The sequence below is a fragment of the Lepisosteus oculatus genome, chromosome 1, assembly GCF_040954835.1.
Source record: "Lepisosteus oculatus isolate fLepOcu1 chromosome 1, fLepOcu1.hap2, whole genome shotgun sequence".
Classification (NCBI taxonomy): domain Eukaryota; kingdom Metazoa; phylum Chordata; class Actinopteri; order Semionotiformes; family Lepisosteidae; genus Lepisosteus; species Lepisosteus oculatus.
The window spans coordinates 4,207,610-4,279,698 of record NC_090696.1 but is presented as its reverse complement, the minus strand read 5'-3'; positions in this window follow the sequence as shown (position 1 = coordinate 4,279,698).

Below are 72,089 nucleotides of genomic sequence, written 5' to 3'. Positions count from 1 at the left end.
ACCCACATAAACAGCGGAAGAACATGCAAAGTCCACACAGATGATACCCCAGTCACTGGGCCCAGAGTTCAGCGCTGCAAGGCAACAATGCTTACCACTTCACCCCCATGCTGCTCTAAAATATCATCAATAACAAAAACAATAATACATTATTATTATTTATATTATAGGATACTTGTGCTTCCTATGGTTTGGGTGTCTCACATTGCCCAAACCTGCTTATTTAATTTGATGCACTTAATTTCAAGGTAATCAAAAAGTCTATACTTCTGAAACATGTAACTCCAGTAATGCCACAGCAATAATACAGCACAGCACGAGCCTGTCCCTGGGTGAATATCTCCAAGATTGAAAATGCTCTCAGACTGAACATTTCAGAGTGCAATGGGATCCCAGCAGGGGAGTTTTTTTCTGAGCTCTGCAGAAATGATTTGATCAATTATTTTGAATTATGGACTGGAAAATTATATTTCCCTCTTTAATATGTTCTTTCTGAAAAGCAATTTACATTTTCCAGACATTAAGGCAGTGAAATATGTCAGGTTGAACCCTCATTTGTATTCAGATTTCTGGGGGGGGTCCTGCATTAATACTGTCTGTTGTTCCACAGCCTGTATATGCCCCCAAGGAAGTGTCCCATGATGGGGATTCTTAATTCATAAATTCCTAACAATTAGTAACTTCTCTGGAAACAAAGGACCATGTGATAAAGCTCTTTAGGGGTCAGAAAGAGGGCTCCTTAATCACATTTTGTACAAAGTAATGTAGAATAGCAGGGAGTATGAGCTTTCTTGAATTATACTTCCAAATAAAAAGCCCTTAGCATTTTACACACAAGACCGTACTGCATATAACTACAACATTAGCTCTCTGGTGAAATAATGGACACGTTTTACCTGTACCTTGATTTTCAATTGCCTTGTGTGTGACTATTTTTTATATTTCTTGTTTTCATTCTAGAGTTTCAGAAATTTCAGAGATGAGACTCATTTTACCTTCTGCAAAAAAGACACAGGAATGGCAGTTTTACATCCTGTCCTTTTTATTATTATATTTTAGCCTCAAACATTTCTTATAATTATCATATGAACAATGAGCAATAACACTATAAAACTAAAAAAGACACAAAAATATATTCACAAAAGTATCCCACTTTGACCCCCACCAAAGACAGAGTTTATATACTGTATATATACTGTACATAGTCAACAAAACAGCAAAATGTAGATATACATGCATATATATGCTGATTCATTATATCCTATGCTTTTTATTTTACTTTTGATGCCGACATCATGTTTGGCTGCCTGGGTCCTGGGTGACTGAGCGTGGCCTTTAAGGATGGATACTAAGAAGTAGATTTGCAATAATTAAAGTAGTTAATTCCATGCTGAAAACTACTTTTCAGTGTGAAATTAACCTTTCCTTTTTCCCTTGCAGTCCTGCTGTGCCATTCCCCACTCAAGCCTATTCAGACAATGTCTGCTGTAACTTATAATGCTTCTGCTTTTCAACATTGAATTAGCCTTTAACTGTTTCTTTAAATATATTTATACAGCAGTTAAACAGACAATATACAAACCTTGAACAGATAAATATTTATCAACAATGAACAACAACACAAACATTTCACAGGAAGATCAAAACTTACACTTTATTCAATACTATCCTTCTAAATACTCAGAAACCCAGAATGCTGAAATCCTATCCAATATTTAAACCTCAAATCCTATCCTATCCAATATTTAACCAGGCCAAAAGAGAACACATCCCTGTGTCCTAAATAGAATATAACAGAAAAAATCTTTCTTCCTACAACACAGATACCCAAAAGCAAATGGAAATCTAGTTCCTTATTTTAAAGACACTTGAAAAATTAGGAAAGAATGTTTTTAGTCTGAGGTTTTAATAATATAGGAAATCGGAAATTCCAAAAATAAATAGAACAACAAGATCTCTATAACAATTTCCAATAACTGAGCCAGAACAATGTTCTTCTGTGTGGCATAAGCATAAAGGAAGAGGAAGGTGATGGTGTTTATTCTTCTGTCTCTCATGATTTTTCTGTTTTCATATCATTTCACTCTTCTCTGTCTTTGTGTGCTATGCTCTATGATGTGTTGCATGTTTATCCAACCAGAGGAGCCAATTGAACAATCAACATAAGTGTTTTCTTAAATTGTACATATTGTATATACTGTACTGTAGGTTGTTTCTTTTACAATTGATTACACAAGACACTAGCTTCATTAAATATACAGCTACCTATAAATCTCAGATTCTGAAGATATATATGTTTTATACAAGTGAGAGGTTTATTCCATGCTGAAAAGAGAAGAAAGAGAGCACAACGTTTCGGCCGTGGAGCCGTCTTTAGGTATGAGAAAGAAAGACAACCTGAAGATGGCCAAAACCTTGTTTTCTTTCTTCTCCTTTCAGCATGGAATAAACCTCTTACTTGTTCCTTTGCAGCCTATGCATGCTGAAGCAGCTACCCACCTGAACTATGTTTTATACATATGTACTGTAAACTGTATATTAAGCAGAGAAATTCACCAAAAAAACCTTTCATCATCTTGTTTACCTGTCTCTAGGCCCTCCTGTGGATAAGCAAAGAAATTAAGCCCATTGTTTTTAGGTTTTCTGAACTTTGAACTTTCCAAATGTGAATGGTAAACATTGTAAATATGATGACCCATGCCTGAATTGTAACAATAGCTTGGAAGAAAGTATTAGAAGTAATATAACCTATTTATATTTGTCATGACATTATACTGAAATCTGTGTATTTTTCACTGCTGTAACATTTTCCTCTGTTGGTAAATCTGTACTCAGTTCCTATATTTGTCTTTTCTTATTAATTCTTTAAGTGAAAAAATACAGACTTCTGTAAATTCCCTCTGACCCAATTCAATTATTTATCAAGGATAGCCCCACTAAAATGTCATGTCTCATTAACAGAGATTTCACTATTCCAATCAGCTTCACTGCAGGTCTCTGGAAGTTGCAAGAAAAAGTTAAAACAATATAACCACCACCATAACAGGAAAGGAAAGTTGTGCCTTAACGTGTATTTGTAATAATTAAATGGTAAATATGACATGTATACTGTAGGTCTCTCATTGCAAGTATTTTAATATCATGCAAATAGATGGCTTTCAAAGAATTCTGAGACTGAGAGTGCTACTGCAAACACTTGATTTATTGAGCAAATATTACAGCTGTTACTGTTACATGTGTGTGCCCCTGTCTCCAAATTTTATGGGAAAACTTTAGTCCATGAAACTGTCGTAAATATAAACTATCAATGTATATAAATACTGTATCAATGTATAACATTGATACAGTATTTATAAACATTGATAGTTTATAAACAGTTGTCAAAAACAGTTACAAGAATGATGTAATTCATTTTTCCATGACTTCTGTAAAACATTGTGTATATATGTGCTTATTATGCACATTAGAATAGGTAAATTATATGCCCAAGATACATTAGCTTAGAACTTTTTTTGTTTTTTGAAATTTTAAGTACTTTGTTCAAGGCATAACAGGAAACATGGGTACCCACCAGTTATGAGTCTTAAAACATATTCACTACACCTCTATACATTAAAATAATCTACAGATGTTGTTTTGATTATACTTATTATGTTTGGCACATTGTTTGTGGGTTACATCTTTGATTGGGGCCCTGCCTAGAACCTATTGTGAGCTGCCCCTCGTGGCATCATACGATGATGCAACTTAATATTCACACCAACTACATAATCCAGGATATGCGTGGAACAAAATCCAGAACATCTGAGGTCCACCAGTAATTGAATTTGACACCCCTGCTCTTTAGGAAAGCAACGATGTCACAGTTTTATGCAGTGTTAGTAGCCCAGTAGGTGGAACTCTTCTCAATAAAACAAAACTTCCAAATCAATGCCCCAGTAGTGTGATGAAGAATACTGTGCTGTAGGGCATAATGTCTTTAGGATGAGATGTCAAGATTCTGAGATTCTTGATTATTGGATTGTATGTCCCATGGCACTGTTTGGAATAGTAGTAATGTTAACACCAGTGCCCAGGCTAAAATTTACCTTTCATTTGATTAATGATTAACTTTTCTCTTCTGCAGTGAGAACAGAACAGTAGAGCTATTGTTCCTAACGGCTACTGTGTATCACCCAGGTGGTGGCTACACTTCAGTGATGGATGAATTGGGTCTCTACATTTATGTAAAGTGTTTTATGAAGCTTTTGGGACGAGAAGCTCTGTAACTTGTGAGGAATTATTTATGGCATACTATAAGCCCCTGATTCTAGTTTGAAGATCATACGATCCATAATTTACCGAAACACAGCATATACTGAACACCTTTGTAAAGACTGAGCAATTTGTCTTTCATGAGAATAATGATTCAATATAATGTAACCAGTACATTATACAGTACAACAATGTACAACAATGTTTTTAAGTTGTGCACTCAAATATTTTTATGTACAGATAATCAAACAGATTTAATGACTTTATTGTTGTGCAATACTTGAAAGTGCTCTCTCTGAGGCATTAGAATTCAATATATATAAACAAATGACTTTCAACTACAAATAAATTAATAGTATAGCAATGTAGTCATTCTGCATATCAAAAGCTTTGATGTATTCTGTAAAAATAATATTGCATAGTTTTATATATAAAAAGAAAGAGATGGGGTTTTATATTGTAGGTTTTATACTGTATGAGCTCCTATAACTTTTGAAAATAAATAGAAAGCTAAGGGTGGTGCATTAGCACAGGGTTTAGCATTGCTGCTTCACAGCACTAGGGCCCTGGGTTTAGTGCCTTTGGTGATTTTAAATTGGGCGGGCAATTAATAAAAAGCGTTTGTGATTCTAAATTTTACAAATAGTCATGTGTTTGCTCTGTACTGGCTGAAAATACTTAGTCTTTCTAAATTACAGTGGTGGGGCAATTTGAAAAAACGTAATGAATTCAGAAGTACAGTATTTATGACAGGTGATGACAGTATTAATCCAGATGGACACAAGGATAGTGTGCAAACGTCACACAGACAGTCACCGAGCCCAGAGTTGAATGTGGGACTCTGGGGATAAGAGATGTCGGCGCTAACCTTCACACCAACATGCCACTACCATGCCACACAGATTGGATTTTGTTTTCAATAATTTTCAGTGGATTCTAATCTGACTCCTTCAGTGCAGTGTCTGTAGCAGCACTGTCCATGGCCTCTATTATTTAGTTCTTTGCAACATCCTATCCCATGGTCCACATGCAACACTTACAAACTGAAAACAATTTGGGTACCCTTATTCAGTTCATTCTGCAGTAGCATGTTACACACGCAATGAAGAGACAAGGCCAGTGAAATCTCAGTGGCACTCTGACACCTGGTGCTGAACCCAAAGGGCAATTCACTTTAATGTTTTTCAAAAGAAATGCACTCCGTACAAGATGCTTATAGAAACAAACATAGCATCAGGTTGAAAAGTGAGAGGTGCCTTGTGTGTATGTGTGTATGTCTTTGTTGCATAAACACCAGGCCAGGAGAGTATATTAGATTGACCAATTAAATCCTGAAAGATTACAAAACTGGCTGACAGATATTGGTTTTGTTATGTCAGCAAACAAAGGAAATGCTTTAGCTGTAGACTAAAGTGTATAGCTTTCTTCAGTTTTCTTGCATTACTTTTCTGATTCAATTTCTGCCTTGCAAAGTTGACTCTTTCACGTTATCTGTCTATTTATTTACTTCTTATTGACTGTTTTTTCTTCCTTCCAAAGCCTTGTCTTCTGTGTAACAGCGGTGTAAGCTTTTTAGCCAGGCCATCATTTCAGTGAACGTCTGTTTTGCTTATATGGCAACATAAAGGATTATAAATATTATTTTAGATTTAAACATATACTGAATGTAAACATGGACAAGCAGATGAATTGATTTACTGTATTCATTTGTTTAGAATCTGGAGAATAATATCGCAGATACTTTACACAAATGTGTTGTAAGTTCAAGGCATTAGAATACATTGAATGACATGTAGGTTAGCACTGCTTCACAGCTCTTGGGTCATGCATCCAGTTCTAAAGTGTGACATAACAAAAACGTTTTGAAAATGAGGAGGCCATTTGGCGTGCTTGGTAGTGAGCAGAGAGCTAAAGTATGCAAAGAGACAGGTTCTGTATGGAATTTGCATTTTGTCCTCATGGGTTTGTGTGGGTTTTCTCTAACGTATCTAGTTCTATTAACCTTCCAAAGACATTCTGACTATTCTAATAAGTGAATTTGTGAGATACAGTTTTCCGTGTGAGAAAATTATGAGCTTTAATCCCTAATCAAAATGTACACGAAGGGCAGTTTGGTCATTTTTTATTAACAGTTATGCAAAACATGACTGTATAATGTAAACATTTGAGAAAAAAAACAATAATTAATTTAAGCCTTTATACATTGATTTTTTTTCTTTCTCATGCCCTTAATTAATTATAGAAAATATGATTTGACGTATCTATGGGCTGTTTTTTTATCTGTAGGTAAAATGAACACCTGAATTAGAACAGGAAAAATGTCTTGTGGACTTCAGCCCTGAAGCCTGCTACTAATTAATAGTCTCTAATCAACATTACCTAGCAGTATGAAATTATGCACAGTTCCTACAGATTTTGAATTGTTATTATATTTTAGGTTCTTGAGGAAAAAATGAGTGTTTGCCTGCTTTGCTGAGATAAAAGGCATATTCAGAAATGTAAAAGAAACAATTAACCATATCCAAGCAAGCCTATTTTCTCATTTGGTACAATTTAAATTGACTTGTGTGTTTTTATTGATGACAAACGTCTGTCAGACCTTTGAACACATCTGAAGTGCCTTCTGTGAAATGGTGTTTCAGCAGGATCCAATCTCTTTTGTGTTTTCCTGAAAGCCTAGGGACTGGAGAAAAAAGAATTAATCTATTTTGTTTTGTTTTAATTTCTATGGAAATAATTACTTTCCCGTGATTCTGACAGCTCCTTTGTCTCTGCTTTTCAAATTTATTCATAAACTCATTTAAACAGGGTCACTGCAGAAGAGCTTGGGAAGTAATTGAATATTCTAACTTTACATGAACTCCCAGGTATGCTGATATACTGTATCATTACATTGAAAAACTGTACATTGAAATACTGTACATTGAAAAACACAAACCCGTGACAGACAATCTAGGCTCTTACATTTGAGCACATATTTTCACACTATTTGTAATGTGTAATGTGTCTATGATAAGATAGACCATATTTTGGGGAAATAATCCATATTCATAAACTATCAATATAATCCAATGAGGTTTAAAAATCATAGTTATTTCTATAGGAGATGAAGAACTGTACAAGATGAGTTATAATTCTGATGATGAGAATTGAGATGTTGAACAAGATAATACTTTCTTCCTTTGACACTCTATCACATCAGCTCATCCAATCTGCAATTAGAATACACCGTATTGGCAGGATCAGATGACCCTCACTGTTGCAGTTACACGAAGGGTGTACTTCCACTGACCTGCATGTTTTGCAAATGCCCTACACTAGAGCCCTTTTTTGATACAGTATGTGACTAAATTAGTCTCTGAGATCTCTGTTGTTCTTTCTATTTTAGACTATCAATCTGCAATGTTTTCAGGTCTTATTGCTTCTAAAAGGTCTATCTTAAGTGACTGGCAATGTCTGATACAGTATACTGTATTAAAAATGTCTTTATATAAAATCAATTTCTTTTTTTTCAAAGTTTTTTATTTTACATTTTTTTTCCAATTCACACTCTGTTGGCCCCAGCAAAAACTGTTGGTCTGTTCAACTTCCTCCTTTGATCTGAGGTCTTTCCATAGTTAAAACTTATAATTAGCTCTCTCATATAGATTGAAGTACAGTGTAATGTTTCAAAGAGTAGGCTAAACATAAAAAATACCAAACATAAAATATAATCTATCTTCTAATTCAGATGTATTTAGAAATGAATTGGGAAGACAAAAACTCTTACGTGGAACTTGCAGTCACAATCTGAGAAAACAGACTGTTTTTGTCCTTTACAAAAAACAGAACTATTTGAAATGATGTTATCACCTCAGTATGCATGCATCTTGTTTTCTTGAACATGTCTTCATTAACAGCTTACTGTATGTGAATTCCATTATTTATTCCCTCAGATATTGAAATGCTTCATAATCCTCACATGGGATATGAACTGCTTGTAAAGCCTAAAGAAGATGTTGTAAACCTCAATACACGATTCATGTATTCAAATAATGAGATTCTGCTATGAAGCAAGGCACTAACGAAGGATAGACAACATTTATGAGGGAGCCCTTTTAAAACGTTCTATAGCACAGCTATTAATTTGAATAAACAGTCTCTGAATAGAGACTTTTGGTCTCCCTCGTGTTGCCCAGACTTAAGCTACAGTAATAATCTAAACGAATTTGTCGGGTGGATTTAAAACCATTACTTTGTTCGATCTGAGCTCTTTCCACAGTTCAGTTCCTTTCTCCAGTATCAGGTCTTTTTGAACTTCAGTTCTCTCCAGTCTCAGGTAAGTGTTAATGACAATACACATTATCTTGGATGGGACAGCCTCCTCTCAACTTGTACAGTATGTCTTCCAGGTTATGAGTAGCCTTCGTTACTGGCTTAATAGTTGATTTACAGTACCTAGGCAGGAGCAGGGAACACAATTGCTCCTTGCTCCAGAAATGGCAGACTGACACCATCTTCTCCCAAGACCATCTTGGTACATGAATTAATTGACATGAGTGTCAATGAACTGGATTCATTATTTCAGGGAAGCTACTGTATTGTCCTTCAAGGCCAATAATAATAATAATGATAATAATAATAATAATTGCTTACACTTATATAGCGCTTTTCTGGACACTCCACTCAAAGCACTTTACAGGTAATGGGGATCCCCTCCACCACCACCAATGTGCAGCATCCACCTGGATGATGTGACGGCAGCCATAGTGCGCCAGAACTCTCACCACACATCAGCTATCAGTGGGGAGGAGAGCAGAGTGATGAAGCCAAGTCATAGAGGGGGATTGTTAGGAGGCCATGATTGATAAAGGCCAATGTGGAATTCTGACCAGGACGCCGGGGTTAGACCCCTACTCTTTTCGAGAAACACCCTGGGATTTTTAATGACCACAGAGAGTCAGGACCTCGGTTTTATGTCTCATCCGAAGGACGGCGCCTGTTTACAGTATAGTGTCCCCGTCACTATACTGGGGCGTTATGACCCACATAGACCGCAGGGTGAGTGCCACCTGCTGGCCCCACTAACACCGTTTCCAGCAGCAACCTTAGTTTTTCCCAGGAGTCTCCCATCCAGGTACTGACCAGGCTCACACCTGCTGAGCTTCAGTGGGCTGCCAGCTGGGAGCTGCAGAGTGACATGGCTGCTGCAATACCCCCTTGCAGCATCACAGTACCTAATTAGCTGTTAGTAAGTTCTACAGAGCTAATTGCATATATATTGTTATTAATGGTTGGTGCATTTTCAAAAGGTAATTAAAAAGTATAAGTTAAAACTCAAAATTTTAATTTAACATCAGGATAGTAGTGGCACAAATTGTTAAATATGGTACATTTCAAAATGCAGGTACATCAATTTTGTAATTACATGGCATTTACACTTAAAATATATTTACATATTGTAGAATAGCATTGCTGGCTCCCAGTTTGATTCCTGGGGTGCTCTCTACTTGGAGGTGTTATGTTATCCCCGTGTTCATGTGGGGTACCTCTGGATACTCCAGTTTTCTCCCACAATCCAAAGATATTCTGGTAGGTTAATTGGCTTCTGGGAAATTTGGCCAAGTGTTAGCGTGTGTTTGTGTCAGTGTGCGCCCTGTGATGGACTTGAATCCTGTCCAGGGTGTACCTGCCTTGTGCCTATTGATTGCTGGGACAAGCTCCTTTCCCCTGCAACCCTGTATTGGATAAAGAGATTCGAAAACGGATGGATAGATAACAGATAGTGTAAAGGCATTACAAAATATTAATTAAGATGCACAACTTATAAATATAGAATGACAGTTTACAGATAGTCCCTAGCAGAAACCCAAGCATTAGTTAGGGAATTAATCATTCCAATTGCCTGGAGGACAGGTCTTTGTATCTATTGAACAACTGTCTGTGCACAGATGTGCAATGCAGTTTGCACAATTTCACATTTGTTTATTTCAACAACAAACAAAACAAAACACTACCACACTCCTCAGGAACTAAAATGCCACTTGTTTGCAAAATCTAGGTTATGGAGTCTCTTCACGTCTTTTCAAGTTCCTGCCCCTGTGCAGCCATATCAATGCACTTGAGTGGGGATTGCAATAGATTTGAATGCATTCCCTTCCTGACCCATTGACTTGCTTGATTCCCTGAGCAGAGGATGGTATACTATGAAGGAAAATATGCAAATTGTTTAAAAAAAAACAGCCGACATTTCCTCAAAGCAAGAAGATGCTTGTAAATGCATAACAAATAACTGAATTCTATGAATAGTAAAACAAAAACATCTTCAGCGGGCATACATTTTCCAGGAAGAAAACAGAAAAAGTGGTCTCAGTCTCCTGAAAATCACAAGGCTAACATCAGAGGCAGGGAAATATTATTTACAGACACCAGAAAGCATAAGATATTTCAGCTACATGTCTGTTTTGTTGAAGATCAAGATGCGAATATATCTACCGCAGCAGAGATGCAAGGGGATTAGGCTCAAGTATCTCCGCACGTAGAGTGTGTGAGTGATGATCTCTGGAAATGGCTGAGAAAACAAAAGAGGACAAAGAAAGCAATCTGCAATGAAGCTCACATAAAGGAGGATCAGTGATGAAGTATGTGTTTTTTTTCCACAGAAAAGATGCTAATTACTTTACAACAGAGAAGATGATATGCATCTGCTCTGTGGAATATAAATGTGTATTTTGAAACAGCCATCACTTCTTATCTGAAAAGCTTTGAGTGGGGAGCTGTGTCAGTAGAGCACAAGTAAAGGTTAATTTTACACTGAAAGTAAAAAATAATAAGTAGAAACACAATGATTCCATCATGGATGCCGAAGAAAGGTTCTCCTTTTGTCTTGCTATCTGTGAGCAATTGTATCCAAAGGAACACCCCTGAGCACATTTTCAGCCTAGCCTCATATATCTAAACTGGATATACAGGATATAAAGAACTAAATGAGTTCACTCACTGCTCTGCCTTAATTTGCTCTCTCATATAGATTGAAGCGCGGTGTTATGTTTCAAAGAGTAGGCTAAAGCTAGTAATACCAAACACGAAATAAAATTTATCTTATAATTCAGATGTATTTAGAAATGAATTGGGAAGACAAAAACTCTTACATGGAACTTGCAGTCACAATCTGAGAAAACAGACTGTTTTTGTCCTTTACAAAAACAGAATTGTTTGAAATGATGTTATCACCTCAGTATGCATGCATCTTGTTTTCTTGAACATGTCTTCATTAACAGCTTACTGTATGTGAATTCCATTATTTATTCCCTCAGATATTGAAATGCTTCATAATCCTCACACGGCACATGAACTGCTTGTAAAGCCTAAAGAAGATGTTGTAAACCTCAATACACGATTCATGTATTCAAATGAGATTCTGCTATGAAGCAAGGCACTAACGAAGGAAAGACAACATTTATGAGGGATTTATTTGGTCACACAATATTATTTTTTTCTCCCTTTACCATTACGCTGTTCTAATGTGTCATAATGTTGCAGGTTGGGTATTTGCATACTTTATTTTAATAATGTTTTTTTTTAATTACATGAGAACTGTCTCCTTACATTTTATAAAGTCTGTTGAAGAGCAGTGGGTTCATTCTTGAAAACACTAATAGCATTGGCAGTCATACTGTGAAACTATAGTAAATTCTCCGATAAAAACTGCAGTCGTAGAAAAAATAATTTCTGTTCAAAGGGATTCAGTAACAAATAAAATAGGCAGACCTTTACTCAGCAGGGAACACACTAACTGAGAATTAAAGTGTAATTTTCTGAATCAAGGGCCCAGCTCCTTACCCAGAATTGCTCAAGCAATCAAAGATGTACCACAATTTGTACTTAAAAACAGAATGTATCAGTTTGCTAGGAGTTAATCTAATAGGGTTTTGTTAAAATGGCTGGGGCTTTTCAGGACTAAATTGTGAAGTAATGTATTTGCAAACCCAAGAGGAGAATTCATCAGAGATGCCAGCCAATATTTGCAATTCTCTATGCCCCTGTAGTCCCCACACCTTTCACTTGGAGTGAAACAAAAACATGGACAGAGAAGATAATAGTGAAAAACAGGTTCCTTGTGCTTTTTAATATGACTCCAACTTTACACAAATCTTTCTTTTTTTCACTTCCAATGGACCGGCATTTATGCCAAAAATTACCGTGTGGAAGAATCAATGAAGATATGATGTGCTCCTTGTGCTCCAGGAAAATGAACCATTGCACTTTACCCACTTATCTTTGAAGCCTACAGCCAGGCATGGTTCAGATAAGCCAGAGAAGCCAGTGCCATAAGAGAAGCTAGCAATGATAACAAATCTAATTGCTATCAGGAGCTAATATAAACCTGCCTGAGTGCTGACCCCATGAAATACCCACAGGCTGCACAAAACATGTCCCTTTCAGTGAGCTAGTGGGTAAGCAATAATGAAATGTGACAGACCTATAACATGTTGGAATTATAAATACAGCCCATTATGTTGGACATGCATCAAAGATGCAGACGCATTTCCAGTAGAAAGAGGCTTGCCCCAGGATACAGCCAGCGTTTTATTAGCTAGCTCTTCTAATATGTATCAATCTCCGTGGAATTGCTAAAGAGATGGATGACAGTAGCTCCAGTACAAATAAATGTCTTGTGTTTCAAAGAAAGAAAAAATTTAGCCTCTAAATGTTTAAAATGAATGACACATACATATGTGTGCAGCGCCTACAAAAAGTATACACCTCCTGAATGTTATTTCATATTTTGTTATGTAAACACCTCCAAATTTCAAGCATGTACTGTATGTGACAATTTTTTATGTCTCTTCACACACCATAGTCCACACTTTTAAATTCTATTTTAAAATAAAGAAACAAAAACATTATAGTGGTTATGATGGGATAAGTCTCCACCTCTCTCAGGTAATACCTGGTGGAAGATTTGTTGGCAACAATTGCAGCTGGGAGTCTGGTGGGTTAAGTCTACCAAGTTCGCACACCTAGATTTGGCAATTCTTCCATTCTTCTTTACAAAACTGTGCAAGCTCTGTCAAATTCATTGGGGAGTGTTGAAAGACAACAATCTCCAAGTCATGTCATAACTCTTCGAGGGGATTTAGGTTGGGGCTCTGACTGGGCCACTCATACACGTTTACCTGTTTGTTTCTTTGCCACTTCAGTGTAGTTTTGGCTGGGTGCATTGGGTTGTTTTCATATTGCCACCACCATGCTTCGGTGTAAGGATTGTGTGTTTTGGGAGCACTGTACTTTCTTGGGTTTTGCCTTGCATTCGGGCCAAAAAGCCTGAAAGCTCCATTTTAGTTTCAGCTCTTAGCTATCTGCTCTCCCTCAATTGCCTTACTTATTTCTTTCCCTCTTCGCACTGGGTTGTTCAAAACAAATCTCTTCTTAAACTCTCTGTCACTTACAGAAGTACCCATCCTCAATGATGGGTATTATATTATCTTCCTCATTTCTTCTTGGATTTGTATGAATGCGTTTGCTGTAACATAAGCAATATTTTCAAAAATACACATTTCAGTAGTTTGGTTAGATTCTATTGAATACTAGATACTTAAAAATCTGTACAAAACATTTGGCAAGGTTCACCTTGCTAAGGGAATGGCAGCCTATTCCAGGCTGGATAGGCTAAAGCAAACCCCTTCACTATTGTGAGGACTGAGCTAGGGAGTTTCCTGCAAGGTTGTCAATGGGGAGGCAGAGCGATGCCATACAGGGGCGTAGCCAGAATTTGATTTTTGGGTGGTCCTGTGCAAAAGTGGGTGGCCTGGGCTTTAACTGACCGTTCTGCCGGCATAGGGGCTCCCCTCCAATTTACAATCCAATCCTCAAGTGGTATAATCAAACAGCAGAATTAGCAGAACCTTATATACAGTATATACTGTACATACCATCTCTCTCTCGCACACACACACAAGTAAGCAACGATTACCCACAGTAGGTTGCCGAACGCTAGTGTGCCACAGCAGACACACACACACAAAAAACAATCAGTTCCTACTGTACAGTACCTCTGTTGTGAGGTTTTGGCCTTCTAGGCCAGACACAGGCGTAGGGGCCTGGAATTGAATATGGCGATAATCTCGCCACTGTCTAGGGGGTCGGCAATTTCCCGTTCAAATGGCAGCTAGTTTGCAAAGGTCTCTCATATGAGGACTTTTTCTTTAGCTAAAGAAAAGCTGCAAGAGCTCATTTTCACTTGTTGCTTGTAACAGTTCTAAGTATTTCATATGCCTGCTTTTAGATTGTTCAGTAGTTTTACAAGCTACTCTGAAGTTAATATTTTATTGCAAAACACAATGAACACAAAGCAAAATGCAAGATTTAAAATCCGTCCTAAATATTGCACTTAAAATGCCATGCAGGCTCGACTTTGCCTTGAAATATTCAACAGACTTGAGCATAACATACCAGAAGAACGTGCACGCACGTATGGGTTTCAGAGGTTGGAGTAAATGCATCGCCCCAAGGATAATATCGAGTGAGGTGCCATGAGAATAAAAACTGCGAAGGTATTAAAATATTAAGTTCTAAAGATCTTGTTTGATCCTTCATGATGCTTTTAAACGTGTATGAAACCCACGAAATCAGTATACTATTTACGATGCCAAAAGACACCTAATTTGGAAATTCGTGACTTACTTCCCACAAGACTTGACACTGAATTGGTATACTCGCATTACAGTGCTAATCAACTCATAGTACATTTAATTGCAAGAATGGACTGCTAATAAAGGCGTCAAATACATAAAGTACTTTGTATATATTTTAGCTCTGTAATTGTTGTTCACTTAAAAATACTGCAGGGCATTTAGAGGCGATATGAATAGCTATCTGTAAAATACACATTCGCATCTATCCATCAATACTATCTTAATGTTATTCATGCAATTTTAGAACGTCTTCGTGCTTAACTCCTACAGGTCGAGCATGTATCGATCTGCTACAAGCAAACACATATACTGGTCCTTGCATTCCAGAAACACTTGTATTCGGGAAGCCAGGCTATACTCCTTAAAAACCAAGATGCCTGTAGCATCTCATGTGTCTTATTTGTTTCGGGACTGGTCTGGTCATCTACACGTGGCTTTTTGAAAAATGTAGATAAATGCATTTGTTTTGTCATGTTGGCTAATAAAGCAAAAACCTAGCACTAGATAGCTCTAAGAGCGTCTGATGACAATGATAGCCAATTAGGCTACACGTGCACAGTCCCACTATATTTACATGATTTTCTTATTGGTCACAAAAGATACAGCGAGCCAATAGCAAATTACATACGATTAAAAAATCAAACACATAACATTAAAAAGCAAATCATGTAACACAAACAAGGGGAAAAAAATCTTAAATTCCTTTGGACTGATTGGGTAGGCCTGGGATCTATCAGGGTGGGCCTGGGCCCATCGGTGGCTACGCCCCTAATGCCATAGGTATGCGAAGGGAAGTCCCAGGTGCAAGATTTAGAGTACTGTATATACGTAGGTGAGTGTAATGAACAGTTCTTTCCGGACCCTATGCGGACGACACAATCCGAAGAAGTGGGGAAACACTAGGAAAAAGTCATGCAGGGATACGGGGCTGAAAACAGGGGGGCGTGTCCAACGTGCACTGGTGCACGGGGGAGGTGTGGCCGAGGCAAACGATCCAAAAGTAATCCATAGAGGGAATCCAAAACACAAGAATAAGTCCATAGCCAGGTGATCCATCCAAACAGGAATTAAAAACACAAACCGGGTCGGAACCGGCGGACAAGGAACGGGAACAGAGATTAAAACCTTAACGGGGACCAGGCGCTTCCAGGTCCCGGACTCGCACGGTGTGGAAACCAGATGCAGAGCCAGGATGAACGTCAGTGCCTTGTTTTTAAGGTGGGCTGGGAAAAGGGGTCAGGTGCACAGAATTAAGTCTAAAGTGAAAGGGCTGGAGCACCCTTAAGGAGGGGGGACTATAATCGTGACAGTGAGTGCAAGATTAGGATGTGACCTTTTCTATTCTTATTGTTATGATTGAATTTATTGTTATACTGTTGCCCAAATCCATTCATTAAAGTCCGAGAGATGGTTTATACTGCATATGGCGACAACCCATACCACTTGCTGAGTGTGACTTCAGGATTCAGCACTGCTAGCGTAGTGCACAAAGCATGGCTGTAACTGAGCTAGGTTGTGGTTAAACGGATCCGATGCAGATGCAGGAGACCTTGGGAGGTGAGTAAGCGAACAGAGCAAATCCAGGAGCTGAGCCGTAGTCTGAAGGCGTAAGGTAGGTCAAGATCCGGTAAAGGCACTGGTGGCGAACAATCCAGAACGAGAGACAGGTTTGTGGTCGAAACAAGAGCAGCAGGGTCAATTCCGAAAATAGTCACAGATAGCAAACAATCCAAGGGGCGAGACGAGAACCGAAGTCCGAAGGCAAAAGGTGAAGTCAGCAAATCCAGTAAGGCAAAAGGGAAAGAAACGCTAGGTAGAGCAACACGAAGTGAACACAATACCGAGCAGTGATATGCGGGTAAGAGGGGCTTAAATAATGCAGCCTGCCGCACGGTAAGCGTCCGATGAGACATTAACACGTGCGGCGGCGTTTGTATTTATCACCCTGCTGCTGGAACTGATTAGACCTCTTAGGAGCTGGTCTGGGCCGGTTAGTAGTCGTGACAATGGCACACAGAGCAATTGCATACGCAATAGGGATCGCTGAGCTGAAAAATTTAAAAGACTAGCTGTTGATGATGGCATATTCTCCTCCTCTGGACAATGCAGAGAAGTGAAAAACAAGTAAACAATGTTAGAACATATAGAAAGAGGAAGGGCCAGCTTGTCCAATTGCCTAGGCGAACTAGGCAATTGCCTAGAGTGGCATTTGAGCAAGGGCAGCCAAATGTATTGTAACGAGCTCGGGTTCTTGGGCTTGTGCCCTCACCGCTCCAGCCCCAGTTTATCCCTCCATGCATGGGCTCAAACCCAGGCCTCCGGCATCGCTCAACAGGGAACTCGCCAGCTGAGCTAAAGGAGACCTCCATTAACCCGGGTGACCAACTTTCATGCTATGTGCAGGGGAGTTTCGGAAAAAAAAATGTTCAGCTACTGTAGGATCACGAAACCTCTTGTCTTAAACCTGAATCGGGCCCCAAATCCAACCCTGAGATAAAAAATTCTGTAAGTATTGTGTAAATACTGATCCTCACCCTATCTGGGGTGTCCACTGAGCATTTCCGCGAACTCTATCTGAAGTTCTCTGGGCATAGGATTTTGACATGTTCCCCAAACCAAAAGGAATGAGTGGGAAACAATCAAGACCACGGATTGAAGCACTTGCATTTGAGTTAATTTCAATCATGATTGGTTACTTGTACACCCTGTAGGTCGGCTGTTCGTTACAGTACCATTTCAAACTATTCTGCGACCAATCAGAAACTTGATCGTAGAGCACGTCGCCCTACAAGCTCTCTCTGATCACTCCAAATGGCCGAGGAATGCATCAGCCCTAGCATGGGCCATCCACCCCCGAGCCTGTGGCACTGACGCCAATTTCAATCAACTGGAGAGATTTTTTGTGTGGACAGCGAAGTGCAGCATGTCAAAATGACCCAAACTGTCTGGCTGTGAATACTGAAAGAGAAGACTGTTAAAAGAGCAGGCACTCCAAAAACAGAAAGGCTCATTCTTAAAATATTCTGATGGATAAAAAGAAACACATCACCTCCTCCTTCACACTCTGGCCAGTGACTCATCCGTGAAGAGTACCTGATGCCACTGCTCACGAGTCCATCGAAGCCTCTGTCTGACCCAAGCCAGTCAGGTGTGACGTCTGGGAGGCGTGAGCAGTGGGCCTCTGACAGGTCTCCAGCAACATGGACACGCACTGTCCTGTCACTGATGCAGTCATTGTGTCTGCTGGCAGTTTCAGCAGCAGGACGGGTGGCAGATCTGTAATGATCTCTCAGATGGTCCAGTCTGTCGGTCCTGCTCTGGTGTGGTCACTCGGGGGTAACCGGATCTTGGATGGTCATCTGTCCTGTCGGTCTGTTGAAACCCTCTCTGCAGTCGGGTCACAGTGGAGCGGCTCACTCCATAGTGTTTGGCAACGCTGGCACATGACATGGCTGCCTGCAGCATGCCAATGGCCCTCTCCCTTGTTTCAGTGACATCTGAGGCATTATGGAATGCACAGAAAACTGACTAAGTGTGGCCTTTTTCTTGCAGTGACCTAAGCTTTGAATTAAGACCTTTTTAAAAGTGACCTGATCAGGTATTGGTCCACCAGGATCTCGTTGGATAAAAGTGCTCCTAACGAGCTTTTGTGTGATTGGCAAGTTGCAATGCCTCACTGCACAAGCTGTATTGCTAGTCAGAGAGCTTAAAACAAATCAACAACTTTTTGTGAAAGTACATAAGCTATAACTATAGTTTTCTCATTCCAGAAAATGTTGCGTTTCTTTTTTCCATCAGTATACTGTACATTGCCTCAGAGTCAGACTCAGCAAGGATGATAATCTGCCAACATCAAGTCATCAGATCACTGATTCAGTTAGCAACTTTGCTGTGTTACAAGCAACTGTGGACATAGAGGTGTTCTGCTTCCAAGGATAGCATTAGCAGCAGCTGCGTCTCGTCCAAAACAGAGACTCACCAGCCACTAACGTTACAAGATGAGAAAAATTTGAATAATCCCACTAAGTGGCTGACAACGATTAACCAGGGACTTCAAGACATTTTGAAGGAGACGGGACCGCATCAAGTCAAAGGATTCGATTTTCCCAGGGACAGTGGGCACAGAAAAGTTACCGTGTGTCATTATAGTTGGACTTCAGCAAAGAGGCCATGGCTCATTTATGTAGTTACTAAGGATGTTACATTTTGTTTTTGTTGTAAACTTTTTGGTGAAAGTGAGAGAAAATCAGCTCTGGCAAAAGACGGTGTCAAAGATGGGAAAAATATGTCAAGCATCTTGAGCACCCATGAAAAGTCGAATGAGCATATAGACTGTGGCCATGCAAAATTTAGCATTCTGTAGTGTTAATTGTCCAATAATACTTTGCCGCTGAACAGAATTGGAGAAAACAAAACTGCATATCAACGCCAAACCTCATCCCAACTGTGAAGCATGGTGGAGAGAGTATAATGGTGTGGGGCTGCTTTGCTGTCTCAGGGCCTGGATGGCTTGCAATCATTGAGGGACCAATGAATTCCAAGTTGTATCAGGAAATTCTACAGCAGAATGTCAGGGTGTCTGTCTGTGATCTAAAACTCAAAAGTTTTTATTTATTATTATGACTTAGATCACATTTTAGGAGCCATTCATGCAGAAATCCAGATAATTCACAAACCGTTTCTCACAATTGTAAATGTGTTCTTCCTGGGGTAGTGGCAGTGCTTAATGTAGACTGCAAACAATTCTTTTCTGTGTATATGAGAAACCAGTGAATCAACAAAAGCAATTTCCATATAATTAAGAGTATTTAACTAGAATAAGAGTTATACAGAGGGATTTCATACACCCACTATCATTCATGCTGTAGACATACTGTGTCAATTGCTTTACTGTTTGTTCACCTTCTTCAAGAGATGAGGATGAGGATTTTATCTATAGCCTTGGGACTGGGTGGTAAACATTAGGTATAATGCCCCCACATGGTGAAAAACTAATTAGAACTAATTAGAAATATGGGGTGTTTCCCACATGCGCCACCAAGATCGATGGCCCCAGGCATATATTAAATGGCGGACCGTTTGACAGATTTGGGGAGATCAAGGGTGGCAGAGGTGAAAACAAGCTGCGATCTGTTGATATGTCAGAGTGGACAAAAATCTCATTCCAAGCAGTGTCAGGCGATACCCAATTAGTCCACCATTATTATTAGCTCTATACACAGTGAAGAATGCATGGAACAAGCTTCAGTTGCCTACACTCAGGATGTTGAAGTACCGCTGATAGATTGTCTTAACAGTCAGTTAAACGTTTTCCAATTTGGCACTGAATTAAGACAGTAATCAATAGGAAGATTAGTGTTAGAAATGTTAACACTACAGTAGATCTATTCATGATTTTGCATATCTTTGCACATCTGATTACACATCTACTTAACTTACCTATCAATAGTAAGCATCACTCTCTAAGAGAGGAACAACAAAAAGGGCAATTAATGTACTATTCCTCCAAACATTGTTTATTTCTCATCTTCATGAGACATACATCTTTGTCTTCTGTATACAGAAGGACAATGTCATTTAATTGAGTATGTGTATTCGGACAAACCCTGGTTTGGGTGTACCACAACAGGATCTTTTAAATAGGCAGGCTCAATAAAACAGATATAAACACAGCAATAAGGTACAAACTAGTACAGTTTATATACAGTACAGCCTGAGGGAGTCTCAAGCTCTACAAGGAGACCCTTAAGATACAGGGGGTTTCATTTCAGAACCAGGACAATAAGACCATAAACTGGGCAGAGAGGATCACCAAGGTGAATTTGTAGCTGTGTCTGTGGAAAACGCAGTCACTGATCCTCAAGGGGAAAGTGATGGTATTGAAAGCAGATATCCTGCCAGCTTTAGTTGGGTGGCCATAGTGTACCCACTCAAACACTGGTTCAAAAGTGGAAAAACAACTAGGAACCTACATCCATGCTGCCAAGTGGAGTCAGAGACAACCAGAGCTCTGCACCAACCAAAGGTCCTGTACAAAGAGCTCCTGTGGATAACTGAACAATGGAAAAGACTGATGCTACTGGTAATGTCTGTGAGGCTTGGAGGGACTTTGTTGTGCAAATCCAGCCTTAATGACCACTAACGATTGATTGAAAATAGACAATTGCCTTTTAAGCCCTTTTTAAAAATTCTAGAGGCTTTATGTCAGAATTGTATCCTTTTGTAAATTTTGAATACATTGTTGAAATAAAGTTTATTTTCTTAAAGAAATATGCAGTGTGAGGAAAACAAAATACAAATCAAACGAAAGCCTAGCTCCTTTTTGAGCCGCTGAGTTCTGGTCTTTGTCACAGTCAGGCAAAAACAATTCAAACTTCACTTTCTCAGCATATCCAAAGTATTCAGATTCACAGGTACCTTCTCCCTTCCCCCTGGTGAGTTTGCACCACAGAGGATCTGCTTTCTGCCCTCCAGAGAGCAGATAAAACCAATAATTGGAAGCAGCTCCTTTCTGCTTCTTAAACTGTCACCTGACCAATCATCTTCTCACAGCTCGTCAGGTAACTGAGGGCAGCAGCTCATTCCTTAATCTCTTTCAGTCAAGAATCTCTATTTTGCCTCAAACGATTGCCCACTTACAGTAATTAAAATGATAAAACTATATTGTTTTTTATTAAGTCAGTATCTAGTGTCATTTTGTATTTTTCCATTTTACTGTACTGTTTTATAGGTTATTGTAACATATCATTTGCTATTTGTTGAGCCAGCAGCCATATCACCCTGCAACTCACAACTGGCAGCCCAGGTGTGAGCCTGGTCAGTACCTGGATGGGAGACCTCCTGGGAAAAACTAAAAATGCTGCTGGAAGAGGTGTCAGTGAGGCCAGCAGGGGGCACTAACCCTGCGGTCTGTTTGTGCTAATGCCCCAGTATAGTGACTGGGACACTTTACTGTAAAAAAAAAGGCGGATGAGACGTAAAACTGAGAGGTCCTGAATCTCTGTGGTCATTAAAAATCCCAGGGTGTTTCTCGAAAACAGTAGGGGTGTAACCATGGCGTCCTGGCCAAATTTCCCATTGGCCCTTACCGATCATGGCCTCCTAATAATCCCCATCTCTGAACTGGCTTCATGAGTCTGTTCTCCTCCCCACTGAGAGCTGGTGTGTGGGGATCGGACTGGAGCATCATCCAGGTGGGGCTGCACATTGGTGGTGTTGGAGGGGAGTCCCCATGACCTGTAAAGCACTTTGAGTGGAGTGTCCAGAAAAGCTCTATATACTGTAAGTGTAAACAATTATGAATTATTATTATATATTTATCCATTTCATGTAGTTCTAAAAATAAAGATTGAGTTATTTTTCCCTTAACTCCTTCTTGCAAGCAGTAAAGCATGCATGTTATGTAACTTGAACAAAGAGTTACTTATGCATATATAGTCCATGAAAAATGACAGATATAAAAGGGATTTTGTGCTGTTTTTGTAAAGAAATTGAATGTGTTCTGACTTTATTCTGGGAATCTATAATTAATCATCTAATAATCCATTTTGGGCCATTTCTGTCACCCTGTCATTTGCATTTATGGGACAACAAAACCTTTAAAAACATAAATATGGAGTATACAATTTATAACATTGTCACTATCAGTTCACAAATTTAGCCTGAATTGTTATCAAGGCACAAAATGAAATACATTTGCATCTGTGAAACCCCTACTTCTTAGGACAGCAGAAGAATGAGTAAAGATTAAGAGTTTGGGGAGACTGTGTAACTGATAGTCACTGCATCACTGTTCAGCTTCTCCCTTGGTGTAAGAAGTCTTCTGCAGATCTAATATGGGTTCCATGGCAACTTTATCCAACAAGCCATGTTGTTTGAGACAGTTCTTCAGAGGTCAGCCTTCGAAGTTCACAAATGCATTTTCTAGCCATCTGTATCAGCCAGTGTGTCAGGCTGCATCAGGTTATCATTTATTTTCTCAACAAAGCTCAGAAATGCAGACCAGCAGCAGAGCACTGGATATATTCCCAGTGGCTACTGAATGGACCTAAGAAGCATTGTATTCTCTCAGTTGCTCTGAATTTCTTTTTGCTCTGTATTTAAGACTGTAACAAAGTGTTCACTAAAGACCGCCAATACTTAAAACATTAAGTTGTCAAATTAGCAAAAATGTCAAATATCAACAAATTGACCGGATGAAGAACAGTTTATCTGTTATCTAGTTATTCGTAAAATACATATACAGTGTGTGGCGTTTGCCTTCCCGAAGAGCAGGTCATGTTCATTAAAAAAAATACATTTCAGAAGTCTGTTACACTAGGCCACTCGGCACCCCAGGGAGTTTACCATGAAGCAAAACCCATATCAAAAGCCTCTTTAGATTCCATAACAGAAAAGCATTACCACATCAGGGACCCAACTATCAGAACTTGTGAAACCCAGAACTACTTAACCAAGAAGAAAAGATATATCAAAATGCTGGGGTTCACTTTTTATTTTTAAGGTTTTGTAAATGTATTTAAAATCCACGAAAATAATTATTTTCTGATTATCTTGAGGCCTCGTTGGAGTGGTATTGACATCACTCACTTGATTTTGAACTAATCAATCTTCTGGAAGTTATAATAACATTAGGATCTGTGATTTTCCACTGTGGGCCTCAAGTCTATACGGATGCAAGCTCTGAACCTCCTCCTTTGAGTCACACACATTAGTTGTTTTATTACCACACAACAGCAAGGAGTCATTTTAGAATTTAGAAAGGCAATTCAACAGATAATCAAGAATAAACATGGTAATTCTTCATTTAGATTTCTGATAAAACTATTGTTGTTGACGCCCCGTGGTGAAGCAGTGGGGTGTGTACAGCTGTAGTGGCTGTAGGCCACACTTCCTCCCTCCTGCCCGCTCTGGACTGGTTGCCGAGGAGATGGCAGGATAATTTGAGCACCTGAATGCAATGAGAAGTCCTGGATATTTAAATCCTGCGTCATCCTTCTCATTGGCAATCCAGAGTCTTGTCACTGACGAATCAGCGGTCAGCGTTTCCCAGTCAAGTCCTTCCTGTTTTCTTCCTGTTCCCTGTCTTCTCTGCTTCTCCTGTTGCCTGTCTGATCCAGTTCCCCTGCCTGCCTGGACTTTTCCAGTCGCTTGCCTGCTGCCTGACCTGCCCGTGCTCTGCCTCGGGAGCCTGCGTGTGGATGTACTTTCCTGGTCTGATCCTGCCTACTGGCTGTGGCTGCACCTCATTTCTCTGTGGGTTTGGTGCGGAGGCTGCCTGCTGTCGGCACGCACACTTCTGTTCCCCTGGTAGCCCAAGTCACACTGCATTTTCCCCGGAGTGGGCGCGGCACCTCTGTTCACTAGGAGGCCTGCAGCGACTGGTGTAGTTCTGGTGCTGGCTGGGAGGCCTGACAGCTCTGCCCTTCAGGCCTGCATGCTGGTTTACAGTACAGCTCCTGGCCCTCATGGTTCTTCTCTCCCTCAGCACCTGTGCACTCCAGCCCTGTTACAGGTTTACTGGCCAGACTCCACCTCAGCCTTCCAGCCTTTCCGCCTGTCCTCTGACCCGACCTGTTCCCTGGACCTGGTTCCTGCTTCAAATCTCTCCCTGGGTCTATTCTGCGGAACCTGCATGGGATCCAGTCTTCAGCGAGCACACAGTTCGGCCTGATCCCTCTGCAGCTCTGCCTTGACAGCGCACACCGGGCTCAGCCTGGCTTCCCCGACAGCTCGTGCCCAGTCCAGACTGGTCACCAGGTGCAGACTGCCCATCCCTGTCCCTGTGTCTCCTCCCCGCACTCCTGCCTGCAACACAGATTCCATACTGGAGCATGCCAGCCACAGCTCTTGGACTGTGACGCCTTTGTGATGGGTCCATAATGCAGCTCCTACAAAACAAATGAGTAAAATTAAAAAAATCAATGAAAGCCAGAAAATCTAAAAGGATAGGTATAAGAAAATAACTCCAAAGGCAAAGCAGTGATTAGCTGCTGACTGCACATAGATTAAATTATTTGGATTATGAACAGTTATAATGCAAAATAAACACATTATAGTTAGTGTCAGAAAGGTTGATTTTAATGCTTTTATGCACTGACAGTCTAAGAAGTACAGAAAAAACATAAATGAAACAACACATACCCATTTTCAAAAACCAGTGTAATGATTTTTCACTAGAAAAAAATCCGTCCTTAGTTCTGCTCATAACAGACAACTGTAACTCCCTCGGAATACAACTGAACCATGTGGTGAGCCTTGGCTTTTTGCAATTCATCACAATCTCAGCCTTCTCAAACATTGTGCGAATAGGAGCTTTAGCATCATTTGTTACTCTGCATGTTGTCTTCAATTAAGAATGTGTTACATCTCCTAGGATGTATAATCAGAATACATTGGTAACAGACATTTGATCAGATTTCTTAAACAATTTCATTTTAATCCTCTACTAACACATTTAAAAAGTACCATACCTGCAAGGTTATTGAATAAAAAAAGCAACTTATTTCATCCAAATCTTAATAGTGATTATCTAGTTTGTAACATCTGATCCATATACTGTCCTGTATACTACATACAGGCACACACACTAAAACTTAGTCTGTAATAGTTACACTATCTGATTTCCATCTGTTGAAAACATGGCTGGTGATTTGTCAGTCCTTCATTCTGAAGTGGCATACAGCTTTATTTCATTTCATTTGTCCCTTTGGAAAAGAAACGGGATACAGTTTAAACTCCCCAGATGTGCCATTAGAGAGATGTCATCTTTTTACTTTGTAGCACACTTTCTAACTATGACTAATTGCAAGAGGGTGAGAAGTTTGGATCTCAGAAGACAGAAATTGCAGACATAGCTAGGGCTGCCGTAACTAGAAAGAACACAATAATGATTATTAATTCTCCAGTCAAAGTGATGTATTGTTAGAGAGGCATCTAGCTGCTCTCTGTGGGATTCGTTCCATAGACATCGTGTTATTTAGAAACCCTTCTTGGTTTTATGAAATGTGTTAGATTTAAAGACACAGAAATATTCTCTCCACAAACATGTCAAATCACAATACAGGTGAAGGCGTGATAGCTGAGTCTGCTGACTAAACAATATAAAACACAGACCAGGAGTACTGACAATCTACAGTTGTGAATGCTTAGAAAAACCTTAATCCTATCACTGTCATGATCGTCATTCTTACACATGTACAGTGTGTACAAAAACGAAGAAGAAAGAAAGGAGATACAGCTTTGCGAGTCAATTTTTAAATGTTATGTACTGTATAAGTAGGGACATACATTCAAGTGCCTCAAAAATGCTCAGCAGATCAGAGACTCTCTTGGTTTGTAGGTATGAAGTGATGAAAGGGCACTGATTGAACCCCTGGAAAGGATGTCAGTTTATTATACAACCTACCTCCAGCAATCCTGGGTGGACTCAAGGTACAACAGCAGTGTCTGCAACAGGAACTCAAACTAGACTATATGCAGTACTAAAATATATATAAAAAAACATTTCAAATATTTATTCTGCTTTACACCTCTTTCTAAATTAAATGTATTTCTAAGTCCCAGATCTTCCGGAACCATTCAAAGTAGCATGGTCACAAAGTGTTTGCCATATCTTTCCATATTTCTGTATATCAAGGCCTGATTTATAGCACTCAAGTAAAACAAGAAATACACTGACCCCTCATCTTTTTCATACATCCTCCAGGTACTACATCTGTCCTCTAAAATTGTCCTTGTTCCTGTTTATTTGTTACAATCAAGGACGTCTCTGCTGGGATCAGTAACTCCAAAGTGTGAAGACTGCAGCAATACTATAGTATGTTATCTTGAGGACATTCTTATCAAAAGTGCTCAGCTATGGGTTTCTAAGGTGTTACTGAACAGTGGCATGAAAGTAAATGAAATGAAATGAAAGTTCTTTCAAAGATTTAGGGGGTCGACAACAGGCAGCATCCCCCCCGTTGTTTTATTTTTTTTTTTCCTGATTGCACTTTTCAAAGCTTTTCAGTATGTCCTGTAATACTCAAACCTTGTTCTTTTTGCATTCTGTGTCATGATTAACTCCTCCACCTCACTTCCACCAGTGTAGCTTCCCCTCAGCCTCTCCTCACCCCACATGGGGGTCCCAGCCTCCTCGGAGCCCCACGGGCGGACCTTCAGCCTAACAGGTTAAGCCAAATCTCACTATTACCCAAACACTCAATAAATGCCATCAAGTGCATCTAACTCGTCATTGCTGTTATGACACTTATGAGAAGCAATTAATAAGTCACAGGTCATCCTTAAAACTGTTATTTCAGCATGCTGATTTAAGTATGTACTGAACGTGATAAAAAGAGGCATTCAAAGTGGTTTGTATATTGGTTCATTTGCATAATTCTATCCTGCTATTTTGTTTTCCATTTCTGTGCTTTGACAAAGAATATAAAAAAATATGGCCTATGCCCCACCATACCTACAGTAGTACATGATAATAGAAATGTAATCTATTTTCAAAGTGTCATTTGCACATTTAATGCAGAGCAGCTTAATTACTTTATTTTTGAACATTCTAAAAATACAGGATATTCATGTGGTCTTTAGAATTTGTTAAAAACCGTGCAGGTGCAAAAAACATCTGTTGTTCCAAAAGTCAAAAGTTATTTACCAGAAAACAAATGACAAAATCCTTACCATCATTACTAAATTCTCTATATCCTTTGTTCTATTGAAAGAGAGCTGTAACATTGTTGAAATACATCACGGTCTACAAACCAGGTAACTCTTTAAACCTCTTAAAAACCATTATCAATACTTACTGATTCGATAAACAATTTTTCCATGTCTATTATGTATTTATCATATTGAAGTTTCACTCTAGGAATATCCTGGGGACACTCATCCGGATTACTAATTAGCTATTAAGTGTGTCAAACGATTCATTGGTTATCTTGCCCCTCTGGGTCTTATTGCTTAAGTGGAAATATATGGACATATTGAAGGGTCAAGAAGGGAGCTGCATCAGCGTTTGTAGGCTGCAAAGATGCACCTGAAGAAGCTCCACAGCTGAAAGGCAGTATTTCTTTTCGCCACCTTCAGCATTAAATGATCCTTTACCTGTTCACATGAATATAATGTCACCGGAATCAATGGGTCTCACAAGAAGGAAAAGTTCACCTGTCACCTGGGCTAATTTGGGTTATATTGATATTTGAATAAAACATGTATAGGATTCTCTGCACTTGTTTGGAAAGAATTATAATGCAGTAATTTTTTTCCCCTACTTTTATAATAGCATGTGATTCTTCTTTGACAATGACTTATCCCTCATGCTAATTTAAACCATTTTTACAGAATGTGCAGCAGCCTGAGAGCATTCTTCTTACGACTGATGCACAGTATGAGTGCTGAGAGTATTTTCTTAGCACCTATTTATTTACTGTTTAATTTAGTTGCATACATACAATACTAAGACAAGGATATTGAGCACCATGCCTTGAGGGACTTAACATAGTGAACTGTGTTAATAATGCATGCATGTTCTTAGCATGGTGAAAGGATCATTGCTTTGTGTTCACTGCACATCAACAATCATTGCTTTTTACAATTGTAATTCAAATATAATATGTCACCCTCCTTATAAAATCATGGACACATTTGTAAAAGAAGTGGTAGGTATGGGAGATTTTAGTTTTCCTCACAAAGACAGGGGCAATAGGGGGTTCTGCAGTAGAAGACATGACAACAACTGCTTTCTTAGTGTGCCAGAGCATATAATTGAAGGAATGCCTCTTTCAGACAGTAACAATAGAGTTACAAACAAAGAGGTATCCTGTGAAATGTGTTTTGCAGCCATGCAAGCAGAGTCCAAAAGAGTGGTTTTCAATTTCAGGAAAGCAGACTATTAAGCAATGAGGCAGAACATAGGAGAAGCAGAATGACATGTAATAGATATCAAATCAGTGGAGAATGGATGACAACAATATACATTCTGCTTAAAGTACAGAACAAATTTTTCAAAAATGTAAACAATTGCAAAGTTGGAAAGAGGAGGCTCAAAGGGTTCAAGAAATCCCATTAAATACTATATAAAATGCAAGAATGTACTTTATAAAATGATCTTGAAACAACTGGATCCAGTTGAAGAAAATGAATATAATGAATGTCAGGTACATGTAAAAAAGGTTATTAGAAAGAGTTAAAAAAGGAGTATTGTAAAGGATGCTAAAATAAAAAATATAATTTCCAGCCTTACAACAGCAAAAGGAACAGTGAAGTATTAAGAAGAGGATTAAATGGCTGCTATATTAAATGAAAATGTTACTCAGGTGATTACAAAGGAAGAAATATTGCTCTGAGTTAAGGAAACACAAAGTTTAATACTATTCACATAAAAGAGGCTGAACTGTTACCTAAACCACAAGCATTGAATATAGACAAATCCCCATAGAAAGATTCTATTGTACCAACTGCTGTTAAGGAAATAAGAGATATTATTTGTTGACCATTAACAAAACTCTTCCAGCAGTCGCTCAGCTCAAGGGTAGTACACATTGACAGGAAAATTGCTCATTAACCCCCATAAAAGGCCAGCACAAATGATTGAAGTAATTACAGACCAATAAATCATACTTCTATTGCATGTAAGGTTTAGAAAGTATGCACAGAAATAAAGTAGAGGATGGTGAGTATGCCAATAACATTACTGGGATAGTCAACATGGATTTATAAAAACCAGGTCTTGGACAATAATAGCAGTCATAGTTCTTTTAACATGCAACAGCAGTAAATGTATTAAAAAAAAAAAGAATCTTAACAATCTTAAGAACAATTACAACTGAGAGGAGTGATCTGTTTTCTCATCAGGATTGCATTGATTTAATTCTCCAATCCAGCATTTCATGAAAGAAGTCTAAACTATATGACTAATAGGCTTGTGTCACAGAGTGACAAAAGTGGGTGTAAGGCAGGTTTGGGGGGCTATATTGACTTTAAGCTTGCATATGCCTGCCAGTGTCTTGCCAAGGCTGGTGTGTCTATGTTTCTCCTTAATTTGCCTTTCTGCTTTTACTCACAGTCCTCAAGTCTTCCTGGTGGAAACAGTGGGACAGGGGATGATTAACAAAGATTGAAGGTTTGCCCAGAATCTGCTCTATTACCACACAGTCAGTGGTGATACATTCGACTATGGGATAGCAGGACAGGTTGGACCCGGAGCAAAGCTCCAGAACAAAGGAAAATGGGACTACAGTACGCATTGTTCTCTTCAGAGAACACGTCAGGGCTGTGAAGATTAAAGATCTCTCCAAGCCCATTGTTTCTCATTTCACCTCTGACGGCCACGACCACTCTAATCTCTCCGTCTGTGTTCTCAAAGACGGTTTTCCGAACTCATACATCAGAAAGACCACCGAAACTAAAATTATTCTGCAGCTAGGATCACACATTCTCCCTTCCCTTAACGACAGATTACTGTTCTTTTAAATTTTCTCCATTCATTGGAAGTTTCATTTCACACCTCTCTGCACCCATTCTGACTTCACACCTCTTGATTGGCCTCTCTTTCTGTCCCCTGCTCCCGCCTCTCACTCCTCCTCCCTCTCAACCTTTGTTCTCCCGCTACTTTACCTTTGCCTACTGCCCTGTCTCTCTCACACCTGAAGAAGGCTCCACGGCCGAAACGTTGTGTTCTCTTTCTTCTTTTTTTCAGCATGGAATAAACCTATTACTTGTTCCTTTGCAGCCTACGCATGCTGACGCAGCTCCCCACCTGCATTGTTATACATGCTCAGCTGCATACAGTTCATGAAGTAGCCCCTACTCTTTGGGTCTGCTCACCACTTTCCCCTTCATCACCAGGATACTCCTACTGTAACGATCAGTTCTTTCCGGGCCCTATGCCGACAACACGATCCAGAATTGTGAGGATACAATAGGGAAAATAGTCATGCAGGAGAAGGGTCTGGAGACGGGGGGCGTGTCGGAGGAGTGCAGGTGTCCAGGGGGAGTGAATCCAAGGCGAACAATCCAAGCGTATATCCAAAGGGGAATCCAATAGGGGAGGCAGAGTCCAAGACCAGGGGATCCATCCAAAGGAACTAAAAACACGAACCGGGTCGGAACCGGCGGGGCAGGGAATCAGGAACAGGAAACTAAAACCATGACGGCGCCAGATGCGGCAGGACCCTGGGCTCTCACGAAACGGGATTCAATGAGAAGCCTCGGGCAAACGCCTGCGTCTGGCTGTAAAGGTGGAACTAAAGAGGGGCTGGAATAAGGAACAGGTGTAAACAATGGGGGAAAACGAGGAAGGGCTGGAGCGCCCTTAAGAGGGAGAGTAGCGATCGTGACACCTACCCCTCGTGGAGCTCTGGCCAGGAGGGCCAGGGGAGTCTGGGCGAGGTTTTTGCACCACCGGACACAGGGGAAGACTCAGACAACAGAGGAGGGGATTGAACAGAGAAAAGCAGAAGAAGACTGAGGCATCAGATATGAAAAACAAGTCAATAATCATTCCCAAAATAATTAAAAAATCATTATTTTTCCACAAATGCTCCCTTCAGGTGTTATATTCCTCTGACTTTAACCACAATAGAGATCTGCTTTATTTATGTTACCACATCACTCAGCTGCCATGGAAGAGACTATGGGGGAACAGAGCCAAGGGAAATATCATCTGTATTGGCACAGGTGCGTTCAGGAATTTGCTACAAAGGAACAACTCATTTATCTGTCGCAGGAAAAAACAGTGCAACCATTACCATTTTTCCTTCGTGATGTTACTGTAGATCTCTTTTAACGTAAATCATTCAATCAAAACCATAAAGGAATAGCTCAGGTGTCGAAGGAATTGCAATAAAAGCAAACCTGCGAAAAGCTCTTAAAATGAAATCAAAGATTCATCGAATATCATCTGCCTAACGCTACGTGTGGCTGCGTGAGACAAAATGCTTGTTAGCAGAAGGAACTGATTTCAGCTGTGCAAGTGGGCTGATGAGAAGCAGCCAGGTTACCTCATTTAATCCAGCTTGCATAAACCCTTCACGAGATAATTGTATATATATAATATACAATACTATATGTCATATGTATGTGACAAAAGTCACGATTTAACCTATTGTATGTTATGTTCAAATCAAAATTAAACACTGATAAGAATGTCAGTTTTATTCTGTCACCAGAAGGCAATATTTCAGTACATTCAGACCATGTGTGTGTAGGTTATAACAATGTAAGCTGCAGCATTTTTGAGTTGTGTTTTTCATCACTTTCATCATCATGTTCACCAAATCAGGAGATGCTCAATACGTCAAATCAGAAAAACAGTCTGAAAAACACCAAGCAAGCACTACCCTGAAAAATAGTACAGTTAATGAAAAATCGGCAGGAGGCACAGAAAAAGTTCAAACTACCCATTTAAAAAACAGTCAAGTACTATATTCAGGGAAAAAAACTACAAGAGTTTTAACTTCTCTAAAGGAGAATTATCAGACATGTATATATACAGTACAGTATTGTATAAGTAATAAGGTATGTATAACAAAGATGTCATATGAACTGTAGCTGCCAAATTCAAATTAAATTAATAACTCTGTGTGAGCTATCACTCAAGCTCACTTTCAGCTAAGATCCAAAATCTTATTAATTGTATTGATTGTTTGGAATAACCATGTTTCAATAATGCCTAAGGGAAAAACGGCTTGTTAATCACCTCTCTGAGATCTTTGAGAGTTATGTTGTATTGTATGCAATATTTTACTATTCTATAAATTGTAAGCTACTTCCATAATGTTAGATGGTTTAGCCTTCAGTTGTGAGCCAGTCAGCTGTAAAAGTGATCTGACTTTTTTCCCTGTGAGATTCATTATTCTCCACCTTTTCTTCTAATGTCGCTTTTCTGTCCTCAGAATAAATTCCATTACATGTAAGCTGTTAAAACCGCAACTTCATATGTTTGTGGATATTAATTAAACAACATCTATGTGATTTTAAAGGAAGGCCACTGATAGATTTTTCTGTCATTTTTTTTCTACTAATCCCTCCATCCACTTTCTGTCCACTTTATTCAGGGGAGCTGAAGACACACCCTGGGCAGGACGCCGGTCCATAACAGAGCAACCACAGACACACAAACACACACACACTCACACACCAGGGCCAGTTTCACCAGAAGACAATTCACCTTCCAGTATGCCTTTAGACTGTGGGAGGAAACCAGAGAAGCCAACAGGAACTTGGGGAGAACATACAAACTCAGTGCAGATAGCACCCCAGGAATCAAACTCCCACTGAGGCAGCAATGCCAGTCACCATGCTATCATGCCATCTTTCTCTTATTAATAATTCTGATGAGTTAACAGCACTTATATATGATTGTAAGAGGGTAGAAGGTGGAGACAAGATGGTGGTTATCCCTGTCTGCTACACACACTGGTTAATCATGAAACCTTCTTCAATCATTTTGAGCAAAATAGACCATGGATTTACTTCTGGAGAGCCGCAGGCAGCCTTAAAATGGTAAAACAATGATCTGGAAAACATGTTAACTCCTGTTAATTAAACAATGGATTAATCTGATTAGTTAGTCAGAGCTCAGCTGGAATAAAAACCAGACCCAGAGGTGAAGACATCCTGATATAAAGTTCCCTACAAAAGTATTGGGACTGCAAAGCCAAAATGTTTACTCTTGCTTTACTGTTAAGCAATTTTAATTTGAGATCATGAAATTAATATCTTATTAATGATAAGTACAATATAACAGACTATATTTCTAGATAAATACATACAGTACGTTATCATATGTTGTGTTCAAGTATTAGGACATTTCCACTTTAAGTTAGAATTGCAGGGTGTAAAAGTCAGTATTTGGGTGTATTCTCCTTTGAGGCAGTAACTGCACTCAATCTGCAGCCCATTGAGCTCATTAAGCTTTCTATAACTGTTTGAGATGCTTTGTCACACCTTTGCTGTAGCCACTTTGAGTGATTGTATAATCTTAGGGTGTGTCTGTTTTAATTATTTTAGTATGTAAAATGCATGCTTTGATGTCCCACTTTTGTCTCTTGTTGAACTCTTAAGATAAGTTGATTTCAGGTTTTGCAATGCTCCATGGTGAAGCATGTCCAATAGGTTCAGAAGCATTTTCTTGTACGTATGCAGAGAAAACGTTTCTGTAAACTTCAGAATTCATTCGTCAGCCAAGATTAGTTTCATCATCAGTAAAGATGAGTGACATACTGTAGTTCCAGAGGTGGCTTGGCATGTCCACCCCATGGCCAACAAGAGATGACTATCAGCCAGTTGTCCCAATAAGTTTGCATAATAACCATGTTCAACACTATCAAATTAATTAACCCCAGACTTAACAGAAAATAGTTCATATCTATCCCTCGTGCTTTTTATGAGAAAAGCTCATAGCGCAGATTAAAATGTAGGTATCACTCTCCCAATACGTCTAAAGAGCACTGTGGTTCACATACAGTATTGATAGACATATTAATCCTAAAGGAATTGTAATAATAAGGATTGCATTTCTTTTTCTTAAGGATAATACTGTCATCCTATTACTGCACTGTTTTGCAGCTCTTGGAGCACTGTGGCAATGCTGAGTGTGTTACGTCCCACACCCCTCCTCTAGAGGGCGCTCCTACCCTTTTCTGTTATATCTAGCTTCTTTTATTTCCCGGTGTGATTTGTTTGTATTTTGGTTTAAGAGCCTAGCGCCTCTGCAGTTCCGGGCTCAGCACTGGGAGATGGATGCCAGGAAGCCTGCCTACCAGTGGGTCCAGGAGCGGCCCGGTGGCACAGGCTTCACCACGGTGTCCTGACCTTCTGAGTCCGGGGCTCGGAGCACCTGGTCCCATTAAAGTTTTAGTTCTCTGTGTTTCTGGTCTTGGTTCCCCTTCCCGGGGATTTTAACTGTCTTCGGGATCTCCCGGCCTTTGGATTAAGGACTGCACCCTGATAACCCCTTTCTGGACCCCTTTGGACCTTGTCGCCTCCCCCCTGTCTGTCAACCTGTCCTAAGCCTGCTGTACAGTATCTTCCCCTGATGTCCTTCTCCAGACCCTTCCAGATTATGCCGTCCCGCATAGGGTCTTTAAACAGCGCACTTCCCAGGAGTCTGCCCCAGCTTCTGAGACAGAATGCGCATCACACTGGACAGCATTAATGTCTGTTATGAATGTCCATAAGCTAACTAAACTAAAGTTGCAAAGGACTTATAAATACAGAAGCAATTTGACATGACCTTTAATTTGAGCTGTACAGCATGGTGGTAGCTGGGAGGTGCTCATCACATAGAGATACTTAGAGAGAAAGTGTATTGGATCCAGGGACACACCATGCATATCACATGCATTTCTAAATCAACACATGTTACAGCTTTTTATATCAATGTTGCAGTCCTCTGAAATTTCCCAAGGAGTATGTTAATATCTAAAAAAACAAATGCACATTCAATTTAACAGTCATTTGAATTAGATTAATTTAAATAAAAACTTGCAGAGCAAATTTCTTTTTTATCTGATATCTCCTCATCAGTCTTGAGAATCAGCATCAAATGCCAGAGAAATGGCATTTTAGGAAATATATTTTGACATCTCCCTCTGTTTTGTTTCTACACTTTTGTCCTAGTTTGGTGTTACATCTGCTTAATAATTGAAATGCATTTACAATTGATTGATTAATAGTCATTAATTTTATCACTGTTTTCAGAAAGGTAGTATTTCACTGTGGTTAACCAGATTCATTTCTGACTAAATCTCCCCTACAGTAAGTATGTAAACTGTAGGTTTGAATGGGGAGCTGCATCAGAATGCATTGGCTACAAATATGCACCTGAAGAAGGCTCCACAGCAGAAACATATTTTTTATTTCTACTTTGTGGAATTAACCTTTAATTGAGCCTTTTGAACTCGGTGTGAATAGCAATTAAACACTGATTAATTGTTTCTAGGCCTGCAAATTGCATTAGCCTTGAACTGTTTATTTACTGGTTTTAATTTTCTGCTAGCAGTATAATTTGATATTCAAAAGGTGAACACAGTTTGTGTAACTTTAGCTGTCCCAAAGAGACCATTAGAGAGGGTCCCATTAAGTCAGTTCTGTTGGATCCAAATAGGCAGTTTGGATACACACATCAATTTTAGAGGTAGACGAGGAAAGCTGTTGTCTCTTGGGCTAGATATAGGAGGGGTGTAGGGGTCTGGGCAATTAAGGGTGTTCCAATTTTATTTAACCTCATGGTTGAGCACATCCGTTATTGAGTGTGAGTCTCAGCAAATTGTTTTTAAAATGTGTGATTATTACAGCAAACCTCTCAAGAGGAGTGTCAGACTGGAAAGCTGTTATATTTTTGGCTCTGTCTTCATAAAACCATTTTTCCCAATAGAAACCACAGCTTTTAAAAACAAGTTAACTGTGAACAGATTTAATCTCAATTGGGTTATACTGTACATATGATACAGCTGAAGGAAAATATATTTTTATATCATTATTTTTAAAGTACAGTATGTTTAAGTTTATTGGAAAGTGTCCACAGTGCTCAGAATCTCATTATGGTGTGATATCCTGTTTGTAAAAATTGAGATGTTTTTCTGTTATCCATACATTGTAAACCTTCTCCTTACATCATTCCAGAATGTCTTTGGAATTTCTGTGGAACTAGTTTTCCAAACCAAGTCACTCTGCCTTCAACCTAGACATGCCTGATATTGCATATTCATTTCCATAATACACACTAAATATGTATTTCAAGAAGCAAATTTGTCTCCTCTACATTTTTTTTAAATCTACTGTAAATTAAAAAAACACATGTAAACTAAAATGCCATAAAATGTACTATTATTAACTTGTATACACATGTTATCGAGTGTTTTCTTTCAATAGGACTTACAGTTTTCAAGTGCAATGTGCTCCCAGTCTAGAATTGCTTGGAAATTCTATTTTCATAGATGCTCATGCAGCATTTTTAAAGGGTAATGTTGTACGTCATTCAGTCCATTCATTTTTCGAAAAGAATGGTCTTTGAAAGAAAAGAAAATGGTTCAATGAAGCAGCATGATAAAAAAAGAAGAGCCGTCTTCATCAGAACACCTAATGGAGATTGTTTATTTGATTGATTAGCAATGTCAAAAACTGTCAATACAGCTTCACCCCTAGAGTTGGATTCTGTATATTGTGAATTGGAAGGGTATCAACTGTTATATGGAGCAGGCTCTATTGCTGTGTAAACGTAATATATCATTGAAAATGATTTCAATAAGATCCCTTGACTTTCACAAAATGTTTTTTCATGCTAAGTCAACAACAGCTCCTTTAATAAGATATTAAACATTCATCTTTTTTTAAGAAAGGTGACTTCTTAAATGACTGGAGTAAACAATAATGACATTCAAGATAAGAATTTTGGAAAAACAATACAAGTTAAAGGGGAGTTCTGCCTGTTTTCTGGTCAGTAAACAATTGGAATAATCATTCAAGAAGTATCAGTATTTTACTGTGCTTGTATAAAGAAATCTATAAATCAATGTATGAATAAAAATCAGTGCTTATTCAGTTTTCTTTTTTCCCAATTTAATCCTTTCTTCATACAGATGAAAGCAAGATTTACCTCACTGTCCCGTTTTGATGTAAAATCATGGTGACTGCTCAACATCTCCAGGAACAGAGCACCAGACACAATCTCCCCAACAAGTATTACAATACATGGTTAATTGTAATGACTGAATCTTTGACGAGAGCATCAATTTCAACTTGATTCACACAAACAAATATTAATTTAATTTTGAAACAGCAATGTACAGTATGTGCTCTATATTTGCAAACTCATAACTACATGGTCATGGTTACTCAAACTAGCTGTTCAGGGGTTTACTTTATCTGAAGCTGACTTTTTGAGAGAGAGCGAAAATCTCCCCAGGACTCAGAGGCTGAATGTTTGATATGTTGAATCCATGGTGATCTGAAGCCTTAGTCACAACCCACCTGCTATTGAGATTCCATCTTGAATTATCCTGGCCTGCATGGTTTGAGCTGATAAATCCTCAGTCAGAGAAATCTTCCCTCAGAAAAATATAAGGCAAATTGCTCTATCATTTCATGCTCTCATTCTCACACACACACAGTACAAGTACTTGGAGGAAAGCTGTTTTTATCCTGTCCTGGAAAATCTAATTCTGCAACTTGCACTGGACAATTTTCTGCAATTTCACAGCAATGAGGGTTGAACACTTCTTTTTTCACCTTAATGATTTCTGAAGAATACAGAACTGTTTGTGTCACATTTGATTAAACCATAAACATTAAAGCACAGATAGCACAGATTATTTTCTGCTTGAAAAGTGTGTTATTGGTGATATTTTGCTATTTTCTAAGAATTTGAGCTATTTTTTACCATTCCTCATAATCATGTCTAAAATAACCTACAAACCATCTCATGTTTTATATAATTTGTATTCACAGCTCAATCCAACTTTTTATAGAGCTCATATATATTGTCTATAATTTTAGATTATGAAGTATAGTATATATTTAGCCACATTACCATGACCTTCCATATACAGTACTGCTTTTCATTACATGTTTTTCCAAGAAATAATGACACCCAAGAATTTGATGTGTTTCAGAATCCTGACTGGGTATTTAGATATAGTGGAATTTGACATGACACAAAAAACAAATCTTAACAGTGTTTTATCTTATAATCTCATTTTATACAGTACATGCACATACTGTTCAGTATAGAAGATATTTAGGGCTCTAAAAGGTGAAATGTTGTAGGTTAAAATCATGGTTTCAACACAATTGTTGTACCCTTGTGCAAGGTACAGCTCTAGAAGTCTAGCTAACCAAAATAATAATATATACTGTTGTGCAGAAAAATAGATTTTGTGTTGTTCTAATCTTTCTATGCTGTGTTTTCTTCTGTACCGAGATGCACAGTTTCAAGATGACAGGTAATACATATAAACTTTTAATTTACTAGTACAGAAAGTAGCCAAATTGGTTTATGAATATGTATAGAGGAACAATATTGCATTCACATCATTACATTATCATGTTGATGACAACACCTGACAATGTGTCAATTAAATTTGATTGGTAATTCTGATGAGTTACAGCAATGCTATACAGGCTGCTGGTGTACAGTTTACCTTGAGTTATTGTGATCACAGTTTTGAAGATCCCAATGTGAACTAAACCTCACTAAAAGACAAGCTTGGTTTCTTCTCTCCAAAATGATGTTTTGTCCCAGGATAACCAGCAAAGATTTTATACTGGCATAATAACACTGGCTCATAACACAAGCAATGTAATACCTGATGGTGTCTATGATTTTTGAATGGACACATAAAATGTATATTTGTGGGAGTAAGGGCTATTCTTTGATGTTTTAGAATTAAACTGCACAGCCATTTGAACATGTATACTTTTGAAATTTAGTTGTAGAGATATCAGTTTTCTATCTGACAAACTGAAGCAGAACAGAAAATGATTTAATTGTCTGAGAACATGAGACTTGTGTTTTTTACAGATGTGTTCTCAGCATTTCTGCGTATGAAGAATTTCTTTCTGATGCAGATGAAAATGACACCTTCATATCCATAAAAAATTCAGAAACTTAGTAAATGTCTGACAATTATTTTTACTATTCACTTCTAATTCCATTAGAATTCTGTACACATGCAGTATAGAAAACATGAAACAAACACCTGATAAATTGTATTACTAAGGCTGTACTAAAATAATCTTCATGTGATCATTAATCATTAATCCAAGATATACAGGAGCTTTAGACAGGTAATTTGTAATTCTTAAATATATAAATAGTTAACATTTGTAATCCCAATTTAATTTATAATCCTATTTTTCCATAGATTTCCAAACATTTTTAAAAAGAACCAAATTTCGTTGTTTAAATTGGACTATGTATTTAACTGCAAATGGACTGGTTTTGCTCTTAGGTGCTTAAGTGAGAAAAAGTGAAAAATGGAGAGCAAAACAGTTCTCAAATCTGACAGCACCCAGTGTTAGTTCAAAACAAGTATAGTGTGCACTTGACACCAGCCGGGGGAAGTATCACAGTGCCATGTCAAAGCAGGAATGAAGATCTGCCAGTTATTTCTCACCCTGACAAAAAGGTCTGCACTAAAAAAGATACTTTATGATGCCAATTATGTGCCTTGATTGGCAGATGGAGCTACAGAGGGTTGTAAAGTGGATTGAAGCATTGGAATCAAGCTCAATTAAAAACTGACTACACATGTGATCACAAAGAGCCACCTTTTTTTTGAAAAACAACAGAACATTGAAAAACAGCTTGGAAAGCTAATCAAGTTCAAGTTTGTTGTACAATGAAATGCTTACTTGTGTATTTTCGTTGCATGACAAATGACGTAACAGATAACATAAAAGATGACATACTGTGACATAATGTTGACATTGAAAATGACATAACAAATGTCATAACAAATTGTTGGAGACAGGACCAGGGCAGCAGCTATAATGTTAAGCAGTGCTCAGATAGCAGAGGTGTGCAAAATTCAAGCATTTGCAGTATTTTCAGTGTAAAAACAGAGGGGTGTAAGTAGGGGTAGGGAGATTTAAGAGGTTGAGTTCAGGAGTTTTATAGCTGTGTAGTGGAAGCTTTTTTAAAACCTGAGGTCCATAAGGAAGAAGAGAGAACAGTGCATTCCCAGTGCTGTTTTGATCCTTGATTATGTAATTCGCCCTTCTGCGGCAGCGCGGGGTGAAGATGGTCTGGATAGAAGGGAGTTCTGTACCAGTGACAGCCTCGACTGTCTCCACCACCATCTGTAGTTTTTTTTTATGTTCATGAGCTGATCAATTGCCATACCAACCTGTCATGTATCCATTGAGAAGGCTTTGTGAAGTGCATCTGCAGGAATGTGCCCATTGCTTGCTGGGATAGGCTCCGGCTCCCCTGCAACCCTGAGTAGGATAAAGAGGTTAGACAATGGATGGATGTTTTTGCAAGTGGTGTTTCAACAACGATGAGATAACAGCAGCTTAGAGGCTTTTTCTAAAAGAGAATGAAAGGCCTTACAAAAAATAACAAGATACAGTAACTACTTGTTCAAGAACTTCAGAATTCAAATGGGTGTTGTCACAATACTGCTTTACATACTGGTGGGGTGTTAGATATCAGCTTCTGTCTTGTCTGTCATGGATGGATTACCCGGTTCTGGACTTTTGCTTTCGCCCTGGATTTCCCTTTGGACTGCCCTGGACTTGTTAGCCTGGACCACGCCCCCCGAGCACCAGTGCACCGTCTACAGGCCCCCCTGTTCGTCTACCAGCCCCGTTCCCAGTCTTATCTCCTCTGTGTTTGTTTCACTCCCTTCCGGATTCTACCATCTGCATAGGGTCTTGATTTACGCTTCGTGACAAATACCTAGGTTAAACTCAGTGATTGCTGGTTCCTACCCTACTGGGTGGAGTGGTGGCACTTAGGCTAAGGATCTTTGCATATGGCTGGAAGGTTGGTGGTTCAAATCCCAAGGCTGGCAAAGGAATCCTCCTCTGTTGGGCCCCTGAGCAAGGCCCTTAACCCCAGCTGCTCCAGGGACACTCTAACCCCAAGCTTCTCTACTGTATACTGAGATATCTTTAATTTTCTTATATGCTCTATTAACAAAACATTCAAAATGGAGTATAATCTGAGCAAATGTTCTAAAATTTTACAGCACTTTGCCTCAGTAGCTTGTCCATCTGACAGTGTTTGTATGAAGTGTTCCAGTGAAGGGAATCACATTTGATTTTGTTGATAGAAGATTCCATCTGGTGCTGAATAATTGAATCTGCCCATGCTGCTGTCAAATGCTAAAATCTCAGTCTACTCCCCGAGGAAGCCTTTTCACCAAACCTGAGCTCACTTGCCAGCTTCCCACAGAAAGCAAATTGTGACAATTTAATACAATGACTATAAGCCTACAAATTAAATAGCAAATGCCACTAGCATGTGGGAATCACACATTTTAAAAAAAGACATACAGAAGGATATTTAAGGAGGAAAGGCAAATACTGTATGTGGCATAAAGTTGTATAATGCCATCTACAATACTAAAGAAGTAAGGTCCATTGAAGTTCATTTATAAAAATTGAAAGCAATAGGATTATTCAGGAATAGTCACATGCACACGTTATAGTCATTACTGTAGCACATTTCACATCATTCAGTACCTTGCAAATATGTAAGAACTGTAAGTGACTTAGAACAACCTTTGGAGACCACCCCAGTCTTGGAGACTCTCAAGGTCCTGTTTATTTTTACGAGTATCTTTTATTAAAGACACTGTGACTCTGGACTGGGTCTGATGATTTCATTGATTCAAGATGTCAATTTAAACTTTAGGTTTTAGGTTTAGGTTTTAGAAGTAAGAACTCTTATAAAAATCATACCGGCCACTACATGTGAGCAATATGTACATGTACAGTACCTTGTTTGTACCAGGAACCTACTGATAAAAGTCAAAGGCTACACTTGAAGAGCCCACCTAGTTAATCGTACCATAAAGTTTTAGATTTTGCTTTGAGAATTACAATTTTGCTTAGAGAATCCCTGCTTTACACTTGGATTTGTTTTTGTTGAAAATGGCTGATGAATGTTTGGATCAACTGACTATCAACTATTAAACAGAATAGATGGGGCTGAATGGCCTGCTCTCCTTTCTTTTGGCAACCACAGTTTGCAGCCAGTATGGCAGGTAGGAAAAATAGGTGTTGGGCACCAAGACGATTTTTCAAAGTACAGTTGTAAAGTTAGTGAAATAATGTTTCAAGACTTCTTACTAGCAGAAGCAGCATTACAGACTAGGAATTAGTAGAATGTACTTTTAAATCTCATCATTTCCTGCCTGTCCTTCAGAAATATGCTTACACATTCATTTTATTTTCATTCTCACCGTACTCTCTTAGCTATGTTTCAATACCTTCCAATGCCAAAGTTCTGTTAATGCAGTAGCATTAAGAATCCATTTAAGAATGGATGAGCTGTTTGATTTAGGGCACAATAATATGGAGACAGGCCAGGATCCGGTTATGCCAAGAGAGGGAAAGTGGAAGCTCCAAACACAGCACCAGCCACTTTTTAGCTGCATTCAAATCAGTCAGCCAGATGTGTTTCTAATAGCAGTGAACTTTGGGAGACAAACTTACAGAAAGCAAGAGCTTCATCACATTTTCCAATTCTTTGAAGTCCTACAAGACGGTTTGATTTCCAGCCATGACAGCTGTTCAATGTTGGAGAAGATCAGAGTAGGCTGTACTGTAAGTGGCTCCTCTGGCCTCGCCTACGAGGTGAATGTTGTGTGTCTGACCAGCAAGCGCGTTTTGTCTTAGAAAATGCAACCTAGAAGAGCTTGTTATTTTATAATTCAAAGGAAATTTACATTCATTATCTAGCACCGTACAAAAATAATCAGAGCACCTGCAGAACTTTCCGAGGTCTTTTTTTGTATTTGTGCAAATTAAATCAAAATACAGTACTACTTGTGAAGCCGCAAAAAGCAAATTGAAACACTGGAAATATCTCTCAAAAGGAACCTGGAGTACAATACTCTTGTGTCAAAACTATAAGAAGCCTAACGTTTCATGACAAAAATGCTGTTTTAAGTTTAAAACTAATGTCATACTAGATAGGTTTGTAAAAATCACAAAATTACTACCTTTCATATAAATAAATATTTTAAATCGACATCATTTCAACAGTAATCAAAATCATGAGACACTGTATTCTAATTAATTTACACAACTGCTTCAATACAGTTTAACTTTCATTTGTCTAAATATATTTATCTATTATCTCAATGCATGTATGTCTATTATCTAAAACTGTCACTTATCTCTTGAAAAATACCATGATTTTGAGCTACATGGGTTACTAAGAATTACATTAACAGCAGCCTTCTCACTCTTTGAAATATAAAATAAAGTGTTGAGAATTACACATCTTTTGTTTAGAAGGAATCATGTTTTGTTTTCTATGGGCAGTGAAGAAGTACACTTTAAAACACATAAGACTCTAGAACAATTCCAACACATTTGTTTTTATTCACTGAAGCAGGTTTCTAGTGAGGAATTGCTGAGAATACAAAAAAGAGAAACATAAATGGAACTTCATCCAATGAAAGATGGAATCTGTAAGATGGTGCTAAGTTCATGACCCCAGCTGCTAGAGGTGACAGCAGAAGAGCTGAAGCTATTATACTGTATCACTCATCATTACTTTATTATCAGCATCTATTCCATTTCTTCAAGGGTTTGTTTCCTGCAACTATTTCTAACAACGTCCTTGTTCACAACAAACACAGAGATCTCGCATTGTGTCAGTTCCAAAGTATATAATTTTCTGAACTGTTAAATATGACAGCACACAACCTTGGTATGATTAGCTATACTAGATTTCACATTTAGAAATAAAATGCACATGCACATCTCTGAGGAATTTTTGAATCTGCACAACTAAACAAGAGCAGACATCTACTCTGTGATCGTTGTTTTTCCTCCTCTGATCTAATCACAGTTCTTATTTTTAAACATCTGTTTCAAACGTGAGCATCATGCCCCAGACTATGGATGTTTAATTAAAATGTGATAGAAACGTGTAGTTTTCAGATATTTTATTCATTTTATTTTTAGTTTATCACTGCTGTATATTATATCTACCATGCCTGTATTGTAACCTGATTAAACAAAGTGTTTTGAGAGATTGCTCTCAAAATAAATATTCTGTCCAAAAGACAATGATTCACATATTTGAAACAAACCAAGAAATGAAGGCAACTGAAAAATAATCACAACAAACAGTAACATTTTTCTTATATCTATCTAGCTGTGCCATGATGTTACTGTTTATGTTTTGGCTTTATTTAATTGAATTGTAATGTAATGTATTTACAATAGTTGCAGGACTGCAGGGATAAATGCATTACACAAGTATTTTTGTATAGATGAGCAATAGTAATTTATAGACAAATATAATAAAAGGAAAACGGAAACATGAATATAAAAGCAGTTTGGGAATTAGGAACTGGATACTTAAGTGCACTTTTAATGACATCACTTTGATATCTCCTGTAACAAACATACTGCAATTGTCAATGTAATGTCATTCATTTTTCATCTAAAAAACTTTCTGTAAAATATATATATTTGTGATATTCTCTCTGCAATTTTTAAAGTTTCGTTCTTTAAAAAATCTCAAATGTAAAATAATGGCAAAGAAGTATGTCATACAGTCGATACAGAGGATGATACAGTTGCACATGGGTCTGTTTTAAGATCAGAAAAATAACATGGATGTAGCATAAAATTACTTACATTTTTCAAGTGTTTAATTGGAAAAAAAAGCAAACTTTGAAACTTTAACTTTGTATTATTTCTCATACTTTAAATCACCACAAAGTGACACTTTGCTAAAAGGAAAGTATCCACAGTGTAAGCAAAATGAGTAGGGGTTGTTGAAATCATTATCTACAAATGTGTTATTAATTTTATGTCACATAGTACAATGGTAAGGATACATTTATTTCATTGTGTACTCAGAACAGCTTCACAGACTGACAGAAATAGAATTAATAGAAGTTTTAGAACATTTACTGTACAAATTAAATAAATAGTACATAGCTTTTCCATTAGCTGAACTGTAGACCTTGTGTATTGTCTGGAACCCTCCTAGTAACAATCACTAATAATAAATAATTATTATTATTATTATTTATGATAGCTTTCTCAAGAAACTGGAAGTACTGTGCTATAACACACAATGCATAATAGAATAGAATGTAATCATGCGTAATAGAAAAAAAGTATGGCAAAGTGACTTAGAGAAACCAAAGAGAAAAAATAAATTACACATTAAAGCTTTAGTGAAAAGATTGTATAAGTGTGGCAAAGGTCCAGATTTAACTTCTCTGTGTAGCTGTGCACTTGCTCTGTAAAACTGCAATTCCGGCTTCCAGGAATTGTTTTTTTTAGTCTTGGGAGTGCTGAGAAAATGCACAAACAGGTACAAATTCCATGAACAGGAGGCATACAGTTATAGAGATTACAGAACAATGATTTTCATAAAATAAATTGTTTTACCTTTTCTTTTAATAGCAAATGGAGGATCATTATTTACATAAAAAGAACTTCCTTTAAGTAATGGCATGGGAAATTAAACATAATGTCCCACTGATGTAACTTGCAATAGGACGCTTAGTAAACATAATGCATGATTTTTCCCTCTGTTTTCTGGTAAACCTATCATCTTTTGTTGTTCAAAGGCAATACGAAAAATGGGTTTTGTACCTTTAACGTGGAGCTCTGCACAAATACAGTTGCGGGTCAGGACACTGACACCTCATTAATTTACACCTCTATGCAAATGAGCTGCATTTTAATGAGTGAAATGAAAGCAGGTAATCAATCTGCTAATGGTGTTCTGCAATTTTTATTCATTAGGAAAGATTCAGTCGAGAAAACAAAGAAGGGCAATCTTTCATTCTGACAATTAAAATGTAATTCGGGAAATGTACCAAGAAGTGGGGAAACAGAATCTTGGTAATTTAATTTTATTCACTGGGTAAAATTTAAATAAAATAGACAATAATGCTGTATCTGCTTTCCCATATTACTTACTCTAATGTTTAACTGGAACAGGGCTGAAGGAAGAGCACAAGACCCACAGGCTGTTATGATCGTAAAATGCATTCTGAGCCCTCGGCTCTGTGAATACTAATTGGAATTTAACGTGTGGAAATGTTGGAAGTGACTGGGGTTTACAAATAGTGAGGGAGAGAAAGGATAATCACCAAGATCGCTGCTGAAACGGTCTGACCCTCAGACCGAGGTCAGTAAATGAAATTGTAAAGATATCATCCTCTTCACCTGGATTATGCTGTATTTGCTTGTTTACTCCTAAACAGGCTAAATACCTGAGGCATGGATACCCATACTGAGTTATTAACACTAGTGACTTCTGTTATCAGAATCAGTCATAGCGCAATGTCCTTATCAGCTACGATCCAGTGCAGTACCTCAAAAAATGAATTAATGACAAACAGAAGTGGGTACATATTTATCTTCGTGATATCCCATGATCTTTTTTTAATGGGATCAGCGGGGAAGCAATATTATAACATGTTTAATACCTCACTATTTCACAACTCTAGAGCTTCATTCATATTTCTGGAGTCTTGAACTTTATTGAAATTGTTCTATATATCAGCAAAAAAAAGGAAAGAAACATGTGGAGAAGAAAACAACAATGATGGGCCACACAAGGAGGGTTGTTTTACAAACACAGCAAAAGTAAACATACGGTAACTTTTTTTTAAGGGTACTGATCAATGCTCAGGCCTAGGTGTTTAGTTCCGCTGACATTAGGTGGCTTGTAGCGCTATACATCTTTCTGTGTGTCATCTGAGCAGGTAAAACTGTTAGTGCTTTAATTGGTAACAAGGACAGGGAAACCATATTTTTATTTTTATGGGAAAAAACAATATGCAAATATATGCAAAGAATGTATTGTACACCGTGTTGTGCTTCTTTCAAATGTTATTAGTCTATTTCCATGCAGGTTTTGCTCAAATCAGCTGTCTTTGTAGAATGGTAAGAGCTATTAGCAGGCAACAGCAGGAAAAAAATAATTTCAATGGAATTCAGCCCTCTGTCATGCATTTGAAGACTTGCGAATTGCATTTCCAGCTGATTTATTCTAACTCTTTAATGAGGCTGAAGGAACCATTCTAGGTTTAATGTTTTTTTCTAAATATTGGGTTTGTTGTCAGAACTCCAGGAAGCTGCTATTAGAGGAGTCTTGAGAATTCAGCTTTTATCAGTCTTATCTCCTGTACTCAGTCAGGCCCTGACAGCAAATAATATCAGTGGATTCAGAAATGTGAAGACGTTTTATTTTACATTTAATATACATCTCTACGCTTTCCGGGTTCATCCAGGATTCACATCATTTTTTGCTACAGGGGCAGGATTCCAAGAATATATAAAAGAGAGATCAAAGGGATTTTAAACAGCGTCTGCCAATTAGCTGCTAAAAGAAAGTTTCAAATGTTTATCTTGACTTATAGGTTTAATTTAAAGGTCCTTCTTCACAAAGCATAATAGAGCATGCTTGCATTTTATTAAAAGAATTTCAAGAAATATATTTTAATTCACCTTCAGATGACACCAGGCCTTGACAGGCAGACGTGAAGTGTGTCGTGCGCTACACCTTCACCAAAGCTGTCCTTACGCCAGTTTACGCAACTGTATTGTAACATCATATTAGCGTTCAAATTAAAACCTTAAAAGATGCATTAAAGCAATGGGTTTATACTAAACAGGAGTAATTTTCGCCTCTTTAGTGGCCTTAGGGCATATGTTTTCACCCCAACACCGTCTGACCCCCTGTTGCCCTGTTTGCCGCTACGCATAGGGTCTCTACTGCTCTCCTTGTCATTTTACGGCCTGACCTTCCGACATCCATGACAGACCATTGTAAAGGAGCATCATTCCAAAGCCATGATGTGTTATTATCAGGTCTGTTTATGGTGTGCTTGTAGAGGAAGTCGCATATTAACGTCAATAGATTTTCCAGTTTCAACAATGTTTTTAAAAATGACATTTCATTAAGAAAAAGGGCTGGCTAACCCACTTGTTTGTGCATGTTCAAAAATGCCTTTGCCAAAGCTCAGCATATTTTAAGTTTTTTTTTTTCTGGCGCATTAACAATTAATAAATTATAAGACTATTTTTAATAAAACCAAGCCGAGATTCAAATGCTGTGATAAAATGGATATACTTTAAAATTCTGTAGCTGTAATTAAATTGCAATTTTCATAAGCCATGATAATGGACATATTATACAGTATCACACAAATTACTCTCCTGCTTAAATGTAAGATATTAAAAACATAATTAAAGGATATCACAGTAATGAAATATTTCAAGTAAATAGCAGTTCGTCTAGGCCATTAATATCAGTTCCCTCATAGTAGTCCTTTGTAAATGATTGCTGTTTCTAAGCACTGTTTTGATTCAGTCAAGGTCACATTAAAGACTTACAAATACCAAATATCATGCAAATACAGTAGGATGTTAAAAACGCTCAGCTATACAATAACTTCCACTGTTGTAATCACAAAGAATGAAACTAATACACGAGAAATAACAAAAGCAATAAAGCTGCTCTGTGTATCTATTGAATTGCATTTCTTCCCCTTAATTTCCCATGCTTCAGTGGGGTTTCACACTCATATAAATGTTTTGGTTTATTCACTACATGCACAAACCCTGAGAGCATTCATTTAAAATCCCCCCACTCTCCAACACTCAGATAGGGTCAAATCAAAGGGAATGTTTTGGTGCAATGTGAAATCGCTGCCTTACTTTGTTTATACCACTGCAGTGCAAGATTTTCTGTTCTTCAACACAGGGCGTTAGCATATGATAATTAAGATGTGTTTAATGCTAATTGAAACTGGGTTAATGAGGCATGCTGATAATTATACTCTGATTTTTAGAATACTTGAAAAAAATGCACATCACAATATTTTTTCAGTCTAGTGTGAAATGGGGCTATGAATCTCATTCTTTTTTTCTGCAGCTTCACAAATATTTTGTTGTGATATTTAGTTCAATTTCTGGAAATTTGTTTGTGAAACTAGACCCAAAAATATCATCCAGAGGGTTCCACACTGGTGGTGGGGGAAGGGAGTCCCTATTACCAGTAAAGTGCTTTGAGTGGAGTGTTTAGAAAAGTGCCATAGAAGTGTAAGGATTATTTATCTTAAACTCACTTTTTAACATAACTCTAATTATCTAAATACTTAAATTTAATAAAATGGCTGGGTAAAGTTATTAAATCAGTTGGCTTATGATTGTATCATTGAAATAAAAGCTACAGTAATATAAAAACCATATTATCATAAAAATAGCAAATTATCAGTTAATCACAACAGCTCAATATTGTTCAGTATTGTTTATCTTATAGTACCTTGGAAAACATTTCAGTCCCTTGAACAGTTTTTACATTTTGTTGCTTTAAAGTGTGAAGGCATGACGCTTTAAAATGGTAATTAATATTTTTTATATAGACATCCTACACCACACATCCAAAAAGAAAAAAATGAAGAGAAAGAAATAAAAATATGATACATTACATATTTTTGATACATTAGACTTTAAACCTTTTCCTGTGGCAAACTTAAAAGTAATTTAGGTGCACAAATTATCTTAACGAGCCGCACCATTAGTTGATGGCCTCTGTCTGTGTGTGATAATAGCAGTTCACATGATTTTAGAATACACCTACTCTGTAACACCCCACAATCAGGTAGTGCATCTTAAAGCAATTTGGGGATAAAGTTCCATAAAGACACAGATTAGGAGAATGGTATAAAAACATTTTTAAAATCATGTCCTGTTCTCTCATATCTCTATGAGCATTATGAAGTTGATCATTAAGAAATGGAAAGTGCTTCATAGCCCCTTGATATTGCCTGAATCTAGCTTTCCCTTGCAAACAAATAGCTGAGCAAGAACACTGGTGAGGGAGGCAAATGTTAGGCCAAAGGTGACTTTGGAAGAGTTACAGTGCGCAGTGGCTGAGATGGGAGAAAATGTACATTTCTCACTAATATCTCAGTGACTCCACAGTTATTGAAAAAAATGTCTCAGATTCCACATAGGGTTTGCAACAAAGCATTTAACTAAAACTGCAGATGTGTGGTGAATAGATTTATGGTCAGATGAGAAAACATAACTTAGTGCAAAATGTTACATCTGGTGCAAACCTCACATACTGTAATGCATCGCTCAATAAACACCATCCCCACTGTTAAACAGCATGGTGGCAGCATTATGTTATACAGCAGTATTGTTCTGTTTCTCATCAATGGGGACTGGGATGCCTGTCGAGACTGATGGGAACATAGATGGAACAAAGTACTGGGAAATGTAATTAGAAAACCTCCTTCAGACCTAAAACTGGGACAAACATTCACCTGTTAGGAGGACACTGACTCAATCATTAGCTAAAGAAACACTTAAAAATAAGGAAATGAATGTCCTTGGGTGGCTCAGTCAAATTCTTGACTTGAATCCTATGAGGATGCCTTAGAAAAAACATGAAAACTGCTGTCCATAAGCAACATGTCACGGACGTCCAAAGGGACTAACCGTGGGGAGCAGGAGAGCGGAAAAAGACGCATATGCGTAGCGGCGAGACAGGAAAAAGGCCCGGGTTCATTAGTGCAAAGAGTTCAGGAATGCCGTATAGAAACCTATGCCCTCAGGGAGCAGACGTGGGGTGCCCTGGTGCTAGGCGGGTCTCAGGACATCCGAACGTCAATGCTGAGCCAGGACAGAGTGCAAGACCCGGAAATAAATAGCCCAAGGGAAATAGAGGGACAGGAAGGACAGCAGACCGGAAACTAGGGACAGGACAGAGAAGGAGCGCCCTCTGGCTGCAGAGGGCATGACACAACAGTCATACATGGTGAGAGAGACATCGGTATGCAAAGTTAGCAGAGACTTGGGGCCTCAATTGCTGCCAAAGGTGCTTCCACCGAATATTGTATTAATGGGTCTCAATACTAATGCAATCGATGTTTCTGTCTTTTTTTCTCCTTAGCTTTAGCTTTTGCAGACAATTACTGTAACCTGTCTTACCTTTGAAGTCATCAGTTGGAGCATTCAGATCCTCCAGAAACTGATAGAAAAACTGAGCTTGCTGAACCTTAACAACCCCCTCTGTAACTGGATTCTGGACTTTCTGAGCGAGAGACCTCAGATAGTCTGGATTGGAAACAAAATCTCTAGTACCATGATAGTGAACACCGGATCCCCCTCACCCAATGAAAAATCTGAAAAGAATTAAGAAGTAACACGTTGTCAAGAGCACAGAACCTTATTGACTCCCTGTCACACTCGTCATTCCTCCTCTAGAGGGCGCTCCCACCTTTCTTGTTTTATTTACTTTCATTACACACACCTGTCCCTGTCCCTTCCCTGACGTCATTTTCCGGACACTTCCGGATGATACCGTCTCGCATAGGGTCTTTACCAACGCATTTCACTGGAGTCGGATTCGGCTCCTGTGGCACTCCCTGCAGTTTGCACACAGAGATAGGAGGAGAGTAAACGATGAAATACTCACATGGTTAAATCAGATCTATCAGCATTTTGACCAAGCAAAGACATTGTAAGGATAGTATGTGTTGATTTTTCCTCTGCTTTTAATACTGTAACGCTTCGGGATTCATGTGGACACCCTCGCCGCTGCCGCATCAGATCGGCCCCCTACCGTCAGGGACTCGAACCCGGGCGTCCAGCGTCACTCAACAGGGACCCAGCCTCTTGAGCCAAAGGGAAATCTCCCGTCAGCCCGGCAGCTGCGGTCCCTGCTATCCACAGGGAAGGGCGGTGACGTCACTGCTCTGGTAAGCCAGCTCTCGCAAGCAATGGAGGCCGTATGCATTACAATACAAAGCAACCACTGTTGTTGAACCATTGTTGAACTACTGCTGCCTGCACAGAAACGCTCCAAGAATTTCAAATGAACCTGTCACTTGATAAGGTCAATCCTAGTCTTATTAACAGGTCTCAACACGCCACTGGGTAAATGGTTATCTGGCATCTGCTGCACTTCAACTAGATCACCACAGAGCTTTTCTCCTGTGACCTCTGTTGTACACTCTGTACACTAATGATTGTAACAGCAAACACACAGACATTAAGTTTGCTCGTGACACAGCTTTGGTGAGCTTATTAAAAAAATCCAGAGAACAATCGGAAGCCCTTTCTAAATGACATTACTAAGTAGTGTGATGACTTATCTTTGAAGCTAAAAGTTTTGAAACAAATAAGCGGGTCACTGATTTTAGGAAAAATGTGACACCCCTCCAACCTGCTGTAATTAAAGGTGAGAAGTAGATAAAACTATTTCAACACGTCTCTACAAGTTATTAATACAATGTCACGATTATAGTCCCCCCTCCTTAAGGGTGCTCCAGCCCTTTCACTTGTGACTTTATTCTGTGCACCTGCTCCCTATCCCCAGCCCACCTTAAAAGCCAGGCGCTGACGCTCATCCGGGCTCTGCATCTGATTTCCATATCGTGCGAGTCCGGGACCTGGAAGCGCCTGGTCCCGTTAAGGTTTTAAGCTCTGTTCCTGTTCCTGTTCCTGTTCCTGTTCCTGTTCCTGTTCCCCATCCGCCGGTTCCGACCCGGTCTTCGTGGTTTTTTAATTCTTGCTCTGATGGATCTCCTGGTTTTGGACTTACCCTTGCGTTTTGGATTTTCCCTAAGGACTACTCTCGGATTGTTCGCCTCGGCCACACCTCCCCGTGCACCAGCGCACCTTGGACACGCCCCCCTGTCTTCAGCCCCGTTTTCCTGCATGACGTTTCCCCAGTGTTTCCCCACTCCGTCGGACTGTGTCGTCCGCATAGGGTCCGGAAAGAACTGTTCGTTACAGAATGCAGAGCCAACACCTGGACCCCGCGGACGGCACCCTGGCAGCCCGGATTCCATCGTTTTTTTTTCTCCCCATTTTTTTTTCTTAGGGCTTCGGAGCTGCCCTGAAAAGGAGGGGCGTACTGTCACGATTATAGTCCCCCCTCCTTAAAGGTGCTCCAGCCCTTTCACTAAGACTTTATTCTCTGCATCTGATTTCCATATCGTGCGAGTCCGGGACCTGGAAGCGTCTGGTCCCGTTAAGGTTTTAACCTCTGTTCCCGTTCCCGTTCCCATTCCCGTTCCCCGTCCGCCGGTTCCGACCCGGCCTTCGTGGTTTTTAATTCCTTCTTCTGATGGATCTTCTGGTTTTGGACTTACCCTTGTGTTTTGGATATTCCCAAAGGACTACTCTCTCGGATTGTTCGCCTCGGCCACACCTCCCCCGTGCACCAGCGCACCTTGGACACGCCCCCCTGTCTTCAGCCCCGTTTTCCTGCATGACGTTTCCCCAGTGTTTCCCCACTCCGTCGGATTGTGTCGTCCGCATAGGGTCCTGAAAGAACTGTTCGTTACATACAACATGTCTTGAAACTTTATTGACATACTGTCTGACTTGTTGGTTTGGTAACATCAGTACTGTTAATTGTAATATAATTACATGACAAAATGATTTCAAATGAAAAATATTGACTCGTCTAATAGCTTGTAACCAGTTTCAAGGTACAGTAGATGTGCCCAAGGAAATAGGACTATTTATTTTACTATGTAAGAAACTATAATGTAAGTTCTGAACTAATAAAATAGAAGTACTCATACAGTACATACCTGAGGGAACTGAGCAGAATAGTTTGCATTCATAGGCTGAATATTATTCTATTATTGTTTAAAAGACTGAATGCCTGGTTGCTATTTAGTCCACAATGTAAAACTCCAGGTAGATTCTTAAGGAATAAGGAGCTCCTATGGCCACACCTGATGTAGAAGCCAACATGTGTTGTCAACAAAAGTAGATAATGGAAAATAAGAAAAACAACTAAGTATTCAGAATATCTTAGCTTACTTTCACTAGAAGAGCACAATATCCAACAATATCCTAGGATGAGTTCTAACAGGTTCTAGTGCTGGGAAAACTGTTCAAAGAAGCAAACTACAAATTGCCATTTTGAACATTTACTGTAAATGAGGAGCTACGGAGAATTTGATTCATTGTGTTTGATACAGAAAACAGAAAATGTTAGAGGGATGTGCTCTACAAAACAGTTAACCATGAGAAATGGGGAGTTATCCTATAGCAAATGTTATTACAGTCAAGTACAAATGAGAGGCAATGGAATTCTTCAAACGAGTGTGGAAACACTCGATACCATGGCAACACAGATATTCAAAGTCCTGGAAGTAAGCCAGCATGTACCCACAAGCAATGGTGACATTGAGTGGGGGTATGCTAAGATTTATCTATATAGTTACTGGGGTTAAGACTCATATATGGATTTTGTTAAGGATTATTCAAAGCCAAGTAATGCTTTTATTACATATTTCTCTATTTTTATTATAGACTTTTCCTTTTTAGCAAACATTCCTTTGTTTGATACCTTGATTTCTGGGCATTTCAGTCTTTTATCCACTGCCAGACGTGTTTTCTTTAAAAAAAACTAATTGCACTATAACCAGGTTTAAATATAGATAATTTCAGTTTCATACAGTATACTTGAATATACCCCTTAAATATCCTTGGAAATTTAAAGCTTGAAAGATGCTTTCATTGTAAAGGTTGTGAAAGGTGATGGTTCTGCTTATGAAAGAAATCTGCCCTGCAATCAAATATAACAGTATAAGAACCTCTGCTGATATTTCCCTCAGAAGACCTTGGTTTCAATGGTCACCTTTGATATTCCCTTTAGAGCAGGTCTGGTATAGATGGACTTCAAGTGTAATTGGCTGACTGTATTCATGTACAGTAAATTCAGTATACTGCAATTCAGCACCCAGTTATGTACGTATATATTTTAGCAAGCAACAGAATGTAAAAAGCCATCACATTTTAGTGGTCCAACCCATGAATTAAAATGGTACCCCATGGTATTGTGTTAATGGAGAAGGTGAGGTGAGGCTAAGGAAAAAAGGATATATTTCTGGATTTAATTTAATATTATTTCCTTGCATTTCTATAGTGCTTTTCATTTCAGAGGATCCCAAAGCACTTTAGAAATATATACACTGAAGTATAGCCCTCCTTAATGGGAGCCATTACAGTATGTGCTAGAAGCTCTACTGCACAGCTGATTAAGCAGAGAAATGAGAAACTGCAACACCAATTAAATTTAGAAGGAATATCCAACAGGCTAACAGTGAACTTTAGCAAGGGTTTATTTTTAAGAACAGCGCCATGGAATCTTTAATGACCAAGTGGCCAATTTAACTTCCTATGTAAAGACCTGTACCTCCTACAAGACACTTTTACCATACTGGAGGATAGAGTGTTCCACTATCATCACTTACACAGCAACCTGGTTTCCTTGGAGGTCTCCGATACCTCTGACAGTCAAGGCCCAGCCTTCTGAGATTTGGTTCGATTAATTATCCTACTGCTACAAATAATAATAAATAAGGTAGCACTGTAGATACAGTATGTGTCATTTTACCTCTATCTATATTATGATAAATATTTGATGCAGATGTAGAAACGGACTGTAAATGTTTCTTTTCTAACTGTGTATTGTTGATTAATATGTTTCTTCATTTGAGAAAAAGGCGCTAAGGCAAGATGAAAGACCATCTAAATAACTGAATCATATTCTATAGAACAAAATTACATTCCCTGGGATTGTATATTTCTGCTCTTCACATACAATTACTCATTAAAAACCTACCGCACTGTTATATGAGAATATAAATATTTGGGTTTGTAATGCAAGATTTGCATAGCAGGCAATGCCTGCATATTTTCACAGCAAGTATTGTTATCATTCAGAAGAGGTTTCTATGGGATTAAGTATACTGGTAGTAGATTTAACATGTTAAACCACCTATAGCAAATAAACAGTTTACAGAAAGGGCTTCTTTTGTATTAATGCCTTTGAAAGGCATACCACCAAACTGTGTTGCTGTGGAAACATGTAACAGAAAACACCGTTCTCTGAACATCAGCAGGTCTGGGAATCAACCAATTCTCCCTGCTGTAAACTGCCTTTGACAGACTACATTTGACTTTGTAAATGCTTTCCATTCCCCTGATGGAGTGCCACATACAGCTATAAAATTTGTTTCTTTATTGTGATTTTCTACAATGGGTCTAAGGAGAGCTAAAGAGACAAATGGAAATTCTTAAAAAGCATAAGTGGGTTGGGACTGCTTGTCTGCTATGTACAGTATGAAAGCACAGAACAGGACAAACTGGAGATTCAGAGGAGGAAATCTTCGGCATAAAAACACATGCTTGCTTTACTTCTTGCGGTGTAAAGAAAATAAAAAAGTAAATGAACCCTTTGTTTCAGCAAACTTATTATTAGCAGGATTACTGTTTGGGTACTGATAGGGTTGGTGTAAACCTTTAGATCAACAGCCATCAGGTTTCAGAGGGTATTACTTCTACTGTGGCAGAAGTTACAGTACCCGCAGTAACTAAATCAGAGAAACACAACCCCCTCCAGCTATTGAGCTCAGGCTTCCCACGAGGTGGAGGCTGTGGCATCCCACTGGAAACCCAGCCCACTTGTGTTTCTTAAGCTTTTTAGGAATTTCCATTTGTCTCTTAAGCTCTCCTTAGAGCCGTTCACATTTTGTAGAAAGCCACAACAAAAAAAAACAAATGTTATAGATGTACGTGGCACTCCATCAGGCTACTACACATTGTAGGTTGTACAGTGCTTGAAACTCTTTTTCATGGGCAATCTGCTGGTGCAGACAGCCTGCAGCCTCACAGCTCTGCCATCGCTGTCCACCATCCTTTCACTAAAAGGCTCATGGGGACAGCCTCCTAGGTGAATCCAACAGGAATGAGAAAACGAAAAAACATGTTGTCTCCTATTGGTGAGGTTTGTATATTGGCTTAGGATCTGTGGCTGGAAGGTTGCTGGTTCGTATCTCGTGGCTGGCAGAGAAATCCTACTCCATTGGGCCCCTGAGCAAGGCCCTTCACCCCAAGTGCTCCAGGGGTAGGTGCTGACCCTGCACTCTGACCCCAAGCTTCTCTCCCTGTCTATGTGTCTCATGGAGATCAAGTTGGGGTATGTGAACAGACAAATTCCTAATACAAAAAATGTATATGGCCAACAAAGTGATCTTATCTTCTCCAAAACTCCAGATTGTCTTACAACTCTTACTTTGTAATGGGTCCTACTTACATACAGTACCTGTCCAATCTAACTAGGGAGGCACTATCTACAGGTACCTACATCCTAGAGTTGTAACAAATTGGGTAGTGAATGAGCTACATGTGTATCTAATACAGTATTTCAGGACAGATTAGGACAGGTTAGGGTTACAAGAATCATCCAATTTTGACTCTATTTGTACTCCTGCCTCCCACATAAAATGTTAAAAAAATTGTAAGCAGATAAATCTATCTGGAAAAAAAATGATTACTCATCCTAAAGTTCATCAGGGTCCCAACAAATTAAAAATGTCTAATTGCTGTGTGAATACTAACCCTTACCCTAGCTGGGGCTTAAAATGAGCAATTCTGCAATCTGTCTTTGAGGCCCTCTATTCATCAAATTTCAGAATGTTCCTTATTACATGAAATAGGAAACTAAAACAATCTCTTCCACTGAGAAGAAACCCTGTACATCCAACAGCTTCAATAACACATAATTTAAGGTCACATTTTTAATCAGATGTACAGTAAAACACCATTAAAACAGTAGTTAAATGGCCATGTATTACAGGCTGGCAGAGGGATAGGGTTACTAGAATCCTTTTGACTGTATTTCTAATAATAATAATAATTGCTTATACTTATATAGCGCTTTTCTGAACACTCCACTCAAAGTACTTTACAGGTAATAGGGATCCCCTCCACCTCCACCAGTGTGCGGCCCCACCTGGATGATGTGATGGCAGCCATAGTGCACCAGAACGCTCCCCACACACCAGCTCTTAGTGGGGAGGATGAATCAGGAAGGGGGCAAACACTTTTTCATACCACTGTACATCTACATGTTCAATAAATGAGAAAAATGTAAGCAGTAGGACAGGTTTTGCTGCAACTTTTCAGATGATTCACTTTATAAATATAATTACTGAATCGTGCAAAACTCAACTATAGAAGCAGCCAAAAGTTAAAAATTGTCTAAGTAGTGTGTGAATGCTAACGCTAACACTAGCTGGGGTGTCAACTGAGCAGTTCAGCAATCTACAGTATATCTGAAACTCACCAGGCATCGGATTTTGACATATTCCCCCAACCAGAAAGCATGAGTGGGAAACAATCAAAGGCATTAATAAAAGCTCTTGCAAATGTATTAGATTCTATAGTGTTTGGTTGCAACTTTGTTCCGACTGACTCAGCTTTGGGATATAATTACAGAACAGTGCACCTCGCCTTCCAGGAACCGAAAAGTTTCAAAAAAAAAATTCAGATAGGAGCAAAAAATCACCTGTCCTAAAGCTGACTTGGGCCTCAAAATTCAGCGCTGAGCTTAAAAATTGTCTAACTAAAGTGTGAGTGTTAACCCTAACCCTAGCTGGGTTGACAACTGAGCAGTTCCTCAATCAATATTTGAAGCCCTCCGGACATATTTTTAGGCATCCATGTGCCTAAAAGTTTCTGACAACAAAATATTCAGATTGGAGCAAAAAATCACCTGTCCTAAAACAGGCTTGGGCCCCAAAATCCAGCGCTGAGCGTAAAAAATTGTCTAAGCAGTGTGGGAATGATGAATTTAACCCTAGCTTGGGTTTCAAAAGAGCAATCCTGCAATCTATCTCTGAAGCACTCCAGTCATCAGTTTTTTTTAAATGTTTTCTAAACCAAATCTTTATCTTGCAAGTATGTTTTTTCTTTGTTTTTAATTGCTATTCTTGCAAATATACTTTATTCTGTTTGTTTATTGTCTGGCTTTTATATTTCTCCCCACTTTCACCCTGATGTAACTACTGTATAGTGGGGATGTAACATATTTGGGGGCTAATCCATCTTTTATCCATTTTGTGGGGCCGTTCTTCTTTTCTTGGTGTGAGTGTGCTTGTTTCAGTTTTCAGTGGCTCTATGTGTTACAGGTGCTGTGTAGGGGTAATTGTTGGTGTGTCCATTAAGGCTTTCAGGTTAGAGGATTTTACTCCACACCAAACTTTGTAGCAGACTGAGAAATGATCGCAGAGCAGATATTTTATTTATAGGGGGTTTCCTTAATCTCTCGGTTTACATAAGGATATCAGAGAGTCATCTTCCCTGTGCTCTTTCATTTCTGGACTCACATTTTTTTATTTTAAAAGACCAGACTTCTTGTGACTTCAGTGTTTTATTGCAAGGCATAGAGATGGCGAATGTGAAAGTTTCACTACATACTGTGCATTTACATTCTCATTTAATTACTGGCTTTGTTAACGTAGGGGTGCAACCTACAGTATTGGTGTGGCGTTGAAGAGCCTTCAAATTGCCTCGACTCATGCATAAAAACATGTTACATAATGTGTGTTATGGTGAAAAAGCTGTTGAGCACAGAACATCTTTCCTCCAGTCAAAAGAATTGCATATGTAGTTTCACAAATTAAAGAGAGGTTGAACCCAAATTCTCACATAAAGTGCATAATTGTAAAAGATTATGAGTTTGTTTTAGTGTCATTCTGCTTTATATCATCAGGTGTTTCGCTTGCATAGCTTTTGAATAGTAATTCTCACAATATGAAGCTTCTTTATTGAATCTGCTTTATTCAACCCTATGTGTAAACGCACATAAACAAAACAATACTAAGGTTTCTAAAAAAGCAACAGGTACTGGATGTTGTTTAAATAGAATTTAAAACATTATCTTAAAAATAGGCATTTTAATGAGAAAGTGAAGGCTGTGAAAAAATAATGACAAATCGCTCTCAACAAAATGCAAGCCATTTGAAATGATAATTTATTATTAATAAATTCATTTTTAATAACATTCAGAAATTCTCAGGAGCTCCCAAGCCTTTTCTCATTTTTCATTTTTATTTCTTTGTACTTTTTAATACAACTTTGTTATTCTAGATTATGATTCTAATATATATATATATTTCATTTTAAGGCTTGTTGTTAACTAGAACTGGTTTTTACTTCCAGCATTGACAGTATCCACATTTGCTAACTCATTCATGTGTTTAATTTATTAATATTATTTTAATATTTAACGGTACAATATATCAAATAATCAAAAAATGTAAATGTAGTGTACATATTATTTACTATTTTAATTTTTGAGAAGAAGTCTTTGTTAAAAATAAAACTTGACTAGGAAACAAGCCTGGAACGTTCTTGGTGATCAACGAGCATTTAACCACTAGACCAAAGCTTTTGGTAATGTATTTGAAAAGGACATGTCGAAATGTTTCCAAAATAATCACAGGTGAATGAGTCAAAGAACTCAATACAGATGTTTATGAAGAAAATGTAATACGGTATTACTTTCAGCTATATAAATATATTATATTTAGATTAATAAATAAATAAATTAATATCATTAATAGAGTTCAGAAATATTTTTTAGCTACCAAAATTTCTTTAGTTTCATGATTCCGTATTAATATTCCACATCAAGTGGATTTTAAAATACAATTTTTTTACAGCAGTAAAGACAGCAAGTTTTCACAGAAAAGGATAAAACATTAAAGCTTATAATAAAGTATATGAACTTAATAAATATATAGTTAGAAGGTCAAAATGTCTCCAAAATAACCACAGCAAGTAACCAAATTATATACAGTACTTTGATGCACAAAATGTTTATGAATGTGGAATACTGATTTTTTTTTGTTTTGTTTTTTTAGCTACATACAACATGTATAATATTGTATATACTGATGGAAAAAAGACACACAACATTTTGTGGAATGAGAATACTATAGTTATAGCTTATGTACTTGTCAATTTGTTCTAAGCCCTCTGACCAGCAATACAGCTTGTGCAGTGAGGCATTGCAACTTGCCAATCACATGGAATCACACGAAAATGAGGTCCAGGTGGATCAGGTCACTTTTCAAAAGGCCTTAATTCTAAGCTTAGGTAACAGCAATAAAAAGGCCACACTTAGTCAGTTTTCTGTGCATTCCAAAAACGCCCCAAATGTCACCAGAAGCAAGGGAGAGGGCCATTAGCATGCTGCAGGCAGGCATGTCATCTGCCATCATTGCCAGACACTGCCGCGCCCCTGTGTCCCGACTGCAGAGAAGGTTTCAGCAGACCAGCAGGACAGATGACTGTCCAAAATCCGGTTGCCCTCGAGTGACCACACCAGAGCAGGACCGACACATTAGACCGGTCCATCTGAGAGATCGTTCAGATCTGCCACCCGTACTGCTGCTGAAACTGCCAGCAGACACAATGCCTGCATCAGTAACAGGACAGTGAGGCTCCATGCTGCTGGCCTTAGAGCAAGGCGACCTGTCGGAGGCCTTCTGACACCTCCTAGACGTCACACCCGACTGGTTTGGGCCAGACAGAAGCTGTGATGGACTCATCAGCAGTGGCATCAGGTCCTCGTCACAGATGAGTCACTCTTCAGCCTGTTCCACGCAGACGGGAGGGCCAGAGTGTGGAGGAGGAGGTGTAACATTTCTTTTTTCCATCAGCATACTTATATTCTTTAATGAATATTCTTTTTGACATTCGGAGACGTTATGCTTCTGTCATTTTTACTGTCAGCTACCACAATTCCATATAAAGTGGATTTAAACATCATAACCATTAGGGAAACAGATTAAATAAAGCAATTGTTTCACCAACATCTAACGCACCACAAGTGCCACATATTGATTGGGTATGGACAGTGAATCACATAATGTACTGTACCACACTGTGTTACAGGCATTGTATTTCAAAGCAATGATGCGCATTCAACGAGGCTGCATCTATAGATCTTGCTGCCTTATCCCAGACTAAATTTTTTTGAAGAAGGCCAGGTCAATTCTCAAAGACCCCAGTCATCCCAGTCACAAACTGTTTTCCCTCCTACTGTCCAGTAAACGGTACCAAAGCATTCAGTCCAAGTCCAACAGACTACGGAACAGCTTCTACCTCCAGGCAATAAGACTGCCAAATAGCCAACCTGCAGCTCCTTAGCAAATCACCTGTAACGGCTACATGGACACAATTCTCACTATATTCAGCATGACTGCACTACATGTATATATTGCACACACCATGGACACATAACAGCTCTACTCACATTGAGTTTTATTCAATTTAAAAAATGTAACCTCAGTTTTGTGATTTTTGTGTTTTTGTGAATTTTTGTGATTCTTGTGATTCTTGTAATTTTTGTGAGCTCACAGAAAAAGACATTTCATTGCCAGCAACTACTGCTGCACGCCGTATTGTTTTGCATTTGATAAATAAACTTTGATTTGATTTGATAGATGGTAATGTTTACAAAAATCCTCCTGTACTCATTAGAGAACTGTTCCCTTTGTTATTGCAGTATCAAAAAACATAAATTCTGGCTGCAATGACATCTATGCAGCATAATAGGAAGTAAAGGCTCGGACCAAAACTTCAACAATTATGTATTATGACAAACATGCCAAACATGAGGGCAAATGACCAGGGCAAGCCACATTATACGTGCAATATAGAGTAGTGGTCTGGACACCTGACTGGACATTAGTGAGACCCCAGATAGGATGCACCCATTACACAGTTTTGCCAGATACTTCACCCAAAATGTTCCCTTATGATCTCAGCTGTGTAAATAAATGGGTTTTCTCCAAGTCATCAGTGTAAATGAAAAACCGGTCGATTTATCTCGCTATTCAATGCAAACTATAAACATTTACAGTAAATTTATAAAGGACGGTAGGAAGACTAACCATCTCAAACTCTGCCACAAGGACTGCATCAAGCAGTGATACAATTATACCAGATGAGATGTAATGACCTGGGACAATATGGCCTATAATAAGGGAGCTTTGCACTCCATCATCAATGATGCAGAAGAAACAGAACATCTCTGTGCCTCTTTAGCCAACAGTGTAAAATGTTGATAACTTCCTCAACACTGCTGTATATGTGGACACTGATTTTCTGCATCAGTAGTAGTAGTACTCAAATACAAGTGACAAGTCTTCACAGTAATAAAATGCTGAAAGTGTACATAAGGTATATTTAATGTTTGACATGAGACATTATTTCCAAAACCTCAGCTAGACCTAAAGATCATGGGTGAAAAGCAGATACGGTGCTTTTTCTGTGTGTCTTTGTATTTTTATTTTGGAGTATTTACTGTACTTTGTGATTTTGATTGTGTTTGCAATTAATGAATAATGTAACTCAACATGCAAAATTCTGAAATGAATTAATATCATAATAACCTTGCTTCATGCTTGTCACTAATCATACTTTGATTAATTTAATAATCTCTCTTATTTAGTTTTAGGAATTTAAAGGACAAAAAAGGCAATTGAAGACTTGATGTTCATTATTGAGTGTCATTGTACGATAGATGCAGACACCTTTGAGTATAAAGAACCAGATCATTAGTGCAATTCCACTAACTAACGCAATTTGTGGTTTACACTAAAAAACATTTTTCTGTCACTTTATAATAAATTTAATATATATATTTTTAAATTTTACGTTGCTTTTTATCATCTTCACTTGTAATGTCTCTCTCTTGAGAAAAGCAGTCCCTATAGTGTATCTTATGATGATAGTAAACAGTTATTTTGATGGAAAGGAGCCATTTATTTTGATTATATGACATCTGAAGCAGACGAGCATTTCCTAATAATCACTAGGGTGCATGAAAAGCACTTTATTGTTCTCCGGACAACACTTCGCCTGAATTAGTAGGGACCAGAGAATCCCACACAAAGGCTTGCCTTAAACATTCATGAAAGAGTGGCTCCCAGCCTACATAGTCCAGACACTTCTGTCACCTTAAAACAGAACAGAAAGATTTTGTTCTACCAACACAGAAATCGTATTGAGAAAAATGTCTTTTAATACCTGTCTGTTCCCTGGGGATGCTGAGATTCATGAAAGCACAAACTGAAAAAGCAAGGAAAACTTTGTTTTCTTTTCAGTGGACACTCAACGAAACATACAAAGCATTCAGTGTTTCAAGAGAAAAGAACCTTGATGTAGTCTCTAACAGTTCCTATCTACAGTATTTCCCAAGCCATCAATCTTACATCTTCATTAGCGGTTAAAGAAAAGACTGACATCAAAATAAACCAGGTTTCAGTAAACTCTGCTGTCTCTTTGCTCTCAGATCTCACACACGATGAAGACAACTTGTCATGAGATCCTTTTGTTTTTTCTTTCACCATTAAAAATGATATTTTTTCATGATAGACACATGAAAACATGAAGTGAAGAAAAATTGCCTAAAGTTTAATGTTAGTTCCAAGTTTTTTAAATTGGAGAAATTTCTGTACTCTGTTCTTAGTTCATTTGGTAAGTACCTTGAAGATCTTCTCTTTTTTCCTCGCTCCCTACATCCCTTCACATTTTAACACAGTGCTATAACCAACAGTGTGAGTGCCCTCTGAGCTTGCTGCCCAAAAGGATTATGAGACTAGGAGACATGGTGTTTTCAGGTTACTCTTTGGAAGTCACTACTGACACATGGTACTAATTCGTCTCCAATACCAGCTGGTTGGGATCTGGCAAATGGCTGCAGACACGAGTTACTCAAGCAGACAGCGTTCATCTGCCAAAAAAGCCTTGAAAATGAAACATTGCTTGAGAGTGTCTGTCTTTCATCAAGATAAGTAATGTATGCTTTCATTTAGAGATGGAGTCAGGGGAAGTTCAAGAGGTCCTTTCCCTTTAAGAGGATTACTAAATAGAACAATTATTATATTTAGAATCTATTTTTGTGGTCTTTCTGTGGGGTTTTGAGATCTTCTTGTATCACTGCACTTTTAACACTATGTTGTCAACAGCTGCCTTGGAGGTACTCAAGGGGGAAAATAATTGCTCTTTTTTTGCTTTTACCTGCTATCGAATACTAACCTACTGTCACGCCCTCTGCAGCCAGAGGGCGCTCCTACTCTGTCCTGTCCCTAGTTTCCTGTGCTTTTCTGTCCTTCCGGTGCCTCTCTCTCTGGGGCTATATATTTCCGGGTCACTCATTCACCTTCGCTCAGCATTGACGTTCGGATGTCCTGAGACCCGCCGAGCACCAGGCCGCCGCTCCGTCCGTGGCCTGAGGGCACAGGTTTCTATATGGCACTCCAGAACTCTTTGCACTGCTGAGCCCGGGCTAACTCCCCATTCCGCCACTTCGCATAGTGTCTTTTTCCGCTCTCCTGCCATTCCACGGTTCTTCCATTCCGACATCTGTGACACCTACTGCGAGCTGAATTGATTCTCCATGCAGGCAAAAAGTAGATGACAAATCCAGCAATAGGGCAGTCTTGTAAGACCTATACTCCCCATTCTCCAAGAACTTTTTCACTGCATTTTATCATCGGAACATACATGTGCACAGACCATGTGACAGCTCCTTAAGTTTTATGTCCGTAAAATGTCTTAGTTTACAAAGAAAAGGGAGTTATACAGATGTAGTAGACCCATATGCAGCTGTATTGAAGTATATTTATACAGTAATAACTATTCCCATTTTGTTGTGCTAACTTGTGATGGGGCAAAGCAACTGATAAATTAATGCAGTTTTCCCTGAGAAAAAAAAAACAAAGGAGAAAGGATCATTCAGTCTTATGTTTTGGTTCCATCTTCATGACCCCACCTTTCAGTAACTTCTCCATGTTCAAGGGCCAATGGCGGCACTTGACTATATGCTCTGGATAGTGCAAACACATTGCTACTGTTGCAGACTAAATTCTGGCAAACTCAAATAAAATCCAGGGTCACAAACCCAACATTTTTTTCAACATTTTATAATTTCCCCACGGTCAGCTTAACTCACCCAAAGAAACCTCTCAAAACTATTGTCTTTTGTAATATTTTATAAATCATCTTCTCTGTTACTTCATTTTGTTGTGCTGGTTGTGCTGGTACCATACAGTACATATCATTAACTCACTACCGCATATCTCATACTCCCCTCATTGGAATCCTAGCTGATCAAGGCCCAACAGGATTGGCCTTTGTCACTTCAGTCTTGGTATTGTCTCCTTGGCTCATACAGCAGCAGTTGTGAGCTGCTGGGCTCTGCCAGCCTACATACGGGATGCCAAGTCAATCTCAGGATTGAAATCCAGACTGAAAACCTATTACTTCAGCCTAGCCTACTCACACCTTACATCATAGCTCGTTGCAACTACGGCTGCTGGTGCTGCTGTACATGCCATTGTGTGTCTCAGTGCTGGCCTTCCAGGTAGATACATCTGTTCTGACCAAACTATCCTGTTCTCCTCCCTACATGTCCGGATGGGGCCCAGGCTGGGCACCATCTGAGTTGGATACTGTATCACTACCATAGATCCAAGAGAGACACCGCGGATACAGCTGTCATTTAGGAGGATTTGCTGGTCTTCAGAGAACTGCATGGAGTACTGGCACACAGAAGGACATGATGGAAGGTATTTGATATCTAATCTACCGATATCAAGGTGCCACGCACAGGGTCTCAATCTACCGAAGTCCGGTTCAACGTGACACTACGCATGCTGACGCAGCTACCAACCTGAGATCAATACTATACAAGTTTGGAATTCAGGAATATCAATGGTGCCCTACAAAGTCAGTTGCTTACAGTGAGTGTTGTTTGCTTTCATATGCAAAAGTCAATTTTCTACAGTATACATTATTTATGATACATTGAATAAAAACTTCGTATACACATTTTTTTAGATGAATATTTAATCAAAACTTGAATGCTTTGACTGAGCAGTGTTCTGGGTGAAAAATGTGATGACAGGAGGAACTGTAAGGAAAAATCAAGAACTAAGATTTGTTGACACCCCAGGTATTTGTCAGTTTGTTGTCAGTTATGATTCACATTTTCGCATTTACAACTTTGAGCAACTAATTGAGAAAAAAATAACTCCTAAAAGGACTGTTTAATGCTTTACTTAAATTTACATATTAGAGGTTAATTTATCAGAATAATATGGGAATCCAAGGTAATCCATATATAGTATGTGGATTAAGAACTGATTGATTTGCAGAGGGCGCTAATAAGGGTGGAAACTTCAGCAGTTATAAGTGGAATAGCCTAATATCATTACTAATCTCACTGTACTTTCTAATTAGAATAGTTGACTAAAAACATTGCTATACATAAGAAGAATTAAATTTTCAGATGATATTTAAAAGGTTCTTGACAGCATTCAGACCTTGGAAACACCTGATAATTAGTAAAGCATAATGTAGGGATTCATATACTGTACATTTAAGATGTTCAATTTGAGGTTTTGAAATGGCAGATAATTTGGGGATAGTTTGCATGTGCTTATTCAACAATAATAAAAAAAATGCCTTCTGTTACTTCATTCAGGTCCCCTCATAGTTTTGTCTGTTCAAGAATGAATAAGATTTAGTTCTTTGATTCTGTCAGTATAGGCCATTCCTTTGAATCCAACGAATATACATGGTTGCTCCTCTCTAGACTGATTACAGACGTTGCACTGTGAGAATTACACACAGTATTCCAATGTGAGGAATCTTTTTTCTACCATATGCCATTAACCGACAAAAGACTCTATGGGCTAAATATGTATGACAATATAATTAATCTTAACAATAATGCGCAATGCTGATATGATTACAGTTAACATTTTGTTTTCAGGGAGACACATTATCCAATCCATCTCATTCTGCTGTATGAGGCTTCTGTTACATAGCAGATAGCAGGTAAATAAGGCACTGGGAGAAAGGAGGAAATGGGCATGAATCAGGTAAGAATGAGTGTTCTTTAAAAATAGAGGATTTAGAAGGAGATGAGTCTGTTGTTGAGTGAAAGGGGAAAGTGTGATCATCCAAGTTTCAAGATAGTTTTGGTTTTGAATGTCTTTATCTTTTTTGGTTCCAAACCTCCTCTGTGAGGACGCAGACGGAGAGATCAGAGAAGATTGTGGCCGTTAGAGGTAAAATGGGAAATTATTGATTTGGAGAGATCTTCAATCCTCACAGCTCAGACATGCTCCCTGAGATGGTATGCTGGTCTTCCTCCTGTCTCAGCAATGTAAATAGCTGGGTATTTTCTGCAGGAGACGCAGTAAATGAGGTTGCTCGAAATATACGTTCTCATCTGGGTGACAAGATAACTGAAGACCTTTCACTGCTGCCATAACTTTCTTCAAAATATTCATGGAGTAGAACTGCAGATCAGCTGCACAATCTTTCAGAGACATTTCTGTGACACATTTGTTCAACCTGACTCTGTCCAGTGAGATACAGTAACTTCACACTTTCAAATTATCTCTGCAGCCAGTAGGGCTACAAAAAGTAACCATTCACTCCCTTTTGTAGAGGTGAGGCTTACTATGATGTCTAGAATTAAGAGTGCAAAAGGATTTTTAATAACCACTTGTATTTTCATGGAATAAAAACTGCCTCTTGTGGATTAATGACAAAACAGAACTTTTGTGCTCTTACTTACGGTAGCCATGTTAACAAGTGTACAGTTTGATACACTCTGTACAATTGAGAGGGAGGCAAAGGCAATTGGTGGCACAGCTGGCTGTTTTGTCCAGAAATGCTGCTCACACATGGAGGTCTTGAAAAGCAAAAGGAGGAGCACCCACAGAGGAGCCCTTCAAGACATGAAATAGCAAATTCCTCATTTCATGTGGGCTTCAACCTCTAGTTAAAGAGTTAAGGGTATTATAGTTCAGTTGTCCACACTCCAGTGTCCTTGAATCTTTTAGCAATCTCTCACTACGATATACAGAACCCATTTAACAGAGCTAAGACAACTAAGGACTTAGTAAGTGATCAATCCTCATATATTTTGCCAGTCACCAGCAGCCATATCACCCTGCAACTCACAACTGGCAGCCCACTGAAGCTCAGCAGGTGTGAGCCTGGTCAGTACCTGGATGGGAGACTCCTGGGAAAAACTAAGGTTACTGCTGGAAGAGGTATTAGTGGGGCCAGAGGGGGCGCTAACCCTTCGGTCTATGTGGGTGCTAATGCCCCAGTACAGTGACAGAGACACTATACTGTAAAAAGACGCCGTCCTCAGAATGAGATGTAAAACCGAGGTCCTGACTCTCTGTGGTCATTAAAAATCCCAGGGTGTTTCTCGAAAAGAGTTGGGGTGTAACCTTTGCGTCCTGGCTAAATTTCCCATTGGCCTTTACCAATCATGGTTTCCTAATAAGCCCCATCTATTAATTGGCTTCATCACTCTCTCCTCCCCACTGAGAGCTGGTGTGTGGGGAGCATTCTGGTGCACTATGGCTGCCATCACATCATCCATGTGGGGCTACACATTGGTAGTGGTAGTGTACCATTACCTGTAAAGTGTCCAGAAAAACTCTATATAAGTGTTAACAATTATTATTCTTATTTTTAAAGTATTGGGAGATTTATGTTTATAAGTGCATATGTCATGAGGAATTTAAAAAATAGTCTGACACAAATGCACAGCAACATTTCTCTGTGCAACATTTGGACTACTGAAAGTAATGTATTTATAGTACTTTTGTAACTGAAGCTCCGTGGATTCTTCCCTATGTGGAGGCTCAGCTACCTTGACTGGTCGTTGTTTCAGTAAATCTTTTCTGTCCAGAGCTCCACTGCATGATAGTGCTCTGACTCACTAATGTGTGCAGCTAGAGAGCACCTTATAAAGAAATATATTTGGAGAAAAGAGCTTAATTTAGTGTTCAATCATTCAGTCTATTGAGAGATACCAATCTGGTCACATTAAGTTATTTCAATACTGTTTTAAAAGGAAAGTTTTCCACAATCCAGGTTCTGAGCACAGCTCAAGCCTTCATGGTATAAAAGGTTCAGCCCTGAACCTGCGCTTGCATGTGGCTCACTTTTTAATCCTATTCCCTAGAGTCATATCAGCATACAGCAGTCAAATCCTCCAGATCCCCTGAGGACTGGATTCCGTGCATTGGTCAATGAACACACATTTTCCTGTTGTTTAATTTTTTTTTAACGCCACAACAGCCATTCAGCTATTGTGTTTGTATCTTGGCCTTTATCACATCTCTCTCCACAGAACACTGGGTGTGTATTTGAATGCTCAGAAAATTAAATAACATTGCCCAATGGTCTAAAAGATGTGAGACAGCATGCATGTAACATTTGAGCCTACATTTGGACCCTATTCCTTTTTAAGAAGGAGTTTATAATGTAAATCGTTAATGTACAACTTGACATAGCCAGCTCATTGACAGCAAATGAGTCGATCATGTGCCTCATAATACAATATGAAAAAGTTTATAACCTAAATTAATATTATAAACAAAACATAAAATAAGCCTTATTGTCCTCACACATCTTTGTTTTGCTTGTATTTACAGAGAATTTATAGAGTACATCACTACAGAAATAGTAGAATGAAACTATGTAAGAAAAAATCAGTATCTTTTAATTGCTGAACCAATAACCTTTTTCTTATTTTCTAATACACCGTAGACATTGATAAGGAAGTAGTCATTGTAATGAATACCTTCTCCTTTTATTGCTGTATATTTAGAAATGCAGTGTGCTATGTTAAAAATACAGTATATCCATTTGTGACAGAGTGCTTGTTATTTTTTTCTTTCTGAATGTGAAATATTCCAATATTTCCCTCTACCCTTCTGGTATGTTTGAGAGAGTGTATGTGATACGAATGAAGTGTGAATGATACCACTTACCCTTTTTGTTGTTTCCCTAAAAGCACTGCGGTGTTTTCCCCATTTGGAGTATTGTATTGTATTGTATTGTTTTGTGTTGATCAAGATGGCCACCAGTCACCTTTCCTGTTTGTAGTATCACACAAATGATCTTAAAGGGAAAGGTTACTGTGAGCCATCTATAAATAACCGATGTAAGGTTAGGTGTTTTGTTTAAGTGAATATATCACGGTTGCATGACTCTGTTAAAATTAATAAGTTTTTTTGGGATGGTTAAATACTTTATTTTGGTCAAACTGCCCATCTCTGTTAAGAAAATGTGAGCGAGTCCCTTTAAGAGGATGGTCTTTAGAAGAGGAGGGGCTGTAAAAGGGACTGGAGAGCTCAGTGTGGAGAGGGTGCCTTGGAGGAAAGGTGTGGAGAGTTCTCCTGTGAGGGTTTTTTTTTTTGTTATCCCTATTTTGATGGCAATAAATCCAGTTTTGTTTGCATTTGAAGACTGCTGGGTGGGAGTTTCTTTTCTTTTGAGCCAAACCTGGTCACTTGGCTGGTGACACCATTGCAGAACCACAGCTTGTTTTATGAGAGATTACACCTTGGCAATAACTAGAAGAAAGCAATAGTGTATTGAAACACAAGGAAACACAAGAATTTCAACACATCCTACTGTTAAATCAGTTTTCCTAGTAAAAGAGGGATGCATTGGGCTATCAACAATGTCTATAGAATATTTTTTAAAAGACAAACTTATATGCTCAAAATGTAAAGGTGTGTGTGAAACTAAGAATTGCAGCAAGAAGAATCAACAGCAGTGTTC